The 72,089-nt window shown below is 45.6% G+C and overlaps 2 pseudogenes; both read left to right on the forward strand.

The window, feature by feature from the left end:
• The first annotated feature begins 17,802 nt into the window (after positions 1-17,802).
• LOC147976863 (uncharacterized) lies at positions 17,803-29,314 on the forward strand (annotated as a pseudogene).
• A 20,285-nt stretch (positions 29,315-49,599) lies between these two features.
• LOC147976864 (uncharacterized) lies at positions 49,600-56,227 on the forward strand (annotated as a pseudogene).
• The last annotated feature ends 15,862 nt before the right edge of the window (positions 56,228-72,089 follow it).

Consider the following 72,089-nt stretch of genomic DNA (forward strand, 5'->3'; position numbering starts at 1 on the left):
AGGGCTAAGCACTACAAAGAAGTCGACCTAGGCAATACGCGATGGAACTAATAGAGCAGGTGCAGAGCCGATGCTACGCAGACATTACAGAGCGGAATCGACCGGGTTCAGGTGGATGAATCGACATTGCTTCGGCTGGCTCACCAAGGTTGCTCGAGAAGGAAAAGGAATGGACCCAAATCCGTACTCTGGCTCGGAGGAGCCGACGACCCAGGCCGGTCGACGCCGATGAGCATGGCTGGTAGGATGCCGAAGACGAAGTCGCCGAAGGAGATGTTGTAGCTCCGAGGAGCGCGCCGTGGTGCTCCTGCCATGGGTCGGGCGCGCGAGGACGGTCGGGCTCCTCTCGCTTCTCCTCCAGAGGCCTCCACCGTGCGCTGCTCCCACGCGAGCCCTGCATGTCACCCAGGGAGACGAGAGGAGCACATATGTTAGGAACGCAGGAGAGGGAGGCGAGGCACGGAGTGTCGTGCGCGTACGTGGTCGTGGCGGGGCACGCCACCATCCTGGCCATGGACTGCCTGCCCGTGGTAGCCGGGCCGGTGAGACGAGGCGCCGCGCGAAAAAATCCCAAGGACGGAGTGGTTGGTTGGCTCGGAGTGGATAAGGCTAAGGGAGAACGGGAGGGAGGGAGGAGCTCGATCTCGTCTATGGTGTGGGTCGTCGATGGTGGGCGGCGGCGGATCGAGATCTGAGGGAGGGAGGGTGACTTGGAAATGGGGATCTGGGATTGAGGGGCGTGTGAGAGGGTGACTTGGAGATGGGGATCTGGGATCGAGGGGTGCGGGAGAGGGTGGAGAAGCGGCGCTTGGGGTGGGGGTCGAGCTCCACCGGAGGGAGGTGGCCGACGCGCGCAGGAATGGAGATGGAGGCCGGGGGCTCTGACTTGGATTGGATCTGGGCGGCGGCGGCGATTGGGAGAAGGGGTCTAGGGTTTCGTGGGTGGACGAGGATGAGAGGGATACAGGGTGATTCGGGAGGGGGTGAGAGCGACGAGGGGGGGGGGCTGCCGTCGGATCCGGGCGCATCCGACGGTGCTTAAGCCATGATCTGCGTGAGCTGATTTTAGACCAATCAGAACAGAGTATCCCCTTTGATGATGTTAAGTCCATTTAAATTGGTAATAATCGATTGAAAATAAGATTTTGAATCATGTCTATTATTTGATTACCTAAGAAATTTATAAAAATATGGAAATAAAAAAACCTTCACATTGTGTCACCAAGTGTGAACTACTTTTCAGTAAAAATAACAAACTTTGAATATTGTTAATATCATTAAAAAAAGTGTTCTAAGATACAAGTTTTTTGTAAGAGAATCATTTTTCGAGTGTCCAAAATGATATTTTTTATAAAGAACCTAGCAAATATTTGTTGCAAATTTGGAGCACATCAATTTTATAATTCACAATCATAACACGTGTGGAGCACATCAAATACTTTTTCAAGCTTATGTAGTTGTGTTTTTCTATTTGTTTCTCTTGTGTTTTTTGCACAAGGGTGCATTTTGTAATGGCATACTTCGTTCAAATTATCTCATATTGTGCACAAGGGTGCATATTGGAATGACAAACAATGTTGCCTAAGGAAGTTTTCATTTTCTTTGGACAAAAAATCAATTTTCCATTTTTTGAGTGCCCAAAATGAGTTTTTTTGTGAAGGACCTATCATATATTTTTTCAAAATTGGACCATATAATTTTTATAAAAAAACTAGGCCATATTTAATGCACAATTTACCAAATGGTTGGGTGTCAAAAAATTTGATCCACATCAGGTGAAAGGAGAAATCTTCATCGATTCAGTAGGAAGCGGGTCAAATTTGAACTACAGCTGCCTCATAGTTTGCTCTTTATTTTTTCCAAAAATCATTTATAGGTACAAAAGTATCTATTTAATGAGAAACACTAAAAAAATTCCAAGATTGAACCACTAACTAGGAATGGTCATTCCCGCCGTTTTGACCGCATTTTGAAACGGGCATAAAAAATTCAAAAAAATGGAAAACCTTCGCATTGCGTCATTATATGTGGCCAAGTTCCCAGGAAAAATAACAAACTTGTAATAAGTCAATTATTTTAAAAAAGTGTTCTCAGAAATGAGCTATCATGTGTGGAGATCAATGGCTTTCAAGCGAAATGATCAATCTTATGGCCACATTCATGGCATAGTTTGTTCAAATGATCTCATATTGTGCACAAGGGTGTATATTGGAATGGCAAACAATGTTGCCTAAGGAAGTTTTATTTTCTTTGGACGAAAAAACCATTTTCCATTTTTCGAGTGCCCAAAAGGAGGTTTTTTTTTGTGAAGGACCTCCCAAATAATTGTTGCAAAATTGGACCAAATAATTTTTCTAAAACACTAGGCCATATTTAATGCAGAATTGACCAACTAGTTGGGTGTAAAAAGTTTTGATCCACCTCTCGTGAAAAAGTCAAATTTCCGCCGATTCAGTTGGAAGCGCGTCAAATTTGAACTGCACGTGCCTCATAGTTTGCTATTTATTTTTTCCAAAAATCATTTCTAGGTACATAAGTATCTATTTACCAGAGAAACAACAAAAAAATTCCAAGATTCAACCACTAGCTAGGAATGGTCATTCCCGCCGTTTTGACCGCATTTTGAAACGGGCATAAAAAATTCAAAAAAAATCAAAAAATTGGGAAACCTTCGCATTGTGTCATTATATGTGGCCAAGTTCCCAGGAAAAATAAGAAACTTGTAATACGGAAATTATTTTAAAAAAGTGTTCTGAGAAATGAGCTATCACGTGTGGAGATCAATGGCTTTCAAGCCAAATGATCAATCTTATGGCCACATTCATGGCATAGTTTGTTCAAATGATCTCATATTGTGCACAAGGGTGCATATTGGAATGGCAAACAATGTTGCCTAAGGAAGTTTTTATTTTGTTTGGACGAAAAAACCATTTTCCGTTTTTCGAGTGCCCAAAAGGAGGTTTTTTTGTGAAGGACCTCCCAAATAATTGTTGCAAAATTGGACCAAATCATTTTTCTAAAATTCTAGGACATATTTAATGCACAATTGACCAAATGGTTGGGTGTAAAAAGTTTTGATCCACCTCTCGTGAAAAAGACAAATTTCCGCCGATTTAGGTGGAAGCAGGTCAAATTTGAACCGCAGCTGCCTCATAGTTTGCTATTTATTTTTTCCAAAAATCATTTCTAGTTACATAAGTACCTATTGAATCATAAATACATGGTTTGGTGGCGATACGTCGAGGTTTGGGCGGTGGCCGAGGGCCCCAACTCTAGAGCGCGTAAACTCGCATGCCCGCCGCGTGGTCACCGCGTGACCGTGGCGTTGCCATGTGTTCTGGGTGGCCTAGGTATGTCTAGTGGGTTGGGCACTCCCCAGATAGGTGCTAGGAAGAAAATTACAACATAATACTCTCACAAGGAGACCGATCGATGCTCAAACATGAATTAGCAGCTAAGTGTTTGATTAGCGGTACAGGAAATGTACATGGCTAATGGGCGTGAGTTTTGGCTGAGGATGACCAGTTACTAAGAAGACCGTCTTCACAAATTTTCAGCTCAAAAGGAGGAACCTAGGTGGTACTTGCTTTGCAAACTACCACACTGGACATAAATACGAATGTTGAAGCTGGGCTCAAAATAATGAATGGATTGAGCTGGCATTTGGTGGAGGATGGTTATTTGAGCATAGGAAAGCACTGTAGAAAATGGATACTATTTGGACATGCCAAAGTGGTACTTCCTTCACAAAGTGCTGCTTTGAACAGAATAGGAAAATGAATATTGTTGAACTACTTTTGAACTAGGCAAGGATGGTTTTTGACATATTTGATGAAGATATGATCCAAACAATTTATGAGATTTTTTTGGAAATTTTTGGAATAACAGAAATATAGGTTGCTTCACAACCTAGGGCAAAAATTGACACATGGACATGACACATAGGCAAAACTGATGAGATGGCGCCTAGTCATCGCAACCCACCACAATTTACAAGGCTATGACCATCTATATTGGTTGTTAACAACTAGAAATAAGGCAGCGGACTAGCGTTGTTTTCTTTATGACCATTTCGCGTTAGGAAATTACGACTTTTCTGACCAAAATGGTCGCAATGGTTTAGGGTTTGGAGCCCCCCGAACAGCTTTTGACCAATTGGTCTGAAATGGTCATAGATCTATGACCATTTCTTCCAGGGTCACTAACAGAAGGTCCCTAGTTGACATATTTCTTGTAGTGATGAGATATGGCAAATGGACGTCAAAACAACATTCATTAATGGTTTCCTTAAGTAAGAATTGTATATGATGCAGCCGGAAGGTTTTGTCGATCCTAAGAATGCTGACAAAGTGTGCAAGCTCCAACGCTCAATCTATGGGCTGGTGCAAGCCTCTCGGAGTTGGAACATTCGATTTGATGAGATGATCAAAGCGTTTGGGTTTACGCAGACTTATGGAGAAGCCTGTGTTTACAAGAAAGTGAGTGGGAGCTCTGTAGCATTTCTCATATTATATGTGGATGACATACTATTGATGGGAAATGATATAGAATTCTTGGAAAGCATAAAGGCCTACTTGAACAAGTGTTTTTCAATGAAGGACCTTGGATAAGTTGCTTATATATTAGGCATCAAGATCTATAGAGATAGATCGAGACGCCTCATTGGTCTTTCACAAAGTACGTACCTTGACAAGATATTGAAGAAGTTTAATATGGATCAGTCCAAGAAGGGGTTCTTGCCTGTATTGCAAGGTATGAGATTGAGCATGGCTCAATGCCCGACCACGGCAGAAGATAGAGAAAAGATGAGTGAAGTCCCCTATGCCTCGGCCATAGGGTCTATTATGTATGCCATGCTGTGTACCAGACCTGATGTAAACCTTGTCGTAAGTTTGGTAGGAAGGTACCAAAGTAATCGCGGCATGGAACACTGGACAACGGTCAAGAATATCCTGAAGTACCTGAAAAGGACTAAGGATATGTTTCTCGTTTATGGAGGTGACGAAGAGCTCGTCGTAAAGGGTTACGTCGATGCTAGCTTCGACACAGATCTGGATGACTCCAAGTCACCAACCGGATATGTGTATATTTTGAATGGTGGGGCAATCAGCTGGTGTAGTTGCGAGCAAAGCGTCGTGGCGGGATCTACATGTGAAGCGGAGTACATGGCAGCCTCGGAGGCAGCACAAGAAGCAATCTGGATGAAGGAGTTCATTACTGACCTAGGAGTTATTGCCAATACGTCGGGCCCGATGACTCTCTTCTGTGACAACACTGGAGCTACTACCCTTGCCAAGGAGCCCAGGTTTCACAGGAAGACCAGGCATATCAAGCGTCGCTTCAACTCCATTCGTGAAAATGTTCAAAATGGAGACATAGATATTTGTAAAGTGCATACAGACCTGAATGTCGCAGATCCGTTGACTAAATCTCTTCCTCGAGCAAAACATGATCAACACCAGAACTCTATGGGTGTTCGATTCATCACAATGTAACTAGATTATTGACTCTAGGGCAAGTGGGAGACTGTTGGAAATATGCCCTAGAGGCAATAATAAAATGGTTATTATTATATTTCCTTGTTCATGATAATTGTCTATTGTTCATGCTATAATTGTATTATCCGGAAATCGTGATACATGTGTGAATACATAGACCATGACATGTCCCTAGTGAGCCTCTAGTTGACTAGCTCGTTGATCAATAGATGGTCATGGTTTCCTGACTATGGACTTTGGATGTTATTGATAATGGGATCACATCATTAAGGGAAAGATGTGATGGACAAGACCCAATCCTAAGCATAGCACAAGATCGTGTAGTTCGTCTGCCAGAGCTTTTCTAATGTCAAGTATCTTTTCCCTAGACCATGAGATTGTGCAACTCCCGGATACTGTAGGAATACTTTGGGTGTGCCAAACGTCACAACGTAACTGGGTGGCTATAAAGGTGCACTACGGGTATCTCTAGAAGTGTCTGTTGGGTTGGCACGAATCGAGACAGGGATTTGTCACTCCGTATGACGGAGAGGTATGTCTGGGCCCACTCGGTAAGACATCATTGTAATGAGATCAATGTGACTAAAGGGTTGGTCACGGGATGATGTGTTACGGAACGAGTAAAGTGACTTGCCGGTAACGAGATTGAACGAGGTATTGGGATACCGACCATCGAATCTCGGGCAAGTAACGTACCGATTGACAAAGGGAATTGTATACGAGATTGCTTGAATCCTCGACATCGTGGTTCATCCGATGAGATCATCATGGAACATGTGGGAGCCAACATGGGTATCCAGATCCCACTGTTGGTTATTGGCCGGAGAGTTGTCTCGGTCATGTCTGCATGGTTCCCGAACCCATAGGGTCTACACACTTAAGGTTCGATGATGCTAGGGTTATTAGGAAGATTTGTATGTGATTACCGAATGTTGTTCGGAGTCCCAGATGAGATCCCAGACGTCACGAGGAGTTCCAGAATAGTCCAGAGGTGAAGATTTATATATGGGAAGTCATCATATGGTCACCGAAAATATTCGGGGGTATGCCTGTATTGTACCGGGACCACCGGAGTGGTTCCGGGGGTCCACCGGGAGGGTCCACCTGCCCCGGAGGGCCTTATGGGCTGTCAGTGGAAGGGAACCAGCCCCTAGTGGGATGGGCGCCATCCCACCCTAGGGCCCATGCGCCTAGGGTTTGGGGGGAACCCTAAAGGGGGGCGCCACCCTTGCTTGGGGACGCAAGCCCCCTCCCCCTTGGCCGCCGCCCCCCTAGATCTCATCTAGAGGGGCCGGCCCCCTTCCCCCTTCTCCCTATAAATAGAGGGGCGAGGGGAGGGCTGCAACACCACATCCAAGGCGCAGCCCCTCCCCTCCCCAACACCTCTCCTCCTCCGCGTGAGCTTGGCGAAGCCCTGCCGGAGAACTGCCACTCCATCACCACCACGTCGTCGTGCTGCTGTTGGAGCCTTCCTCCTCAACCTCTCCCTCCTCCTTGCGAGATCAAGGCGCGGGAGACGTCACCGGGCTGCACATGTATTGAACGCGGAGGCGCCGTTGTTTGGTGCTTAGATTGGATTCGGCCGCGATCTGAATCGCTACGTGTACGAATCCTCCAACCGCATTCTTGCAACACTTCCAACTCGCAATCTTCAAGGGTATGAAGATGCACTCCCTTCTCTCTCGTTGCTAGTTACTCCATAGATTGATCTTGGTGATGTGTAGAATTTTTTTAATTTTTGCAATGATCCCCAACACCTGGATCATGTTTGTTGAGAAAATCACGTTCCCGAAGGTTTCATTCCGTTTGGACCCCATTTGATATTCCTTTTCTTCAAAACCCTAAAATAGGCACACAAAAAACAGCTATTTGGGTTGGGCCTCCGGTTAGTAGGTTAGTCCCAAAAATGATATAAAAGTGTAAAATAAAGCCCATTAACATCCAAAATAGATAATATAATAGCATGGAGCAATAAAAAAATTATAGATACATTGGAGACGTATCAAGCATCCCCAAGCTTAATTCCCGCTCGTCCTCGAGTAGGTAAATGATAAAAGAAGAATTTTTGATGTGGAATGCTATCTAACATATTTCTCATTGTAATTTTTCTTTATTGTGGCATGAATGTTCAGATCCGAAAGATTCAAGATAAAAGTTTAATATTGACATAAAAACAATAATACTTCAAGCATACTAACTAAGCAATTATGTCTTCTCAAAATAACATGGCCAAAGAAAGTTATCCCTACAAAATCATATAGTCTGGCTATGCTATATCTTTACCACACACAAAATATTTAAATCATGCACAACCCCGATGACAAGCCAAGCAATTCTTTCATACTTTTGATTTTCTCAAACTTTTTCAATCTTCACGCAATATATGAGCGTGAGCCATGGATATAACACTATGGTGGAATAGAATGGTGGTTGTGGAGAAGACAAAAAGGGAGAAGATAGTCTCACATCAACTAGGCGTATCAACGGGCTATGGAGATGCCCATCAATAGATATCAATGTGACTGAGTAGGGATTGCCATGCAACGGATGCACTAGAGCTATAAGTATATTAAAGCTCAACAAAAGAAACTAAGTGGGTGTGCATCCAACTTGCTTGCTCACGAAGACCTAGGGCATTTTTTTGAGGAAGCCCATCATTGGAATATACAAGCCAAGTTCTATAATGAAAGATTCCCACTAGTATATGAAAGTGACAACATAGGAGACTCTCTCTATCATGAAGATCATGGTGCTACTTTGAAGCACAAGTGTGGTAAAAGGATAGTAGCATTGTCCCTTCTCTCTTTTTCTCTCATTTTTTTATTTTTTCCATCTAGGCCTTCTTTCTTTTTTTCTTTTGGCCTCTTTTCTCTTTTTTTCGTCCGGAGTCTCATCCCGACTTGTGGGGGAATCATATAGTCTCCATCATCCTTTCCTCACTTGGGAAAATGCTCTAATAATGATGATCATCACACTTTATTTACTTACAACTCAAAAATTACAACTCAATACATAGAACAAAATATGACTCTATGTGAATGCCTCCGGCGGTGTATCGGGATGTGCAATGATGCATGAGTGACATGTATGAAAGAATTATGAACGGTGTCTTTGCCACAAATACGATGTCAACCACATGATCATGCAAGCAATATGACAATGATGAAGCGTGTCATAATAACGGAACGGTGGAAAGTTGCATGGCAATATATCTCGGAATGGCTATGGAAATTCCATAATAGGTAGGTATGGTGGCTGTTTTGAGGAAGGTATATGGTGGGTTTATGGTACCGGCAAAAGTTGCCCGATACTAGAGAGGCTAGCAATGGTGGAAGGGTGAGAGTGCGTATAATCCATGGACTCAACATTAGTCATAAAGAACTCACATACTTATTGCAAAAATCTATTTGTTACCGAAACAAAGTATTACACGCATGCTCCTAGGGGGATAGATTGGTAGGAAAAGACCATCGCTCGTCCCCGACCGCCACTCATAAGGAAGACAATCAATAAATAAATCATGCTCCGACTTCATCACATAACGGTTCATCATACGTGCATGCTACGGGAATCACAAACTTCAACACAAGTATTTCTCAAATTGATAACTACTCAACTAGCATGACTCTAATATCACCATCTCCATATCTCAAAACAATTATCAAGTATCAAACTTCTCATGGTACTCAATGCACTTATAGGAAAGTTTTTATTATAGCCATGTTGTTCTAAAGGACTCTCAAAATGATATAAGTGAAGAATGAGAGAACAATAGTTTCTATAAAACAATTCCACCACCATGCTCTAAAAGATATAAGTGAAGCACTAGAGCAAAAACTATATAGCTCAAAAGATATAAGTGAAGCACATAGATTATTCTAATAAATTTCAAATCATGTGAGTCTCTCTCAAATGGTGTGTACAGCAATGATGATTGTGGTAAAGTAAATAGAAAAGACTCAAATCATACAAGACGCTCCAAGCAAAACACATATCATGTGGTGAATAAAAATATAGCTCCAAGTAAAGTTACCGATAGACGAAGACGAAAGTCGGGATGCCTTCCGGGGCATCCGCAATATTAGGCTTTTTGGTGTCCTTGGATTTTACCTTCGGGTGCCGTCGGCATCCCCGAGCTTAGGCTCTTGCCACTCCTTGTTCAATAATCCATCAAATCTTTACCCAAAACTTGAAAACTTCACAACACAAAACTCAAAATAGAAAATCTCGTGAGCTCCGTTAGCGAAAGAAAACAAAATACCACTTCAAGGTACTGTAATGAACTCATTCTTTATTTATATTGGTTTTAAACCTACTGTATTCCAACTTCTCTATGGTTTATAAACTGTTTTACTAGCCATAGATTCATCAAAATAAGCAAACAACACAAGAAAAACAGAATCTGTCAAAAACAGAACAGTCTGTAGTAATATGTAGCTAACGCAAGTTCTGGAACACCAAAAATTCTAAAATAAATTTCTGGACGTGAGGAATTTATCTATTAAATCTGCAAAAAGAATTAACTAAATAGCACTTTCCAAATAAAAATGGCAGCAATTCTCGTGAGCGCTAAAGTTTCTGTTTTGTACAGCAAGATCAAAAAGACATTCCCCAAGTCTTCCCAACAGTTCTACTTGGCACAAACACTAATTAAACATAAAAAAACACAACCAAAACAGAGCCTAGATAAATTATTTATTACTAAACAGGAGCAAAAAGCAAGGAATAAAAATAAAATTGGGTTGCCTCCCAACAAGCGCTATCGTTTAACGCCCCTAGCTAGGCATAAAAGCGAAGATAGATCTATGTATTGCCATCTTTGGTAGGTAATTCTTCAATGAGACACCTATAATTCTTAAGAGTTTCTTCCTTTTTATTAATTATTATCAAACTGCTAGGCACAAAATCAAGAAAATCATTTGTAGCAAATGGTTCATTAATGATAGCAAAAAGATTAGGATGAACACTTATTGATTTTAAATCCGCAGTTTCCTTACTAGAGGATTCACCCTTATTTTTAGGAACATAAACAAGGTTGGGAATTTTAGTAGGAGGATTTGGAGTATTTTTAACGAAAGAAAAAGAGAATCCCAAGTTGGTGATAATTCCCTCAAGTTTATCGATTCTAGTAGAATCTTGATCTATTCTTTCATTAACTATGGGTTCTTTTTCCTTAAAAAATTTCAAAGTAACTCCCACCTTAGATCCATATTGGGTAATTTGGTGTTGGATCTTTTTATCCAAATTCTCAATCAACTCTACAGTAGCAACTTTATTCTCAATAATTTCAAGCCTTAGCATCACATGTTCCAAAGTTAACATAGTTCCATTAACCAAAAGAGGTGGTGGGCGAAACAAATCTATCATAGCACTATAAGAATCAAATTTATGGCTACCCAAGAAATTTCCTCCGGTAATGGTATCAAGAATATATCTATTCCAAGGGGTGATGCCTACATAAAAATTGCGAAGAAGAACGGAAGTAGATTGCTTCCTAGTAGATCTATTTGGAGCATTGCGAATTCTGTACCAAGCATCTTTTAGATTCCCTTCCCTTTGTTTAAAATTAAGAACTTCATTCTCGGGAGACAAAGGAGTAGATAAAGGACTAGCCATCACGAGGAAGCAAGAAGAAAAGAGGCGAATAGGGAAGGAGAAGGGGAACGGAGAGAGAGAGAGGGCGAATAAAACGGCAGGGGTGAAGTGGGGGAGAGGAAAATGAGAGGCAAATGGAAAATAATGTAATGCGAGGGATAAGAGTTCGTGATGGGTACTTGGTATATTTTGACTTGGTACTTGACTTGACTTGGCGCGAATCTCCCCGGCAACGGCGTGAGAAATCCTTCTTGCTACCGCTTGAGCAATGCGTTGGTTTTCCCTTGAAGAGGAAAGGGTGATGCAGCAAAGTAGCGTAAGTATTTCCCTCAGTTTTTGAGAACCAAGGTATCAATCTAGTAGGAGATCACGCTCAAGTCCCACGCACCTACACAAACAAATAAGAACCTCGCAACCAATGCGAAAAAGGGGTTCTCAAGCCCTTCACGATCACTTACGGGAGTGAGATCTGATAGATATGATAAGATAATATTTTTGGTATTTTTATGATAAAAATGCAAAGTAAAATAAATGGCAAAGGAAATAACTAAGTATTGGAAGATTAATATGATGAAAGATAGACCCGGGGGCCATAGGTTTCACTAGTGGCTTCTCTCAAGAGCATAAGTATTACAGTGGGTAAACGAATTACTGTCGAGCAATTGATAGAATTGAGCATAGTTATGAGAATATCTAGGTATGATCATGTATATAGGCATCACGTCCGAGACAAGTAGACCGAAACGATTCTGCATCTACTACTATTACTCCACACATCGACCGCTATCCAGCATGCATCTAGAGTATTAAGTTCATAAGAACAGAGTAATGCTTTAAGGAAGATGCCATGATGTAGAGGGATAAACTCATGCAATATGATATAAACCCCATCTTTTTATCCTCGATGGCAACAATACAATACGCGTCGGTTCCCTTTCTGTCACTGGGATCGAGCACCGCAAGATTGAACCCAATGCTAAGCACTTCTCCCATTGCAAGAAAGATCACTCTTGTAGGCCAAACCAAACTGATAGTTTCAAGATACTTGCAAAGATAAACCAATCATACATAAAAGAATTCAGAGGATAATCAAATATTGTTCATAGATAATCTGGATCATAAACCCACAATTCATCAGATGTCGACAAACACACCGCAAAACAAGATTACATCGAATAGATCTCCAAGAAAATCGAGGAGAACTTTGTATTGAGATCCAAAGAGAGAGAAGAAGCCATCTAGCTAATAACTATGGACCCGTAGGTCTGAATTAAACTACTCACACATCACCGGAGAGGCCATGGAGTTGATGTAGAGGCCCGCCGTGATCAATGCCCCCTCCGGCGGAGCTCCGGAAAAGGCCCCGAGATGGGATCTCTCAAGTACAGAAGGTTGCGGCGGTGGAATTAGGTTTTCGTGGTGCTCCTAGATGTTTTGGGGGTATGTGGATATATATAGGAGGAAGAAGTACGTCGGTGGAGCAACGGAGGGCCCACGAGGGTGAAGGGTGCGCCCAGGGGGGTAGGCGCGCCCCCTGCCTCGTGCCTTCCTCCCTTGTTTCTTGACGGCCACTCCATGTCTCCTGGATCATGTTTGTAGAGAAAATCACGTTCCCGAAGGTTTCATTCCGTTTGGACTCCGTTTGATATTCCTTTTCTTCGAAACCCTAAAATAGACAAAAAAACAGCAATTTGGGCTGGGCCTCTGGTTAGTAGGTTAGTCCCAAAAAAAACATAAAAGTGTAAAATAAAGCCCATTAGCAATCAAAAATTATAGATACGTTGGAGACGTATCATGCCTTATATGCATCAGCTCCGAATCATGTCTTGGGTCAATAGTTGGGTTGACCGGTTCCTGTGCTTGCTATCCTATGTTCCGTTTTATTGGCTAGGGTAGTAAAGGGAGAACTACTGTGATTGTGCTACTGGTTCACCTGGTGACGCACCTCAGTAGAGAAAGCCGAAAACTGACTGTCATGATGCGGCGAGAGCTGGTCAACCACTCGATGACTTATCGGAGTCTCTAGCGATTCCTCCGTGTCACACGAAGGACCTCTTTTCTGGTCAATTATGTAAACGCATCGTACGAATAAGCCGCATACATACTAGGGGCTATGTCGTAGACCCACCATAAAACTCCTATGGCTAAGTGAAAGTGTTAACGCCCTATAGTCTGGTTGCCTGGTTCGCCGCATTGACACCTCCTTTACGGACCAAGACGTTGGGTCAAGAGTGATCATATGGTTTTTCGAACACCCCAGTACTTCCTACGAGGGGGCTGAAGCTGACGATGGAAATCTTTTAGATTATATTAAAAATGGTTGCACAGGAGGAACACAATCTTTCAAGCAAAATATACAAATAGATTCACTATAAAATTGTCTCGTACAATTCTTATACACCTCACTCGAACATTATGTCTTTCGAGCATTGACCCTCTATCAAGCGGGCGGCTACTAGGACATCTTTAAAATAATGCTCCGGTTCGTGGCGGTCCCTGCCCTTGGGCGGACTCTTCACCACAACGTCGATGGCCTTCATATTTCCCAGAATGTCTTGACTCGGGCAAAAGCCATCCGGGCACCCTCGATGTACACCGATCGCTTCACATCATCGATACACAGTACTGCGTCAACAAGCCGCTGCACCAAGCCAAAGTAATTATTCGGAATAGGCTCAGTTGGCCAAAACCGGATTATGACGTTCTTCATTGCAGCACCGGATATCCTATGAAGCTCAACCCACTGGGACATATGCTCATTAAACAACAGGGGGCGCTTCGAGGCGCCAAACTGTGACAAAAAAGCTTCTCCGTTGCGTACCCCTCTCGCGCCTGATAATACTGTGCTGCATCGAAGAACTCTCCGGCAATTCTAAAAACTCGTCCGTAGAACTCCACAATTGGTTTAGCTGAGCATAGTTCGGATCACCGAACTTTGCCTATAGCAAAAATGGCTTACCAGCCGCAATCTCCCCAGCTTGCCGGATCTCCTCATGGGCCGCTCTGGATTCAGACCGCGCTTCTCTTGCTTCTCGTAAAGCCTTTTCAATTTCAGTGATTTTGGCTTCTTTCTCCTTCTCAAGGAGCTCACAGCGGCAGGCAGCACTTTTTAGCTCAAGCGCCATCATGGATATCTTCTCCTCGTCTTGACGTCGAGCAGCCCGTTTGGCTTCTTACTCAGCCGATGCCTTCTCGGCAGCCGTATTACTAGACCGAGTCGGATCCTTGGCTCAGGCTAGATCAGCCTGAAGAATTTCAACGACAGCAGCACCATCTGTAGCCAGGTACAGCTTTCAGCGTCATGCTTATATCACAAAAATGTATGTACAAAGACTGCTTGGAATACATACCTTGCGACTCGTCAAGACGCATATTGATCAACGTAATGTCATCCCCGGCCACATCAAGCTTCCGTTGCAGTTCGGCAATGTCCGCAGTCCGGGAAGTAGCCAGGGGGAAGCAGCCTGTGTTCAAATTTAATCAGTTTAGTCCTCCAAATTTCTTCTTGATCCTCCATTCGTCTCCCATGGGAAGCCAACCGGAGTCTCAGGGGCTACTGTCCATACATGGTTGTTTTTTCTGAATAAAACACAATTGCACGTGTTACATTACAAACCTCGAAGCCTCTCACCAGGCTCGCAAAGGCCTCATTCAATCCGCTCTTTGCGGATAGGACCTTTTCAATCACCGTACCCATCAAGGTACGATGTCCCTCTGAAACAGACGCCTGCCGCAGCATGTTCGTCAAGATATCTGGCGCCTCTGGGTCTCCGGAGGCAACCGCAGGAGTACGGCCACCCTTTGAAGGGATCCGTTTATTTGTATCCGGCTGCATTCCAGACTGTTCAGGGTCTTCATTGTTGTTCCTCGGACCCTGGGCCGCCGAAGTATCACCTTTGTATAGCATCTTTGTCATCCCTTGCACCACTTGTTGGTCGGGGGAGACCCTCCACGACGACACCTCAAGATCGTCTGCCCTATTGGACGGAGAGGCCGGTGGGGGAGTCTCGCTCTCCATCATCTCCGGGAGAAGGTCCCCCGAGGAGGAGGATTGTCGAAGGGGACTGCGCGTTGGGCTGCAAAAAATGTATATTTCAGGCATCATATGAAAAGAACGGGATATGTTTAGAACAGCCTTGTTCACTTACGATTGGGCCGGAGGCTCGTCCTCGTCATGAGATTGCGCTTCGACGTCCTCCTGGCCCGGGCCGCCCCCCATAGGCATCTTGCCTCGCTTAGGAGCTTGCTTCTCCCAATCTTTGGAGGCGGCCCTCTTCTTCTTGGGAGGGAAAGAGATAGTGGCCCCCTTTACTTTTGTCTTCGGATGAGGGGATTTTTATTCCACCAGACATAAAGTCTGAGGTCCCTTGGGAATAGAGGCCGTCCTTGGTCCCCTTGTCCTCCGCCTCATCCTCCTTCTCCCACATCCGGTATGGTGCTGGGGCCAGCATCCTGGTTAGGACAGGATTCGCTCGACCCTTGGGCAGAGGGGCCGAACATATAATAAGTTCCGCCTTCTTTATCCAGCCCTGAAAAAAGATACCCTGCTCAGTGTCATATTACTGGATGCATGACCGCAAAGTATTCGAGAGCCAAGTGCTTACCGGGGTATCCGTACGATTACAGTTGAGGCCAGCGTCCTCAGCGGTATCCGGCCAATGTTTTCGCTTCCCAAAAAATAACCTCCACATCCCTTCATGTGTGGCACCGAAGAAGTGTTGGATGGTCTGTGATCCTTCTGGATTAAAATCCCACATGCGGCGAGGCCTGCGCTGGCAGGGCAGGGTTCGGCGGTCTAACATCACTTGTATCACACTAACGAGATCGATATCTCTCTCGAGGAGGGTTCGGATGCGGCTTTGTAAAGTCCGCACTTCATCAACCGATCCCCAGTACAGCCCCTTGTTGACCCATGATGCAAGCTGTGATGGTGGGATAGGACGGAAAGTGGGTGCAGCAACCCACTTGGTACTGCGGAGCCCTGTAATGTAAAACCACTCCCACTGCTAGTAATTGGAAGTCTCCACAAAGGAACCTTTTGGCCAAGGAGTGTTGGCTTGTTGGCTGATTGTAGCACCGTCCCACTCCACCTGTTCCTCGTCGGCTATCTTCGGTTTCACACTAAAGGTCTTGAGCCATAAGCCGAAGTGTGGGGGGATTCGAAGGAAGGCCTCGCATGTAATGATAAACGCTGAGACATGGAGAATCGAGTCTGGGGCAAGGTCATGAAAATCCAGTCCATAATAAAACATTAGCCCCCAGACGAAGGGGTGAAGCGCAAACCCTAACCCCCGAAGGAAGTGGGGGATGAACACAACCCTCTCGCCGGATCAGGGGGTCAGAATAACTTGTCCTTGAGCAGGAAGCCAGTGGTGGATCTCTGCAGTCAGATATCTGGCTGCCCGAAGCTTTGCAATATCCTCCTCTGTAACGGAGGAAGCCACCCATCGGCCTTGGGAGCTGGATCCGGACATGATGGGAAGGCTGAAAGCAATGGAGTCGAACCTTGGGTGTTGGAACTCGGGGTTGGGAAGGCTGAAGAGAAGTTTGGCATAAAAAAGATGGCCCTTGGTTCCTTTATAAAGGCCTCCGGTATTGAACGCCTCCTCCTAAAGCCTAAGAACCATCCTATTCCTAAGGAATATTTCCCGCAGGATGGTTGGGTTAGCCACGTCCGTATTGATGAAAATCCCGCAATAAGGGGGCAGGATCCCTGCTTCGACAAGACGTGCCAGTAAAAACCACGCCCCCAAAACGTGGAACGACGGGATAGGAAACGGTTCGAAATAAAGGCTGGGAGGGCGCGACGTCAGATTATTAAAGATTGTCAGCAGATCGGATTCATGAAAGTGCTATACCCTCTACAACTGTGCGTTTTAGATCCGGACACGTTCGTTTCGTTCGAAGACTATTCGGGAGTTCGGAAGGAGGAACCCGCCTTGCAATGCCGAAGACAGCACTACGCGCCGGATACCTTGTCATTGAAGCCAGGTTCAGGGGCTACTGAGGGAGTCCTGGACTAAGGGGTCCTCGGGCGTCCGGCCTGTTATCTATGGGCCGGACTGATGGGCTGTGAAGATATGAAGACCGAAGAATGTACGCGTGTCCGGATGGGACTCTCCTTGGCGTGGAAGGCAAGCTTGGCAAACAACTACGAAGATTCCATCTTGTGTAACCGACTCTATGTAACCCTAGATCCCTCCGTTGTCTATATAAACCGGAGGGTGTAGTCCGAACAGGATATACTCAATACCTTAGTCATACAGGCTAGACTTCTAGGGTTTAGCTATTACGATCTCGTGGTAGATCAACTCTTGTAACACTCATATTCATCTATATCAATCAAGAGGGCCCGAACCTGGGTAAACATTGTGTCCCATGTCTCCTGTTACCATCAACCTTAGACGCACAGTTCGGGACCCCCTACCCGAGATCCACTGGTTTTGACACCGACAGCGGCCCAACGCCAACCTGCCACGCCTGACTGTGCCCAACGCCAACCTGCCGCGCTCGCCCTCCGCCTTCGCCGCATCTGCAGGCGCCGACCTCGTTAGCCTGCTGCGCTACCATGTACTCCTCGAGTACCTCTACCCATCCGGCCTCGCCCGTCACCATGTCTTCCAGACCACGGGCCGCGCGCCCTCCGACCTTGGCGCCGTTGACCTCATGGCCGCGGCCACAGGCTTCCCCGTTGTCGTTCGCTCCCCCCATGCTGCCGATTCCTGGGTCGAATGCCACCGTCCTCAGCGCTATCACCAAGGAGCCGTACAACCTTAGTGTGCTCGCCGTGGGCGGCCTCATCATGCCCTCCAGCTTCGATATCGCCCGAGAGCCGCCCGTCCCCCGTGGTCAACAACACCCCTGTCCTCACCGGCGCGTGCGACATCAACGTGGCTTCTAGGAGGGAAGTTTGGACATGACCATGCTCGAGGCCTCGGGTGTCGCGGAAAATGTGGCTTTATGTTGAAAGTGCGTCAGTCCCGCGGTGGGCACACCGGCTGACCCAAATGAAAAAACAGACATGGATGTCCGCTCGGCCTATCCAAACGGATAAAAAGCGGACAAAAGCAGCGTCCGTTTGGGTCACTACGTTGAGGTTCCTCTAAAGGTATTAACATAGACTAGTGTCCTATGCATGACGCTTGTGTAACTTATTCCCCACTATGGGCCAGTTCTTTTTCACGGCTTAAAAAATAAGCTACCTCTCCCCAGCTTAAAAAATAAGCCGCTCCAAAAATTTGTTAAGGCTTCTAGATTAGTAATGGCATAACTAGTTCAAAGTCCAGATGAATGAGGGAGGCGGCTTATGGAAAAGCTAGGAAGGAGCCAGCTTATTTTTTAAGCCGTCAAAAAAGCTTGCCCTATGACTAGCCTACTACAACAATCTGCAGGTTTGGCACAAAAATAAGGTCCAAGTGGCCCAATCAACCAGCAGACGCTCCCTACAGTATTCCTATTCAGAGCAACCAACCTGACGCAAATCTGGTGCCAATAACAACGCTAATCCCTTCGCACCGTTGCTATGCCATCCTATCACCCTTCCCTTATCCTACTCAGTCTCTGGTGATGTGTACCCACTGGACCACTGTTGTAGTGGAGATGGTGGTGTTGCTGGGAGGGACGTGCTGGCGGCAGAGGCTAAGCTGGTGGGTGTTGTTGCTAACAAGAAGAGGTGGTGGGACGTTCATCAAGGAGATGGAGTAGTGCATGTTTACCATGCCCACGAGACTGCTAGGAAGCTCATGCCATTGCAAACTCGGTTTTTGTGGGTACCGGAAATAACCAAATTGACAGATCTTCTCGTAGGGGGTCGTAAGCTAGGCGTCTTTGGGACGAGGGTAACAAAAACATAGGATTTACCCAGGTTCTGAAAAGATAAAACCCTACATCCTACGTGTGTTTTATTGCGTTGGAATGTTTATAGATTACAAGTAAGCTACCAAGAGATTGTATGAGGAGATGTGCTATATCGACTAGCCCTGCGTCGGCTTATATAAGATACCTGAGGCTTAGGATAACAAAAGTGGGGAGCTCCTAGTCGGCGCTGTAGGCGCCCGTTGGATAAGTGGCGCCTACAGCGACCAGGAGTGGGCCGCGTCCCAATTAAAACACCACCAGGCCATGATCATTCCGTCACCACAAAAAGGAAAACCTCTATTTGACACTTCATCTAGATAACACATATTATATATATCCAGTGTAAATTATTTTAAAAAGAAAGTATAAATTCAAAACAGAATTCTATAAAAAATACTGAAAACATGTACGTATTTGAAAAACAAGGTTCACAGAAATTCAAAATAGTTCATTGCTTTTAAAAAAAGTTCATCAAATTTGAAAAATAGTTCATCATCTCGAGAAAAAGTTCACAGATTTTTTAAAAAGTTCATCTATTTTGAAAACAAATTCACAAAATTCGAAAAAGAGTTCATCGATTTTGCAAAAAGTTCATTGACTTAAAAAAACAAGTTCATCAAATGTGAAAAAAGTTCATCGATTTAGGAAAGAAGTACATCAAATTTAAAAACAGTTCATCCATTTTTTTAAAAGTTCATCGAAACTGAAAATAGTTCATGGATTTTAAAAAATATTAAAAAAAGTTTATCAAATTTGAAAAAAAAGTTCATTGACTTGAATAAAAAATAGACAATTTTGAGAAAAAAAGTTCATCCATTTTAATAAAAATTCACGAATTTGAAAGAAACCATCAAACAAGGAAAGAAGAAAAAAGGGGAAAACAGAAATAGGAAAAAAACGAAAAAATGAAAAAGAGAAGAAGAAATAAGAAAAGTGGGAAGAAGAAGATATCACATCGGCATGTTGTCGTGGTGGTTCTTGCCACGTAGTTCTATCCATGATGTCCCGAGTTCGATTCTCTTCACGCGCGTAGTAGTTTTTCTTTGTTTTTGTTTCTAAAAGAACAAAATAGAAAAACAGGGCGCGAGATGGGCCGGCCCGCGAGTAGCTGCTGCAGGCGCCGGTTAGCAAAAACAGTAGGAACCGGCGCCTGCAGCGCCAAATCCTCCACAGAGTCCTTTTCTTGAACGTCAAGGCTTTCAGAGTCTTCTTGTTATTCGCTATGGGAGGCCCAAAGTGGCCCAATACGGAACCGACAAAGGGTCCTTAGCCCGGCCCACCAAGCTGAGAGTAGACATGGTGAGAGGCCCTTAGTCAGAAAACCGTCAGTAGCTCCTACACCGGTCTTCTAGTGTGGCTACACCTCGGGCCATCCGAGCTGCACGTCGTCTTCGGTCGTCGGGCTTGAAACTGGTTCATACAAATGTCTTCGATCACTGTTTTCACGCATTTGGCTGTAGATGTTGGGCTTCCTCTAAACTTATGCAAACCACCTTGATCTTGATTTGTCTATGAAGATAGCCAGCTTCGATGGGAAAATACTTTCCCGCCAAGCCGGCTTCCGCAAGCCACATTTTTGTGAATTTTTTTATTAATGCAATTTATTCTCTACCGCACCCGCAAAAACACAAAAATGAAAAAATTATTCTCTACCAAGATTTAAAGCTAGTAACCCTCAAGGTGAATATTGGCCCAAAATCCGATAGCCAAAGTACTTAACAATGTTGTGTCCTATCGTTAGCAAGCTGCAACTCGGCAGGGAGGATGTCGGGCTATGGGTCGGTGAAATGCTGTCTTTGTAGAAAAAACGTTAGTGCGAAGTTGCCCTCGAGACTCAAGTCACGCACAAGCAGTCGGCCTGAGGATTTAAACCTTCTTCGAGGAATCACTTAGAAAAAATGTGTATGTGTCGTAGCCCTCGTGACTCATGTCGGACGCACGTTGCCGACCTGAGGATCGAAATCCTCCTCGGAAACCCATATTGCACTTAAAAATTTCATGAGAAACGTCGATGCAATAGCCCCCGAAATTTAGGCTGGGCAACATGGCCGACCTAAAAGGATCGAATATCCTTGGGAATTGGCTTACTGTCTTTGAATAATCACGCATCCAGTAGCCCCCGAGACTTAGGTTGGGCAACATGGCCAACGCAAGAATTAAATCTTCTAGGAAACTGCCTCAACCGAGCAGCATCGTTTGGGCATAAATATCCCCCAAGCCGGTTCTGCAGGATCCATTGATCAACCTGCCATATGGGGGCCTGGAAAATAATTTAGTCAACCAGCGGCATGGGAGCCATAGCCCCCAGGCAGGTTTTGAGGGATCAGTCGATCAACTTGCCATATGTCGGTCGGAACTATGGCCCTGTTTGGATCCCTAAGTTAGAGTTAGTTTTAGTTAGTTGGGGTTCAAATAACCCAAAAGTATCCAAACATGATGGGTTAGTTTGGGTTAGTTGGATCTAACCCACCCAAAAGACTAGCCCACACTACAGGAGCTTATTTGGGTTAGTTCTCCTGGGCTTACTAGAAAAAATAGTAAAAAAAGTTACCCCTCCCATCCAAATAGGGTCCAAAGTGGTCAAATGATTGAGAAAGAATATTTATTATCAATCTAACCCAACCATCCAAACAACTCTTTGGTTAGAGTTAGTTCAGGGTTAGTTCAAGGTTAGAATCTAACTCTAACTTCTAACTGAGTTAGAGTATCCAAACAGGGCCTATGATTATGTCGACCAGCCGTGAGGGCGCAATAGTCCACAGGCTGGTTCAACGGGATCCGTCGATCAACTTGCAAGACACCAGCCTTGAATATGCCTAGGACGAGTAGCGGGGAGGGTGAATAGCCCCTAGGTCGATTATGTGGGATACATCGATCAACCTGCCAGATATCGTGGTTGATGTGGTGGGCTGACGTGACTAAACAAGTCGGTGTTGCGAGGCGAAGCCCCAGGATGGAACCCCGGGCCAGTCGATGTGACAAAGCAGGTCACTGAAGTACCGCTCAAACCCCAAGTAAGCCGACGTGACGGAGCAGGTCAGTGAAGTGCTGCTGGAACCCCTTGCCAGCCAACATGACGGAGCAGGTCGACGAAGTGCTACTGGAACCCCAGGCTAGCCGGCGCGACGAAGTAGGTCGACGAAGTGAAGCTGGAACCCAAGCCAGCCAACGTGACGGAGTAGGTCGACAAAGTGATGCTGGAACCCTGGGCCAGCCAATGTGACGAAGTAGGTTGGCAAAGTGATGCTAGAACCTCGAGTAAGCCGACATGATGGAGCAAGTTTCGAGGAGGTTGACTCGACCAGGTGATGATGTAGCATGGTTGCCATGAATTCGATGATTCAACAGTGCGGCGATGCTAACGCATGTCGTCTTGCTGAGGTGATGAGTCAACTTGGCAGATGAGATCGGCCTAGTGCCATACCAGCGCGATGATGAAGAGCAAATCAGAAAAAGGCTTCAAATTTTGCACGCATGTGTTTGAGAACATAACACAATACCTGACAAAAAATCTTCTCAAGTAGAGGTCGTTTGATAGTCTGTTTTTGAAGAAATATGAACTCATCTCTGATTCGTTTTGAAGCGGAAAATAGATTCACAAATTGACGCATATTTTGGAGGTTTTCCAGAGTTTGCACCATCGGATTGAGGTGAAATATTTAGGGTTGTAGTCATGACAATTTGGCATGATCTTAACAGTCGGATCTTCCAATGGGGGCTGGATTTAACCGCTAGCCGTCTCCTCCCAAAATTCTGTGGAAAATTGCTGGAGATCGCAATGTTGGTTCGCCATGAAATTTTATAGGGTTGTTTTATACTCATGTTTGCACAATCCCATCAAGTGGATCAGTGAAACGGTGTTCGAAAAGGCGGGCCGACGCAAACAAATCTGTTGTTCATGTATTTCTAGACGGCCACACGAGAACAATGTTGATGTTGAGCTCCCGAGCTAGATGGAAGAAATTTTTCATGATCCCCGTTGAGATTAAATTGATGTTGATGAAGACGCTCGTCAAATGTTTGATGATCCAAGCAGGGACATAGTTCTTGCCTTGACCGATGTGGCCAGTCGAGTCGGTGACGAAAGTGCCATCGCCATAGGTGAAGATTTGCTCCAGCACGTAGAGCGTGCCAGAGCCGATCTGAACTCCCATCGAGCCGTGATGTCCACCTAGTAGGATCTATATAGGCCATCACTGTCAGGGCTAAATCCGGCAAATCTCCTGGTAGGGAATCCTAAGATAAGCGCTTTGGGACGATGGTAACAGGGACACATGTTTATCCAGGTTCAGGCTCTCCGAGAAGATAAAATCCTACATCATGCTTGTGTTTTATTGTGTTGGGATTGTGTACATAGTAAAGGTAAACTATTACGAGATTATATAACAAGATGCGTTCTATAGAGTGGCCCTGCTTCAGCTTGTATAAGATACCGTAGGCCTAGCGCCATCAATGCATACTTTTTGAAACTTACCAACAGATAAGAGCACACGTCTGAACTCAAAGACCATGTCTCTAGGGAGGTTCATGCATGACACGAATATCGCCATCAAGGCTAGCTCACGCACGAAACGAGAGCAGGGATTTCTCCCAGAGCATACACCCACAAAACCAACTAGAAAGTTTGCACCATGAGTTGTTGCACTAACCGCCCGATACCTAGAGGGTCCTTCAGCAACAGAGGAGGGGTGAGCATCGTTGGATGGTCACCACATCCACACACCAGTTGCAGTACCGACTAGTATGCGGTTGGCCATAATGACACACCAGTTAGATGCCTAAATGCCATACGATGTATCAACCCAGGGGACCTCAGTGCCAGAAAGGGGCGGACAGAAAACACACGGCGCACCCTAGGCAACCACACAACCACATATGGACGGGGGTCATCAACATTGGAAGGAACCAGGGGGCGGACCACGGACAGCTACCAGACATAACATCTTGTAGGGGCCGTCCGTTGTTCAGGATGACCATCGAGCCGGCAAAGAGAGGACCAAATCTGGGACGAGTCTGTAATGGGCGAGAATGGTAGGGGGTCTAAGTGGCAAAGGAGGGGATTGTGAGTGCCTAGTGGAGAAGCGTGTGAAGGGAGGGTACTGGCAGAGACGCCCTATCGTCGTAGTCTATCGCGGATCGGCCTTCTTCAGCGACGATGTGAGGGCTTTGAATGGCGAACCAGAGGCTTTTGGGTGGCCGACTGGCAGCGCCGCCGCTGTGCGAGTGAGCGAGAGCGACCCCGGGGGCAGCAAGGGTCTTCTGGTCTCACCACCGAATGCCCAAATGGTGCACTAAGTACCTTGCAAGTTAGTATATTTTCATCATCGCATTCAGTCGCGGAGCCAGAACTTTTCTTGAGCCTGGGCAAATTAAGCCTAAGTGTATAATCTACAAACAAAATTCGGGTATTCGTGTACACAACACATAATATAGCACCAAACTTTTGTAGCGGAAATTCACATTAATAATCAAGTAAAAACATAAACATAATAGTCACACAAAAATGTAATTTTGAAGTAACTAATATATATAATATATTTATATCCATTTCATAGACCAGATAAAGTTGAGACTTGACAACAAAAGATATATAACCAACTTTGCATAGAGGCAAACTGGCCATATTGCCAGCAAAAGTAAAGCTATCCATACCAGATGTCGCCGCATGTCATTGTGCAGTTTTCTTCCACCACATTCAAAAGCATCTTTCACTTGTTTATTTTTGCGAAAAGAAAGATACATAACCTGCCTTGCTTAGAGGCAAAATCGCCATGGCCAAATTCATAGAAGGCACCACAAGATAAAGAATGATTACTAAAAGAAATTTGGTTGTGAGATGTGAATATATTACAATGGAATGCTTGCGATAATAGTGATGGTCAGATGGAATATACTGACAATGTGCTAAAGAAAATCACGATGCAAATGCCCTTTCTGAGACTTCATTGCAGTAAATGTTCGAATATTAATTATCTTTATCATCAACTAACTTGAATAACTCCCGCTCGGTGTAACATTTGAATCATTCTCTCGCTACGCAGTTTATTCAGTTTGAAGGTAAGAAATACTGCATGAATTCCACGGTCTGCAAGCTGCCCTCTTCTTATATACCTAGATTTTGTAGTTTCAGCAGCCAAAAATAAATAAATTCTCTAGTCATGAATTCATGATCATCCCCAATAATTTTTTTCCTAAATTTAAGCCCTAACCCCTAAGCCCGACCTTGAACTCTCACACCATTAGTTGCTTATTACACACCATAGCCTGCATATGTATATTAGACGGGTGTGTATGTATTTCGATCCATACCTCGCATCAATCCCTACTTCCCTAACCCATACTAATTATTCAAACTTCAGAGATGAGGGATCCCTAGCCCTAATTTCGATAGTGATTTCTTACCGACAGAAGCCGAAGCCGGATGAGAGGAAGGAGAGCCGGACGAGAAGACTGCTTGGGAGCCTAGCATCGCTCACCGCCGGCCCTGCGTCTTGCCGTCTAGGGATCAGCCTCAGGGCCAGCCGCCAGGGCCCCTCTGTCGCCCAGTCCCTGCGCTCGCGTGTGAGAAACGAAGGGACGGCCTGACAGGAGAGTTGGAGCGATCGAACCGTCCATCATAGGTATTCCCGGCGTTGTTTCTTTTTTTTCTGCCTGGACTGCAGACTGCAGTACTGCTCGTTTGTTGGGCTGTGAACCGGTGAGAAAAGAAGGCCCAATGGTTTTTGCCCAGGTAAAGCAAGTTATCGATCAATTTAAGCCTTCTGTATAATCTGTCGATCGTTGCTGTTACGAGCCAACGAGCCCGGGCAAGTGCCCAGGGTGGCTGGGCGGTGGCTACGCCATTAATCGCGTTTTGACAAATCTCAAACCCTACCTCCAGTTGCTAGTTACCTCCGCATATCCCAACCCCCGCCCCGGCTACCATGCGGATCCGCAGGTCCGCCTCCCGCTTGCTGGGCGGCGCAGCCACGCGCTACCTTCGCCCCCGCCCCGGCCCCCTTTGACCCAACTCGATTTGAGCTGTCCCCACCGCCGCCGGCGACGGACCAAGCCCACGAATCCAGCGCCGGGCTGGTGGCGCCCGCACTCGTAGAAAAAGGGCCTTTAGTCCCGGTTCATAAGGGCCTTTAGTCCCGGTTCTTGAACCGGGACTAAAGGGTCGTTACTAATGCCCTGACCCTTTAGTCTCGGTTCAAACCAGAACTGGGACTAAAGGCCCTCCACGTGGCCGCTGCCTGGAGGTCCACCTTTAGTCCCGGTTGGTAACACCAACCGGTACTAAAGGAAATTTTTTGATTTTTTTTGAGCCTCGGCAAATTAAGCCTAAGTGTATAATCTACAAACAAAATTCGCGTATTCGTGTACACAACACATAATATAGCACCAAACCTTTGTAGCGGAAATTCACATTAATAATCAAGTAAAAACATAAACATAATAGTCACACAAAAATATAATTTTGAAGTGAACTAAGATATATAATATATTTATATCCATTTCATAGACCAGATAAAGTTGAGACTTGACAACAGAAGATATATATCCATTTTGAAATTTTTTCTGAATTTTTTTTATTTTCAAATTTCTGAATTATTTTAGCCTCTAATCTCTAATCACCCCTCTCATTACTGCTCAATTTAATCTCTAATCACCCCTCATCATTCCAAATCATCTAACTTCCCGAACGGTCACCCATCCTCCCACTCCCCCAGCCTGAGCACGCTTAACTTCTAGGTTCTATTCTCCCTCGTTTCCAAGTCTGCCCTCGTTGTTTTACTGATAATAGTAAGATGTTAATCCTATTAACCCTCAGGAGTTTAGCTTGAGCATGAAGTCACACATTTCACTGTTTGAATTTGACACTATTGTTCTAAAAAATAATAATTATTTAGTAACACTAATATTTCTTGAATAAGTAGTTTGACCACAGTTTGACCATAGTTCGACCAGATTTGACCAAAATTCAAAAAAACTGAAATAATTATTTAATAACACTAATATTCTAGAATAATTATTTAGTAACACTAATACTTCTTGAATAAGTAGTTTGACCATAGTTTGACCAGATTTAATGAAAATTAAAAAAACTGAAATTTGAGCATAACTTTTTTTCCTTTTGGAATTTGAGGATTCTACAAATTTGCAAACAGGCCGTAGATGATTTAATGAGAATTTAATGAGAATTTAACTTTTCGAGTAGATGATTTTTCATATAAAAACTTTTTAATCCGAGTTCGTATGAAAAAGTTATTACAAATAAAGTCGAAATTCATATTTGTAAATTTTCCCAACAACTAGACCACATATCACATGGGAAACTTATTTTATTTTATTTTATTGACATTTCCATCATTTTCTTTTGTTTTTTCTAAAACTGAAAAGGTGGTCCATGGGGGGGAGAGAGTTTGAAAATGGGACCTTTAGTACCGGTTCGTGCCATGAACCGGTACTAATGCCTCAAAGGCCATTAGTCCCGGTTGGTGGCACCAACCGGTACTAAAGGTTAGACCTTTAGTCCCGGTTGATGCCACCAACCGGGACTAATGGGCTTCGCACCCTTTAGTCCCGGTTCGTGGCACGAACCGGGACTAAAGGGCCCAAGTGAACCGGGACTAATGCCTTAGCCGCACGAACCGGGATAAATGCACCCATTGGTCCCGGTTCAGGACTGAACCGGGACTAATGGGGTTACCCGGCCTGGACCAAAGCCCCCTTTTCTACTAGTGCCGAGGCCTCCTCCTGCGGGCAGCCTTGCTGCGAGCTCAGCAAGTCGCCATGGGAACTCATGGCTGAGATCGACCTCTCGGATCCCGAGGTAATTTCGCCCCACTCGCTCCATCTCACTTTCCTGCCTTCCCCCTACTTGCTTGGTGCTTGCTGTATGTATGTGTGTGTCGAAGATTTGCGCGCCGCCGCTTGTTTCTGTGCAGCACCCAGCGTGTTTCCCCTAGCTTTCCTCTGCCGGGTGCGTTACCAAGTAAATGGTGTTGTGTCAAGGTCCTGTAGTTACCACGCGCAATCTCGCTGTAATATGTGGCTGGTAGGTGGCCGCGCTGGCGTGGCACTGGCAGCAAGGTCGGCCATGGATCTTGCCCAAGGTTTTAGATTAGGAATGGAGATTTTTTTCTTGTGGGGCGGCGAGATATGCTTGGTTACCGCGGTTACTAGTATTACCAGGAAAATTTCAGATGCAATTTAAAATCAAATTGAGTTCAATTTTTTTACCTAGATATAGGTACATATTGAACATGAATTTAACCAAAATAATCTACAATCCTACATGGGATATGTTATCTGGCGAATGTCAGCTGGGAAGGGGGTGACAAGCGAACATTTTTGTGTGGCAAGTTTACGTGGTGGGAGATGGCAAATCCTGCCTTTTTGCCGCATTTTTTCCCTTCTTCCCATAAGTTGTCACATGTTCCGTAAGAAATTGTCATCCTCCCAGCGAATGTTTGCGGGCTATTGGGTTCCTTTCTACATACGATAGTACTCCCTCCGTCCGAAAATACTTATCGGAGAAATGGATGTATCTAGACGTATTTTAGTTCTAGATATATTCATTTGTATCCATTTCACCAACAAGTATTTCTGAACACACGGAGTACTTGACTATACCCCATTTCAGTTCATTATACTACTAGTGCTAGCTCTTTTTATCCGTTGAGAAGTATTTTCCAAATTACCATCTCATTCAGGTGGACGAACGCTTCAAGAAGACTTACTTCAGAACTATCCGACGAGCTAGTTGGCTCTTCCCATCCAGGATCAGCATGCCCATTGGCTCCATCAAGGAGAAGACGACTATAGATATGGTCGGTGGGGACATCAACATGGCTGTGAAAGCGATGGAGGGGAAGGAGAATGAGAGCAAGTCAAAGACGAATAAGGGGGTCAAAGTGAAGAAGGGAGTGAGGACATGCAAGAAGAGGGATGACAAAAAGCCACAAAAGAAGAGGCCCATCGTTGACATGGGTGAGGCGTTCTACTACTACGACGGGTTTGGCCCCTCACGCAGCTCCAAGAGGCATCGCAGATCAAGCGGTGGCAATAGTGTGCTGGAATAACCTCCACTACCCATTGAACAACAGAAAGATGAGGCATGCACCCAAACACAATTTGATTTTAGTGCAAGCCAGGCTAATGTAACTGACCATCAGGCTCTACCGACATCAACACAGGTCGAGAAGCCTAGGCTCAATGGGAGCAATTCCAACATTGTCAGCTGCGATGAGGAGAGCAGCAACAACGACACACTTGGTTGCAATGGCAAACAACTGCGCAACATTATCACGATGAAGAGCCCGTTCAAGACGAGGTGGAGGAAGCCTGTTAAAGCCCGATCGCTCAAGTCGTTGATGTAATTGCGTGGCTCAAGAGAAGCTTGGTATTACGAAGCTTGGCTCGATCGACTTTATCTAGTTAGCTCAGCATAGCGTGCTCCAGTTTTGGAGCTAAGTTACCAATCAATATAGAAACTGTACTGTATTTTTTGTTCCATTGTGTTTTAACTATGTGTGGTGTTGAAATTTCTGATAATTAATTTTCCTTCATTAATGTGGTGAGGGAACTGGAGAAATCTAAACCAAATTTAGCTGCAGGTGCTAACATATGGCCCAGGGTAGACCTGGCAGAAGAACTCACAAACCTTTATGGGAAAAAATGATTGGCCTTTTATGGAATTTTAAAGGTGGTCCCAGTTCACACTATCCGAATTAATTACCCACGTCTTTCTGCAAATAAATACGCCTCCCATGGTTGTTTTACAAACATACCCTGGCTTAACTTGCTAGGGGCTCGGTACGGGAACAAATGAGTTGCCAACAAAGTCCGAACAACTTTTACAGCGTACTTCGGCGTCGCGAGTTTGGCCTGCTACCTCTTGAGTACTGCGTTGTTTTTCCCTTGAAGAGGAAAGGGTGATGCAACAAAGTAGCGTAAGTATTTCCCTCACTTTTTGAGAACCAAGGTATCAATCTAGTAAGAGATCACGCTCATGTCCCACGCACCTACACAAACAAAGAAGAACCTCGCAACCAATGCGATAAAGGGGTTGTCAAGCCCTTCACGGTCACTTACGAGACTGAGATCTGATAGATATGATAACATAATATTTTTGGTATTTTTATGATAATGATGCAAAGTAAAATAAATGGCAAAGGAAATAACTAAGTATTGGAAGATTAATATGATGAAAGATAGACCCGGGGGCCATAGGTTTCACTAGTGGCTTCTCTCAAGAGCATAAGTATTACAGTGGGTAAACGAATTACTGTCGAGCAATTTATAGAATTGAGCATAGTTATGAGAATATCTAGGTATGATCATGTATATAGGCATCACGTCCGAGACAAGTAGACCGAAATGATTCTACATCTACTACTATTACTCCACACATCGACCACTATCCAACATGCATCTAGAGTATTAAGTTCATAAGAACAGAGTAATGCTTTAAGGAAGATGCCATGATGTAGAGGGATAAACTCATGCAATATGATATAAACCCCATATTTTTATCCTCGATGGCAACAATACAATACGCGTCGGTTCCCTTTCTGTCACTGGGATCGAGCACCGCAAGATTGAACCCAAAGCTAAGCACTTCTCCCATTGCAAGAAAGATCACTCTTGTAGGCCAAACCAAACTGATAGTTTCAGGAGACTTGCAAAGATAAACCAATCATACATAAAAGAATTCAGAGGAGAATCAAATATTGTTCATAGATAATCTTCATCATAAACCCACAATTCATCGGATCTCGACAAACACACCGCAAAACAAGATTACATCGAATAGATCTCCAAGAAAATCGAGGAGAACTTTGTATTGAGATCCAAAGAGAGAGAAGAAGCCATCTAGCTAATAACTATGGACCCGTAGGTCTGAATTAAACTACTCACACATCACCGGAGAGGCCATGGAGTTGATGTAGAGGCCCTCTGTGATCAATGCCCCCTCCGATGGAGCTCCGGAAAAGGCCTCGAGATGGGATCTCTCGAGTACAGAAGGTTGCGGCAGTGGAATTAGGTTTTTGTGGTGCTCCTAGAAGTTTTGGGGGTACGTGGATATATATAGGAGGAAGAAGTACGTCGGTGGAGCAACGGAGGGCCCACGAGGGTGATGGGCGCGCCCAGGGGGGTAGGCGCGCCCCCTGCCTCGTGCCTTCCTCCATTGTTTCTTGACGGCCACTCCAAGTCTCCGTTGCGTACCCCTCTCGCGCCTGATAATACTGTGCTGCATCGAAGAACTCTCCGGCAATTCTAAAAACTCGTCCGTAGAACTCCACAATTGGTTTAGCTGAGCATAGTTCGGATCACCGAACTTTGCCTATAGCAAAAATGGCTTACCAGCCGCAATCTCCCCAGCTTGCCGGATCTCCTCACGGGCCGCTCTGGATTCAGACCGCGCTTCTCTTGCTTCTCGTAAAGCCTTTTCAATTTCAGTGATTTTGGCTTCTTTCTCCTTCTCAAGGAGCTCACAGCGGCAGGCAGCACTTTTTAGCTCAAGCGCCATCATGGATATCTTCTCCTCGTCTTGACGTCGAGCAGCCCGTTTGGCTTCTTACTCAGCCGATGCCTTCTCGGCAGCCGTATTACTAGACCGAGTCGGATCCTTGGCTCAGGCTAGATCAGCCTGAAGAATTTCAACGACAGCAGCACCATCTGTAGCCAGGTACAGCTTTCAGCGTCATGCTTATATCACAAAAATGTATGTACAAAGACTGCTTGGAATACATACCTTGCGACTCGTCAAGACGCATATTGATCAACGTAATGTCATCCCCGGCCACATCAAGCTTCCGTTGCAGTTCGGCAATGTCCGCAGTCCGGGAAGTAGCCAGGGGGAAGCAGCCTGTGTTCAAATTTAATCAGTTTAGTCCTCCAAATTTCTTCTTGATCCTCCATTCGTCTCCCATGGGAAGCCAACCGGAGTCTCAGGGGCTACTGTCCATACATGGTTGTTTTTTCTGAATAAAACACAATTGCACGTGTTACATTACAAACCTCGAAGTCTCTCACCAGGCTCGCAAAGGCCTCATTCAATCCGCTCTTTGCGGATAGGACCTTTTCAATCACCGTACCCATCAAGGTACGATGTCCCTCTGAAACAGACGCCTGCCGCAGCATGTTCGTCAAGATATCTGGCGCCTCTGGGTCTCCGGAGGCAACCGCAGGAGTACGGCCACCCTTTGAAGGGATCCGTTTATTTGTATCCGGCTGCATTCCAGACTGTTCAGGGTCTTCATTGTTGTTCCTCGGACCCTGGGCCGCCGAAGTATCACCTTCGTATAGCATCTTTGTCATCCCTTGCACCACTTGTTGGTCGGGGGAGACCCTCCACGACGACACCTCAAGATCGTCTGCCCTATTGGACGGAGAGGCCGGTGGGGGAGTCTCGCTCTCCATCATCTCCGGGAGAAGGTCCCCCGAGGAGGAGGATTGTCGAAGGGGACTGCGCGTTGGGCTGCAAAAAATGTATATTTCAGGCATCATATGAAAAGAACGGGATATGTTTAGAACAGCCTTGTTCACTTACGATTGGGCCGGAGGCTCGTCCTCGTCATGAGATTGCGCTTCGACGTCCTCCTGGCCCGGGCCGCCCCCCATAGGCATCTTGCCTCGCTTAGGAGCTTGCTTCTCCCAATCTTTGGAGGCGGCCCTCTTCTTCTTGGGAGGGAAAGAGATAGTGGCCCCCTTTACTTTTGTCTTCGGATGAGGGGATTTTTATTCCACCAGACATAAAGTCTGAGGTCCCTTGGGAATAGAGGCCGTCCTTGGTCCCCTTGTCCTCCGCCTCATCCTCCTTCTCCCGCATCCGGTATGGTGCTGGGTCCAGCATCCTGGTTAGGACAGGATTCGCTCGACCCTTGGGCAGAGGGGCCGAACATATAATAAGTTCCGCCTTCTTTATCCAGCCCTGAAAAAAGATAGCCTGCTCAGTGTCATATTACTGGATGCATGACCGCAAAGTATTCGAGAGCCAAGTGCTTACCGGGGTATCCGTACGATTACAGTTGAGGCCAGCGTCCTCAGCGGTATCTGGCCAATGTTTTCGCTTCCCAAAAAATAACCTCCACATCCCTTCATGTGTGGCACCGAAGAAGTGTTGGATGGTCTGTGATCCTTCTGGATTAAAATCCCACATGCGGCGAGGCCTGCGCTGGCAGGGCAGGGTTCGGCGGTCTAACATCACTTGAATCACACTAACGAGATCGATATCTCTCTCGAGGAGGGTTTGGATACGGCTTTGTAAAGTCCGCACTTCATCAACCGGTCCCCAGTCCAGCCCCTTGTTGACCCATGATGCAAGCTGTGATGGTGGGCTAGGACGGAAAGTGGGTGCAGCAACCCACTTAGTACTGCGGGGCCCTGTAATGTAAAACCACTCCCGCTGCTAGTAATTGGAAGTCTCGGCAAAGGAACCTTTTGGCCAAGGAGTGTGGGCGTGTTGGCTGATTGTAGCACCGTCGCACTCCACCTGTTCCTCGTCGGCTATCTTTGGTTTCACACTAAAGGTCTTGAGCCATAAGCCGAAGTGTGGGGGGATTCGAAGGAAGGCCTCGCATGTAATGATAAACGCTGAGACATGGAGAATCGAGTCCGGGGCAAGGTCATGAAAATCCAGTCCGTAATAAAACATTAGCCCCCGGACGAAGGGGTGAAGCGCCGGATCTGGGGGTCAGAATAACTTTTCCTTGAGCAGGAAGCCAGTGGTGGATCTCTGCAGTCAGATATCTGGCTGCCCGAAGCTTTACAATATCCTCCTCTGTAATGGAGGAAGCCACCCATCGGCCTTGGGAGCTGGATCCGGACATGATGGGAAGGCTGAAAGCAATGGAGTCGAACCTTGGGTGTTGGAACTCGGGGTTGGGAAGGCTGAAGAGAAGTTTGGCGTAAAAAAGACGGCCCTTGGTTCCTTTATAAAAGCCTCCGGTATGGAACACCTCCTCCTAAAGCCTAAGAACCATCCTATTCCTAAGGAATATTTCCCGCAGGATGGTTGGGTTACCCACGCCCGTATTGATGAAAATCCCGCAATAAGGGGGCACGATCCCTGCTTCGACAAGACGTGCCAGTAAAAACCACGCCCCCAAAACGTGGAATGGCGGGATAGGAAACGGTTCGAAATAAAGGCTGGGAGGGCGTGGCGTCAGATTATTAAAGATTGTCAGCAGATCGGATTCATGAAAGTGCTATACCCTCTACAACTGTGTGTTGTAGATCCGGACATGTTTGTTTCGTCCGAAGACTATTCGGGAGTTCGGAAGGAGGAACCCGCCTTGCAATGCCGAAGACAGCACTACGCGCCGGATACCTTGTCATTGAAGCCAGGTTCAGGGGCTACTGAGGGAGTCCTGGACTAAGGGGTCCTCGGGCGTCCGGCCTGTTATCTATGGGCCGGACTGATGGGCTATGAAGATATGAAGACCGAAGAATGTACCCGTGTCTGGATGGGACTCTCCTTAGCGTGGAAGGCAAGCTTGGCAAACAACTACGAAGATTCCATCTTGTGTAACCGACTCTATGTAACCCTAGATCCCTCCGGTGTCTATATAAACCGGAGGGTGTAGTCCGAACAGGATATACTCAATACCTTAGTCATACAGGCTAGACTTCTAGGGTTTAGCTATTACGATCTCGTGGTAGATCAACTCTTGTAACACTCATATTCATCTATATCAATCAAGAGGGCCCGAACCTGGGTAAACATTGTGTCCCATGTCTCCTGTTACCATCAACCTTAGACGCACAGTTCGGGACCCCCTACCCGAGATCCGCCGGTTTTGACACCGACATCGGCCCAACGCCAACCTGCCACGCCTGACTGTGCCCAACGCCAACCTGCCGCGCTCGCCCTCCGCCTTCGCCGCGTCTGCTGGCGCCGACCTCGTTAGCCTGCTGCGCTACCATGTACTCCTCAAGTACCTCTACCCGTCCGGCCTCGCCCGTCACCATGTCTTCTAGACCACCGGCCGCGCGCCCTCCGACCCTGGCGCCGTCGACCTCATGGCCGCGGCCACAGGCTTCCCCGTTGTCATTTACTCCCCCCGCGCTGCCAACTCCTGGGTCGAATGCCACCGTCCTCAGCGCTGTCACCAAGGAGCCGTACAACCTCAGTGTGCTCGCCGTGGGCGGCCTCATCGTGCCCTCCAGCTTCGATATCGCCCGAGAGCCGCCTGTCCCCCGTGGTCAACAACACCCCTGTCCTCACCGGCGCGTGCAACATTAACGTGGCTTCTAGGAGGGCATTTTAGACATGACCATGCTCGAGGCCTCGGGTGTCGCGGAAAACGTGGCTTTATGTTGAAAGTGCGTCAGGCCCGCGGTGGGCACACCGGCTGACCCAAATGAAAAAACAGACACGGATGTCCGCTCGGCCTATACAAACGGATAAAAAGCGCACAAAAGCAGCGTCCGTTTGGGTCACTACGTTGAAGTTGCTCTAAAGGTATTAACATAGACTAGTGTCATATGCATGACGCTTGTGTAACTTATTCCCCACTATGGGCCAGTTCTTTTTCGTGGCTTAAAAAATAAGCTACCTCTCCCCAGCTTAAAAGATAAGACACTCCTAAAATTTGTTAAGGCTTCTAGATTAGTAATGGCATAACTAGTTCAAAGTCCAGATGAATGAGGGAGGCGGCTTATGGAAAAGCTAGGAAGGAGCCAGCTTATTTTTTAAGCCGTCAAAAAACCTGGCCCTATGACTAGCCTACTACAATAATCTGCATGTTTGGCACAAAAATAAGGTCCAGGTGGCCCAATCAACCAGCAGACGATCCCTACAGTATTCCTATTGAGAGCAACCATCCTGCAGCAAATCTGGTGCCAATAACAACGCTAATCCCTTCGCACCTTTGATATGCCATCCTATCACCCCTCCCTTATCCTACTCAGTCTCTGGTGATGTGTACCCACTGCACCACTGCTGCAGTGGAGATGGTGGTGTTGCTGGGAGGGACGTGCTGGCGGCAGAGGCTAAGCCGCTGGGTGTTGTTGCTAACAAGAAGAGGTGGTGGGACGTTCATCAAGGAGATGGGGTAGTGCATGTTTACCATGCCCACGAGACTGCTAGGAAGCTCATGCCATTGCAAACTCGGTTTTTGTGGGTACCGGAAATAACCAAATTGACAGATCTTCTCGTAGGGGGTCGTAAGCTAGGCATCTTTGGGACGAGGGTAACAAAGACATAGGATTTACCCAGGTTCTGAAAAGATGAAACCCTACATCCTACGTGTGTTTTATTGCATTGGAATGTTTATAGATTACATGTAAGCTACCAAGAGACTGTATGGGGAGATGTGCTATATCGACTAGCCCTGCGTCGGCTTATATAAGATACCAGAGGCTTAGGATAACAAAAGTGGGGAGCTCCTAGTCGGCGCTGTAGGCGTCCGTTGGATAAGTGGCACCTATAGCGACTAGGATTGGGCCGCGGCCCAATTAAAACACCACCAGGCCATGATCATTCCGTCACCACAAAAAGGAAAACCTCTATTTGACACTTCATCTAGTTAACACATATTATATATATCCAGTGTAAATTATTTTAAAAATAAAGTATAAATTCGAAACAAAATTCTATAAAAAATACTGAAAACATGTACGTATTTGAAAAACAAGGTTCATAGAAATTCCAAATAGTTCATCGCTTTTAAAAAAAGTTCATCAAATTTGAAAAATAGTTCATCATCTCGAGAAAAAGTTCACAAATTTTTTAAAAAGTTCATCTATTTTGAAAACAAATTCACAAAATTCGAAAAAGAGTTCATCGATTTTGCAAAAAGTTCATTGACTTAAAAAAAATAAGTTCATCAAATGTGAAAAAAGTTCATCGATTTAGGAAAGAAGTACATCAAATTTAAAAACAGTTCATCCATTTTTTTAAAGTTCATCGAAACTGAAAATAGTTCATGGATTTAAAAAAAATTAAAAAAAGTTTATCGAATTTGAAAAAAAAGTTCATTGACTTGAATAAAAAAATAGACAATTTTGAGAAAAAAAGTTCATCCATTTTAATAAAAGTTCATGAATTTGAAAGAAACCATCAAACCAGGAAATAAGAAAAAAGGGGAAAACAGAAACAGGAAAAAAACGAAAAAATGAAAAAGAGAAGAAGAAATAAGAAAAGTGGGAAGAAGAAGATATCACATCGGCATGTTGTCGCGGTGGTTCTTGCCACGTAGTTCTATCCATGAGGTCCCGAGTTCGATTCTCTTCACGCGCGTAGGTAGTTTTTCTTTGTTTTTGTTTTTAAAAGAACAAAACAGAAAAACAGGGCGCGAGATGGGCCGGCCCGCGAGTAGCTGCTGCAGGCGCCGGTTAGCAAAAACAGTAGGAACCGGCGCCTGCAGCGCCAAATCCTCCACAGATATGGAGTCCTTTTCTTGAACTGGAGTCCTTTTCTTGAACGTCAAGGCTTTTAGAGTCTTCTTGTTATTCGCTATGGGAGGCCCAAAGTGGCCCAATACGGAACCGACAAAGGGTCCTTAGCCCGGCCCACCAAGTTGAGAGTAGACATGGTCAGAGGCCCTTAGTCAGAAAACCGTCAGTAGCTCCTACGCCGGTCTTCTAGTCTGGCTACACCTCGGGCCATCCGAGCTGCACGTCGTCTTCGGTCGCCGGGCTTGAAACTGGTTCATACAAATGTCCTCGATCACTGTTTTCACGCATTTGGCTGTAGATGTTGGGCTTCCTCTAAACTTATGCAAACCACCTTGATCTTGATTTGTCTATGAAGATAGCCAGCTTCGATGGGAAAATATTTTCCCGCCAAGCCAGCTTCCGCAAGCCAAATTTTTGTGAATTTTTTTATTGATGCAATTTATTCTCTACCGCACCCGCAAAAACACAAAAATAAAAAAATTATTCTCTACCAAGATTTAAAGCTAGTAACCCTCAAGGTGAATATTGGCCCAAAATCCGATAGCCAAAGTACTTAACAATGTTGTGTCCTATCATTAGCAAGCTGCAACTCGGCAGGGAGGATGTCGGGCTATGGGTCGGTGAAATGCTGTCTTTGTAGAAAAGACGTTAGTGCGAAGTTGCCCTCGAGACTCAAGTCACGCACAAGCAGTCGGCCTGAGGATTTAAACCTTCTTCGAGGAATCACTTAGAAAAAATGTGTATGTGTCGTAGCCCTCGTGACTCATGTCGGACGCACGTTGCCGACCTGAGGATCGAAATCCTCCTCGGAAACCCATATTGCACTTAAAAATTTCATGAGAAACGTCGATGCAATAGCCCCCGAAATTTAGGCTGGGCAACATGGCCGACCTAAAAGGATCGAATATCCATGGGAATTGGCTTACTGTCTTTGAATAAACACGCATCCAGTAGCCCCCGAGACTTAGGTGCATCCAGTAGCCCCCGAGACTTAGGTTGGGCAACATGGCCAACGCAAGAATTAAATCTTCTAGGGAACTGCCTCAACCGAGCAGCATCGTTTGGGCATAAATATCCCCCAAGCCGGTTCTGTAGGATCCATTGATCAACCTGCCATATGGGGGCCTGGAAAATAATTTAGTCAACCAGCGGCATGGGAGCCATAGCCCCCAGGCAGGTTTTGAGGGATCAGTCGATCAACTTGCCATATGTCGGTCGGAACTATGGCCCTGTTTGGATCCCTAAGTTAGAGTTAGTTTTAGTTAGTTGGGGTTCAAATAACCCAAAAGTATCCAAACATGATGGGTTAGTTTAGGTTAGTTGGATCTAACCCGCCCAAAAGACTAGCGCACACTAGAGGAGCTTATTTGGGTTAGTTCTCCTGGGCTTACTAGAAAAAGTAGTAAAAAAAGTTACCCCTCCCATCCAAACAGGGTCCAAAGTGGTCAAATGATTGACAAAGAATATTTATTATCAATCTAACCCTACCATCCAAACAGCTCTTTGGTTAGAGTTAGTTCAGGGTTAGTTCAAGGTTAGAATCTAACTCTAACTTCTAACTGAGTTAGAGTATCCAAACAGGGCCTATGATTATGTCGACCAACCGTGAGGGCGCAATAGTCCCCAGGCTGGTTCAACGAGATCCGTCGATCAACTTGCAAGACACCGGCCTTGAATATGCCTAGGACGAGTAGCGGGGAGGGTGAATAGCCCCTAGGTCGATTATGTGGGATACATCGATCAACCTGCCAGATCTCGTGGTTGATGGGTGGGCTGACGTGACTAAACAAGTCGGTGTTGCGAGGCGAAGCCCCGGGATGGAACCCCGGGCCAGTCGATGTGACACAGCAGGTCACTGAAGTACCGCTCAAACCCCAGGTAAGCCGACGTGACGGAGCAGGTCAGCGAAGTGCTGCTGGAACCCCTTGCCAGCCGACATGACGGAGCAGGTCGACGAAGTGCTACTGGAACCCCAGGCTAGCCGGCGCGACGAAGTAGGTCGACGAAGTGAAGCTGGAACCCAAGCCAGCCAACGTGACGGAGTAGGTCGACAAAGTGATGCTGGAACCCTGGGCCAGCCAATGTGACGAAGTAGGTTGGCAAAGTGACGCTAGAACCTCGAGTAAGCCGACATGATGGAGCAAGTTGGCTTGGAGGAGCGAGGAGGTTGACTCGAGCAGGTGATGATGTAGCATGGTTGCCATGAATTCGATGATTCAACAGTGCGGCAATGCTCACGCATGTCGGCTTGCTGAGGTGATGAGTCAACTTGGCAGACGTCGGCCCATGCATGTCAGAATCCGCGGAGCAACGATATCGGCCTGGTGCCATACCAGCGCGATGATGAAGAGCAAATCAGAAAAAGGCTTCAAGTTTTGCACGCATGTGTTTGAGAACATAACACAATACCTGACAAAAAATATTCTCAAGTAGAGGTCGTTTGATAGTCTGTTTTTGAAGAAATATGAACTCATCTCCGATTCGTTTTGAAGCGGAAAATAGATTCACAAATTGACGCATCTTTTGGAGGTTTTCCAGAGTTTGCACCATCGGATTGAGGTGAAATATTTAGGGTTGTAGTCATGACAATTTGGCATGATCTTAACAGTCGGATCTTCCAATGGGGGCTGGATTTAACCGCTAGCCGTCTCCTCCCAAAATTCCGTGGAAATTGCTGGAGATCGCAATGTTGGTTCGCCATGAAATTTTATAGGGTTGTTCTAAACTCATGTTTGCACAATCCCATCAAGTGGATCAGTGAAACGGTGTTCGAAAAGGCGGGCCGACGCAAACAAATCTGTTGTTCATGTATTTCTAGACGGCCACACGAGAACAATGTTGACGTTGAGCTCTCGAGCTAGATGGAAGAAATTTTCCATGATCCCCATTGAGATTAAATTGATGTTGATGAAGACACTCGTCAAATCTTTGATGATCCAAGCTGGGACATAGTTGTTGCCTTGACCGATGTGGCCAGTCGAGTCGGCGATGAAAGTGCCATCGCCATAGGTGAAGATTTGCTCCAGCACGTAGAGCGTGCCAGAGCCGATCTGAACTCCCATCGAGCCGTGACGTCCACCTAGTAGGATCTATATAGGCCACCACTGTCAGAACTAAATCCGGCAAATCTCCTGGTAGGGAATCCTAAGATAAGCGCTTTGGGACGATGGTAACAGGGACATATGTTTATCCAGGTTCAGGCTCTCCGAGAAAATAAAATCCTACATCATGCTTGTGTTTTATTGTGTTGGGATTGTGTACATAGTAAAGGTAAACTATTACGAGATTATATAACAAGATGCGTTCTATCGAGTGGCCCTGCTTCAGCTTGTATAATATACCGTAGGCCTAGCGCCATCAATGCATACTTTTTGAAACTTACCAATAGATAAGAGCACACGTCTGAACTCACAGACCATGTCTCTAGGGAGGTTCATGCATGACACAAATATCGCCATCAAGGCTAGCTCACGCACGAAATGAGAGCAGGGATTTCTCCCAGAGCATACACCCACAAAACCAACTGGAAAGTTTGCACCATGAGTTGTTGCACTAACCGCCCGATACCTAGAGGGTCCTTCAGCAACAGAGGAGGGGTGAGCATCGTTGGATGGTCACCACATCCACAGACTAGTTGCACTACCGACTAGGATGCGGTTGGCCGTAATGACACACCAGTTAGAGGCCTAAATGCCATACGATGTATCAACCCCAGGGGACCTCAGTGCCAGAAAGGGGCGGACAGAAAACACACGGCGCACCCTAGGCAACCACACAACCACATATGGACGGGGGTCATCAACATTGGAAGGAACCAGGGGGCGGACCACGGACAGCCACCTGACATAACATCTTGTAGGGGTCGTCCGTTGTTCAGGACGACCATCGAGCCGGCAAAGAGAGGACCAAATCTGGGACGAGTCTGTAATGGGCGAGAATGGTAGGGGGTCTAAGTGGCAAAGGAGGGGATTGTGAGTGCCTAGTGGAGAAGCGTGTGAAGGGAGGGTACTGGCAGAGACGCCCTATCGTCGTAGTCTATCACGGATTGGCCTTCTTCAGCGACGATGTGAGGGCTTTGAATGGCGAACCAGAGGCTTTTGGGTGGCCGACTGGCAGCGCCGCCGCTGTGCGAGTGAGCGAGAGCGACCCCGGGGGCAGCAAGGGTCTTCTGGTCTCACCACCGAATGCCCAAGTGGTGCACTAAGTACCTTGATATTTTTTTAATTTTCAAATTTCTGAATTATTTTAACCTTTAATCTCTAATCACCCCTCTCATCACTGCTCAATTTAATCTCTAATCACCCCTCATCATTCCAAATCATCTAACTTTCCGGACGGTCACCCATCCTCCCACTCCCCCAGCCTGAGCACGCTTAACTTCCAGGTTCTATTCTCCCTCGTTTCCAAGTCTCCACTCATTGTTTTCCTGACAATAGTAAGATGTTAATCCTATTAACCCTCAGGAGTTTAGCTTGAGCATGAAGTCACACATTTCACTGTTTGAGTTTGAAACTATTGTTCTAAAAAACAATAATTATTTAGTAACACTAATATTTCTTGAATAAGTAGTTTGACCACAGTTTGACCATAGTTTGACCAGATTTGACCAAAATTAAAAAAAACTGAAATAATTATTTAATGACACTAATATTCTTGAATAATTATTTAGTACCACTAATACTTCTTGATTTAGTAGTTTGACCATAGTTTGACCAGATTTAATGAAAATTAAAAAAACTGAAATTTGAGCATAACTTTTTTTCCTTTTGGAATTTGAGGATTCTACAAATTTGCAAACAGGCTGTAGGCGGTCTCCATCGGATGTAACTTTTTGACAAGATGATTTTTCATATAAAAAACTTTTTAATCCGAGTTCATATGCAAAAGTTATTACAAATAAAGTCGAAATTCATATTTGTAAATAAAGTTGAAATTCATATTTGTAAATTTTCCCAATAACTAGTCCACATATCACATGGGAAACTTATTTTTTTTAATTTTTTTTGACATTTCCATCATTTTCTTTTGTTTTTCCTAAAACTGAAAAGGCGGTCCATGGGGGGGGGGTAGAGTTTGAAAATGGGACCTTTAGTACCGGTTCGTGCCATGAACCGGTACTAATGCCTCAAAGGCCATTAGTCCCGGTTGGTGGCACCAACCGGTACTAAAGGTTATAGCTTTAGTCCCGGTTCGTGGCACGAACCGGGACTAAAGGACCCAGGTGAACCGGGACTAATGCCTTAGCCGCACGAACCGGGATAAAGGCACCCATTGGTCCCGGTTCTGGACTGAACCAGGACTAATGGGGTTACCCGGCCTGGACCTAAGCCCCTTTTTCTACTAGTGCCGAGGCCTCCTCCTGCGGGCAGCCTTGCTGCGAGCTCAGCAAGTCGCCATGGGAACTCATGGCTGAGATCGACCTCTCGGATCCCGAGGTAATTTCGCCCCAGTCGCTCCATCTCACTTTCTTGCCTTCCCGCTACTTGCTTGGTGCTTGCTGTATGTGTGTGTGTCGAAGATTTGCGCGCCGCCGCTTGTTTCTGTGCAGCACCCAGCGTGTTTCCCCTAGCTTTCCTCTGTCGGGTGCGTTACCAAGTAAATGGTGTTGCGTCAAGGTCCTGTAGTTACCACGCGCAATCTGACAGTAATATGTGGCTGGTAGGTGGCCGCGCTTGCGTGGCAATGGCAGCAAGGTCGGCCATGGATCTTGCCCAAGGTTTTAGATTAGGAATGGAGATTTTTTTTCTTGTGGGGCGGCGAGATATGCTTGGTTACCGCGGTTACTAGTATTACCAGGAAAATTTCAGATGCAATTTAAAATCAAATTGAGTTCAATTTTTTTACCTAGATATAGGTACATATTGAACATGAACATGGGAAAAATGATTGTCCTTTTATGGAATTTTAGAGGGGGTCCCAGTTCACACTATCTGAATTAATTACCCACGTCTTTCTACAAATAAATACGCCTCCCATGGTTGTTTTACAAACATACCCCAGCTTAACTTGCTAGGGGCTCGGTACGGGAACAAATGAGTTGCCAACAAAGTCCGAACAACTTTTACAGCGTACTTCGGCGTCGCGAGTTTGGCCTGCTACCTCTTGAGCATTGCGTTGTTTTTCCCTTGAAGAGGAAAGGGTGATGCAACAAAGTAGCGTAACTATTTCCCTCAGTTTTTGAGAACCAAGGTATCAATCCAGCAGGAGATCACGCTCAAGTCCCACGCACCTACACAAACAAATAAGAACCTCACAAACAATGCGATAAAGGGGTTGTCAAGCCCTTCACGGTCAATTACGAGACTGAGATCTGATAGATATGATAACATAATATTTTTGGTATTTTTATGATAAAGATGCAAAGTAAAATAAATGGCAAAGGAAATAACTAAGTATTGGAAGATTAATATGATGAAAGATACACCCGAGGGCCATAGGTTTCACTAGTCGCTTCTCTCAAGAGCATAAGTATTATAGTGGGTAAATGAATTATTGTCGAGCAATTAATAGAATTGAGCATAGTTATGAGAATATCTAGGTATGATCATGTATATAGGCATCACGCCCGAGACAAGTATACCGAAATGATTCTGCATCTACTACTATTACTCCACACATCGACCGCTATCCAGCATGCATCTAGAGTATTAAGTTCATAAGAACAGAGTAATGCTTTAAGGAAGATGACATGATGTAGAGGGATAAACTCATGCAATATCATATAAACCCCATCTTTTTATCCTCGATGGCAACAATACAATATGTGTCAGTTCCCTTTCTGTCAGCACCGCAAGATTGAACCCAAAGCTAAGCACTTCTCCCATTACAAGAAAGATCAATCTAGTAGGCCAAACCAAACTGATAATTCGAAGAGACTTGCAAAGATAAACCAATCATACATCAAAGAATTCAGAGGAGAATCAAATATTGTTCATAGATAATCTGGATCATAAACCCACAATTCATCGGATCTCGACAAACACACCGCGAAAGAAGATTACATCGAATAGATCTCCAAGACAATCGAGGAGAACTTTGTATTGAGATCCAAAGAGAGAGAAGAAGCCATCTAGCTAATAACTATGGACCCGTAGGTCTGAAGTAAACTACTCACACATCACCAGAGAGGCCATGGAGTTGATGTAGCGGCCCTCTGTGATCAATGCCCCCTCCGGCGGAGCTCCGGAAAAGGCCTCGAGATGGGATCTCTCGAGTACAGAAGGTTGCGGCGGTGGAATTAGGTTTTCGTGGTGCTCCTAGATGTTTCGGGCGGGTACGTGGATATATATATATATAGGAGGAAGAAATACGTCGGTGGAGCAATAGAGGGCCCACGAGGGTGAAGGGCGCGCCCAGGGGGGTAGGCGCGCCCCCTGCCTCGTGCCTTCCTCCCTTGTTTCTTGACGGCCACTCCAAGTCTCCTGGTGTTGGAAATATGCCCCAGAGGCAATAATAAAATGGTTATTATTATATTTCCTTGTTCATGATAATTGTCTATTGTTCATGCTATAATTGTATTACTCAGAAATCGTGATACATGTGTGAATACATAGACCACAACATGTCCCTAGTGAGCCTCTAGTTGACTTGCTCGTTGATCAACAGATGGTCATGGTTTCCTGACTATGGACATTGGATGTCATTGATAATGGGATCACATCATTGAGGGAAAGATGTGATGGACAAGACCCAATCCTAAGCATAGCACAAGATCGTGTAGTTCGTCTGCTAGAGCTTTTCTAATGTCAAGTATCTTTTCCTTAGACCATGAGATTGTGCAACTCCCAGATACTGTAGGAATACTTTGGGTGTGCCAAACATCACAACGTAACTGGGTGGCTATAAAGGTGCACTACGGGTATCTCCGAAAGTGTCTGTTGGGTTGGCACGAATCGAGACTGGGATTTGTCACTCCGTATGACGGAGAAGTATCTCTGGGCCCACTCGGTAAGACATCATCGTAATGAGCTCAATGTGACTAAAGGGTTGGTCACGGGATGATGTGTTACGAAACGAGTAAAGTGACTTGCCGGTAACGAGATTGAACGAGGTATTGGGATACCGACGATCGAATCTCGGGCAAGTAACGTACCGATTGACAAAGGGAATTGTATACAGGATTGCTTGAATCCTCGACATCGTGGTTCATCCAATGCGATCATCGTGGAACATGTGGGAGCCAACATGGGTATCCAGATCCCGCTGTTGGTTATTGGACGGAGAGTTGTCTCGGTCATGTCTGCATGGTTCCTGAACCCGTAGGGTCTACACACTTAAGGTTCGATGATGCTAGGGTTATTAGGAAGATTTGTATGTGATTACCGAATGTTGTTCGGAGTCCCATATGAGATCCCGGACGTCACGAGGAGTTCCGGAATAGTCCAGAGGTGAAGATTTATATATGGGAAGTCATCATACGGTCACCGGAAATATTCAGGGGTATGCGGTATTGTACCGGGACCACCGGGAGGGTCCACCTGCCCCGGAGGGCCTTATGGGCTGTAGGTGGAAGGGAACCAGCCCCTAGTGGGCTGGGCACCATCCCACCCTAGGGCCCATGCGCCTAGGGTTTGGGGGGAACCCTAAAGGGGGGCGCCACCCTTCCTTGGGGGGCAAGCCCCCTCCCCCTTGGCCGCCGCCCCCCTTTAGATCTCATCTAGTGGGGCCGGCCCCCTTCCCCCTTCTCCCTAAAAATAGAGGGCCGAGGGGAGGGCTGCAACACGGCGCAGCCTCTCCCCTCCCCAACACCTCCCCTCGTCTGCGTGAGCTTGGCGAAGCCCTGCCGGAGAACTGCCACTCCATCACCACCACGCCGTCGTGCTGCTGTTGGAGCCTTCTTCCTCAACCACTCCCTCCTCCTTGCTGGATCAAGGTGCGGGAGACGTCACCGGGCTGCACGTGTGTTGAACGCGGAGGCGCCGTTGTTAAGGCTTAGATCGGATTCGGCCGTGATCTGAATCGCTACTTGTACGACTCCTCCAACCGCGTTCTTGCAACGCTTCCGACTCGCGATCTTAAAGGGTATGAAGATGCACTCCCTTCTCTCTCGTTGCTAGTTACTCCATAGATTGATCTTGGTGATGCGTAGAAATTTTTTAATTTCTGCAATGATCCCCAACAGTGTCATCATGAGCCAGGTTTATGCGTAGTTTCTATGCACGAGTAGGACACAAGTTGTTGTGGGCGTCGATTGTGTCAATTTACTTGCCGTTACTAGTCTTATCTTGATTCGGAGGCATCGTGGGATGAAGCGGCCCGGACCGACCTTACACGTACGCTTACGTGAGACTGGTTCCACCGACTGACATGAACTAGTTGCATAAGGTGGCTAGCGGGTGTCTGTCTCTCCCACTTTAGTCGGATCGGATTCGATGAAAAGGGTCCTTATGAAGGGTAAATAGAAATTGGCATATCATGTTGTGGTTTTGGCGTAGGTAAGAAACGTTCTTGCTAGAAACCTATAGCAACCACGTAAAAACTTGCAACAACAATTAGAGGACATCTAACTTGTTCTTGCAGCATATGTCGTGTGATGTGATATGGACAAAAGGATGCGATTAATGATATATGTGATGTATGAGATTGATCATGTTCTTTTAATAGGAATCACGACTTGCATGTCGATGAGTATGACAACCGGCAGGAGCCATAGGAGTTGTCTTAATTTATTTATGACCTTCGTGTCAACATAAATGTCATGTAATTACTTTACCTTATCGCTAACCGTTAGCCATAGTAGTAGAAGTAATAGTTGATGAGACAACATCATGAAGACATGATGATGGAGGTCATGGTGTCATGCCGGTGACAATGATGATCATGGCGCCCCGAAGATGGAGATCAAAAGGAGCAAAATGATATTGGCCATATCATGTCACTATTTGATTGCATGTGATGTTTATCATGTTTTACATCTTATTTGCTTAGAACGACGGTAGCATAAATAAGATGATCCCTCGCAAGAATTTTAAGAAAATGTTCCCCCTAACTGTGCACCGTTGCTAAGGTCCGTTGTTCCGAAGCACCATCTGATGATCGGGTGTGATAGGTTCTAAAGTTCGCATACAACGGGTGTAAGCCAGATTTACACACGCAATACACTTAGGTTGACTTGACGAGTCTATCATGTACAGACATGGCCTCGGAACATGGAAGACCGAAAGGTCGAACATGAGTCGTATAGAAGATACGATCAACTTGAAGATGTTCATCGATGATGACTAGTCTGTCTCACGTGATGATCGGACACGGCCTAGTTGACTCGGATCATGTATCACTTAGATGACTAGAGGGATGTCTATCTGAGTGGGAGTTCATTAAATAATTTGATTATATGAACTTAATTATCATGAACATAGTCTAAAATTCTTTGCAATATGTCTTGTAGATCAAATGGCCCATGCTAATGTTGCCCTCAACTTCAACGCGTTCCTAGAGAAAACCAAGCTGAAAGATGATGACAACAACTACACGGACTGGGTCCGTAACGTGAGGATTATCCTCATAGCTGCCAGGAAAGCATATGTCCTTGATGCACCGCTAGGTGAAGCACCTGTTTTCCCAGCAGAACAAGACGTTATGAACGCATGGCAGATGTGTAGTGATGATTACTCCCTGGTTCAGTGCGGCATGCTTTACAGCTTAGAACCGAGGCTCCAAAAGCGTTTTGAGCAACACGGAGCATATGAGATGTTCCAAGAGATAAAAATGGTTTTCCAAGCTCATGCCCGGGTCGAGAGATATGAAGTCTCCGACAAGTTCTACAGTTGTAAGATGGAGGAGAATAGTTCCGTCAGCGAGCACATACGCAAAATGTCTGGGTTGCACAACCGCTTGTCTCAGCTGGGAGTTAACCTCCCGGATGATGCGGTCGTTGATAGAATCCTTCAGTCGCTCCCACCTAGCTACAAGAGCTTTGTGATGTACTTCAATATGCAGGGGATGGAAAAGACCATTCCTGAGGTATATTCAATGTTGAAATCAGCAGAGGTGGAAATCAAAAAGGAACATCAAGTGTTGATGGTGAATAAAACCACTAAGTTCAAGAAAAGCAAGGGTAAAAAGAACTTCAAGAAGGACGCAAGGGAGTTGCCCCGCCCGGTAAGCAAGCTGCCGGGAAGAAGACAAAGAATGGACCCAAGCCTGGGACTGTGTGCTTTTATTGCAAGGGAAACGGTCATTGGAAGCGGAACTGCCCCATGTACTTAGCGGATAAGAAGGCCGGAAATGTCAAAGGTATATGTGATATACATGTTATTGATGTGTGCCTAACCAGCGCTCATAGTACCTCCTGGGTATTTGATACCGGTGCGGTTGCTCATAATTGTAACTCAAAACAGGAGCTGCGGAATAAACGGAGACTGGCCAAGGACGAGGTAACGATGCGCGTCGGGAATGGTTCCAAGGTCGATGTGATCGCCGTCGGCACGCTACCTCTACATTCACTACAGGAATCAGGTAATTTGCCGTCTGTGAATTACAGACGGCAAAGACCTAAATACAGACGGCAAAGATTTTGCCGTCAGGAAGCAGACGGCAAAGTCAAACGACAAAGATAAGTCGGCAAAGAATACATTGCCGTCAACATTTCATCGGGCAGACGGCAAAGATTTTGCCGTCGGCCAACTACATATTTGCCGTCTGTCACAAAAAATAATAGACAGCAAAACCCTGTTCTTTGCCGTCAGTCAAAACTTGTTCTTTGATGTCATCTTGACTAAAGTACAGACGGCAAAGATTGTTTTTCATTTAAAAAAAATAGACGTCAGAGTAGAGCATCTCGCCGGACACATGAACGTCAAACAAAGACAGTAAGTTGAGCTCACATAGATTTTGGATTCGACATGGCGTGCTGCCTTTCATTCATCGTACGTGGAGTTACAAAGAAGAAACAAAGCTGTCCTGAAAATCTACCCAAAGGAACCTAGAAAGTAAAAATAAATGCAATCAGGTCCTTCTCCACTACAGCAACATGGACTTCACCACCGGCCGTCCTTCTTCTGGTCGGGGACAAAACCACAGGGATTCCACAGCCACCGCCTTGCCTTGACCATGCCGAACCGCAGCACCAATTGGAGCCGAACGGAGGAGACGTTGTCCGCTCTGCCCGCGCCGGCCCGAAGCACCACCCGGAGCTGTTCCCCTGCCCGCAGCGGCCTCCCACGCTGGCCGTGCCCTGCTCGCGCCTCACGCCCGCCGCCCCCCGCCCGCGCGTCGCTCGCAGCAGCCTCCCACGCTGGCCGCTCTGCCCGCACCGGCCATGTCCTGCTCGCGCCGCCCGCCCCACTTGAGAAGTTGCAGCGTCCTCCCGTGCGGGCCGCTCTGCCCGCACCGGCCAAACCTGGCTCGCGCCGCCCGCCCTGCTGGAGGAGCCGAAGTGGCCTCCCGCGCCGGCTGCCCTGCCCACAGCAAGGGGAAGGAGGGAGCCAGAGGAGGCGGAGCACAGGAAGGGGAGGACGAAGGTGTGCTAGCGGTGGCGGAGGGTTGGCCAGCTGGAGGAGCCGCGGCTGGTGGCACCGGCGAGTGGATCAGGACGCGGGCGAGGTAGTGGGGGTGGGCTGCGTGCGTGCGTCAGAGAGAGAGAGAGAGAGAGATTGTGCGGATAAGGGAGAGAGCGTGTGGGATATATAAGGGAGAGAGAGCGTGGTGGGGTCGGGCGTGGGATAGTGTTGCGGTGGGCTGTGATTGTACCCGGGGCTGTGTGGGTTGAGATGCTGCCACATCATCGATCCGCGTGGTGTGCTTTCTCTTTGCCGTCTGTATTTTTTATTACAGACGGCAAAGAGCTCACTTTGCTGTCTGTAAAAAAAATACAGATGGTAAAGATATTTGCCGTCTATGTTTTATATTACAGATGGCAAAGTGAGCTCTTTGCCGTCTGTATTTTTTTGCAGACGGCAAAGTGAGCTCTTTGCCGTTTGTAGTTTATTTGCAGACGACAAAGTCTATTTTACCGTTACTTTTTCTTTGCCATCTGCTGATGACGGCAAACCCTTTCTTTGCCGTCTGCCCTGACGAAATGCTGACGGCAAATCTCCTGTTTCCCGTAGTGATTTACCTACGGGATTAGTTTAAACCTCAATAATTGTTATTTAGTACCAGCTTTGAGCATGAACATTGTATCTGGATCTCGTTTAATGCGAGATGGCTACTCATTTAAATCTGAGAATAATGGTTGTTCTATTTATATGAGAGACATGTTTTATGGTTGTGCCCCGCTGGTCAATGGTTTATTCTTATTTAATCCCGAACGTGATGTTACACATATTCATAGTGTGAATGCCAAAAGATGTAAGGTTGATAATGATAGCCCCACATACTTGTGGCACTGCCGCCTTAGTCACATTGGTGTCAAACGCATGAAGAAACTCCATGCAGATGGACTTTTGGAGTCTCCTGATTATGAATCATTTGACACGTGCGAACCATGCCTCATGGGTAAAATGACCAAGACTCCGTTCTCCGGAACAATGGAGCGAGCAACCAACTTATTGGAAATCATACATACTGATGTGTGCGGTCCAATGAGTGTTGAGGCTCGCAGAGGCTATCGTTATGTTCTCACCCTCACGGATGACTTGAGTAGATATGGGTATGTCTACTTAATGAAACACAAGTCTGAGACCTTTGAAAAGTTCAAGGAATTTTAGAGTGAGGTTGAGAATCAATGTGACAGGAAAATCAAGTTCTTACGATCAGATCATGGGGGAGAATATTTGAGTCACGAATTTGGCACGCACTTAAGAAAATGCGGAATTTTTCACAACTCACACCGCCTGGAACACCTCAGCATAATGGTGTGTCCGAACGTCGTAATCGCACTCTATTGGATATGGTATGATCTATGATGTCTCTTATCGATCTACCGCTGTCATTTTGGGGTTATGCTATAGAGACTGCCGCATTCACTTTAAATAGGGCTCCGTCGAAATCCGTTGAGACGACATCGTATGAATTGTGGTTTGGTAAGAAACCTAAGTTGTCGTTTCTGAAAGTTTGGGGATGCGATGCTTATGTCAAGAAACTTCAACCTGAAAAGCTCGAACCCAAATCGGAAAAATGCGTCTTCATAGGATACCCTAAAGAAACTATTGGGTATACCTTCTACCTCACATCCGAAGGCAAGATCTTTGTTGCCAAGAATGGATACTTTCTAGAGAAAGAGTTTCTCTCGAAAGAAGTAAGTGGGAGGAAAGTAGAACTTGATGAAGTATTGCCTCTTGAACCGAAGAGTGGCGCATCTCAAGAAAATGTTCCTGAGGTGCCTGCACCGACTAGAGAGGAAGTTAATGATGATGATCATGAAACTTCAGATCAAGTTGCTATTGAAATTCGTAGGTCCACAAGGACACGTTCCGCACCAGAGTGGTACGACAACCCTGTCCTGGAAGTCATGTTCTTAGACAATGGTGAGCCTTCAAACTATGAAGAAGCGATGGAGGGCCCAGATTCCGACAAATGGCTGGAAGCCATGAAATCCGAGATAGGATCCATGTATGAAAACAAAGTATGGACTTTGACTGACTTACCCGATGATCGGCGAGCCATAGAAAATAAATGGATCTTTAAGAAGAAGACAGACGCGGATGGTAATGTGACCATCTATAAGGCTCGGCTTGTCGCTAAGGGTTATCGACAAGTTCAAGGGGTTGACTACGATGAGAGTTTCTCACCCATAGCGAAGCTAAAGTCCATCCGAATCATGTTAGGAATTGCCGCATTCTATGATTATGCACTACAACAAATATGTCAACTTGTGACCTTGACTATTGGTCACTGAAAGGTCATTGTTTTTCATTTGCGACCTTTTTTTGACCAAAAACAGAAGGTCAAAAGCTGGCAGTCGTAATCTAAAATTAACGACCTTCTCTGTGAGAAGGTCATGGACGTTTACGACCAAAATGTGCCTACTGATTTGTTTTGGTCACTAGCAACCTCCCCAGGCCACGTAGGCATCCAGCGTGGCAAGCTGATGTGGCACAAGATTCAGCCCGGTCCGATTCGACGTTTTACATGGGCCGAGCCCAACAATTCGGCCTTTTTATATATTTTTTCTGTCAATTTTTATCGGCTTCATGGGCCAGGCCCAACAATTCAGCCTTGTTTGTTTTTGAGATTCATGCAATTTTTTTGGCCCTCGAGCTTTTTGCAGTCCATTTCTTTTTTCTGTAAGACTTTTCATTTCATTTTTGAAATTGTTCGATGCTTGTTGGTATGTGTCCTGTTTCAGCCCAATTATTTGTCCAGTTTGGCCGAAGCAGACTTTAGCCCAATCACACACATACATCCAACATTATTTCATTCAAATTAGGAAAACTCAAAGGTTTACATAACACAAAAAGAAAATATCTCCGAGGTTTACATAACACAAAAAATCATCTCAGGAATACAATTCCTTACACAGGAATATACAATTAGAAAATGATGGCACATATGCTACTCTCATAACAACACAATGTACTTTTTTTAACGGAACAGTACAATGGATTTCATTGCTCTCCCTTATGCGACATGCTCCAGCTGCCACAACTTGCCATCCTACAATGAGAGAGATATAACATTAGTGGAGCAAACTGTTGTCCACGCACATTAGTTTTATGAGAAAACTGATCCATGAAGCAAGACCAGAACACATTCTGCGCAACTTTTGATAACACAATTTGGATTAAACAACAGATTATGCTTAGCTAACTTAGAAACAAGTACTGCCTATGATGCATGTCTATCTATGTGCATTGCATTTTACTTTGTTCAAAAGTAGAAGCTTGATACGTCTCCAATGTATCTATAATTTTTGATTGCTCCATGCTATATTACCTACTGTTTTGGACTATATTGGGCTATTTTAGTGTTTCGAAGAAACAGAATATCAAACGGAGTCTAAACAGAAAAATCCTTTTTGGAACGTGATTTTCTTCTCGGATAAGACCCAGGAGACTTGGACCCTACTCCAAGAAGTACCGGAGGCGGTCACGAGGGTAGGGGGCGCCCCCCCTACAGGGTGCGCCCCCCCCTACAGGTTGCGCCCCCTGCCTCGTGGGCCCCTCGGTGCTCCACCGACGTACTCCTTCCTCCTATATATACCCACGTACCCTCAAACGATCAGAACATGAGCCAAAAACCTAATTCCACCGCCGCAACTTTCTATATCCATGAGATCCCATCTTGGGGCCTGTTCCGGAGCTCCGCCGGAGAGGGCCGTCATCACGGAGGGCTTCTACATCATCATAGCCCCTCCGATGAAGTGTGAGTAGTTTACCTCAGACCTTCGGGTCCATAGTTAGTAGCTAGATGGCTTCTTCTCTCTTTTTGGATCTCAATACAATGTTATCCCCCTCTCTTGTGGAGATCTATTTGATGTAATCTTCTTCATTTGCGGTGTCTTTGTTGAGACCGATGAATTGTGGGTTTATGATCAAGTCTATCTATGAACAATATTTGAATCTTCTCTGAATTCTTTTATGTATGATTGGTTATCTTTGCAAGTCTCTTTGAATTATCCGTTTGGTTTGGCCAACTAGATTGGTAGTTCTTGCCATGGGAGAAGTGCTTAGCTTTGGGTTCGATCTTGCGGTGTTCTTTCCCAGTGACAGGAGGGGCAGCAAGACACGTATTGTATCGTTGCCATCGAGGATAACAAGATGGGGTTTATTTCATATTGCATGAATTTATCTCTCTACATCATGTCATCTTGCTTAAAGCTTTTTAATCCGAGTTCGTATGCAAAAGTTATGCCCATTTTACAAATAAAGTCGAAATTCATATTTGTAAATAAAGTCGAAATTCATATTTGTAAATTTTCCCAACAACTAGACCACATATCACATGGGAAACTTATTTTATTTTATTTTATTGACATTTCCATTATTTTCTTTTGTTTTTTATAAAACTGAAAAAGGAGGTCCACGGGGGGGGGGGGGGGGGGAGTTTGAAAATGGGACCTTTAGTACCGGTTCGTGCCATGAACCGGTACTAATGCCTCAAAGGCCATTAGTCCCGGTTGGTGGCACCAACTGGTACTAAAGGTTAGACCTTTAGTCCCGGTTGGTGCCACCAACCAGGACTAATGGGCTTCGCACCCTTTAGTCCCGGTTCGTTGCACGAACCGGGACTAAAGGGCCCAGGTGAACCGGGACTAATGCCTTAGCCACATGAACCGGGATAAATGCACCCATTGGTCCCGGTTCTGGACTGAACCGGGACTAATGGGGTTACCCGGCCTGGACCAAAGCCCCCTTTTCTACTAGTGCCGAGGCCTCCTCCTGCGGGCAGCCTTGCTGCGAGCTCAGCAGGTCGCCATGGGAACTCATGGCTGAGATCGACCTCTCGGATCCCGAGGTAATTTTTCCCCACTCGCTCCATCTCACTTTCCTGCCTTCCCGCTACTTGCTTGGTGCTTGCTGTATGTATGTGTGTGTCGAAGATTTGTGCGCCGCCGCTTGTTTCTGTGCAGCACCCAGCGTGTTTCCCCTAGCTTTCCTCTGCCAGGTGCGTTACCAAGTAAATGGTGTTGCGTCGAGGTCCTGTAGTTACCATGCGCAATCTCGCTGTAATATGTGGCTGGTAGGTGGCCGCGCTGGCGTGGCAATGGTAGCAAGGTCGGCCATGGATCTTGCCCAAGGTTTTAGATTAGGAATGGAGATTTTTTTCTTGTGGGGCAGCGAGATATGCTTGGTTACCGCGGTTACTAGTATTACCAGGAAAATTTCAGATGCAATTTAAAATCAAATTGAGTTCAATTATTTTTACCTAGATATAGGTACATATTGAACATGAATTTAACCATAATAATCTGCAATCCTACATGAGATATGTTATCTGGCGAATGTCAGCTGGGAAGGGGGTGACAAGCGAACATTTTTGTGTGGCAAGTTTACGTGGTGGGAGATGGCAAATCCTGCCTTTTTTGCCGCATTTTTTCCCTTCTTCCCATAAGTTGTCACATGTTTCGGAAGAAATTGTCATCCTCCCAGCGAATGTTTGCGGGCTATTGGGTTCCTTTCTACATACGATAGTACTCCCTCCGTCCGAAAATACTTATCGGAGAAATGGATGTATCTAGACGTATTTTAGTTCTAGATACATTCATTTGTATCCATTTCACCAACAAGTATTTCCGAATGCACGGAGTACTTGACTATACCCCATTTCAGTTCATTTTACTACTAGTGCTAGCTCTTTTTATCCTTGAGAAGTATTTTCCAAATTACCATCTCATTCAGGTGGAGGAACGCTTCGAGAAGACTTACTTCAGAACTATCCGACGAGCTAGTTGGCTCTTCCCATCCAGTATCAGCATGCCCATTGGCTCCATCAAGGAGAAGACGACTGTAGATATGGTCGATGGGGACATCAACATGGTTGTGAAAGCGATGGAGGGGAAGGAGAATGAGAGCAAGTCAAAGATGAATAAGGGGATCAAAGTGAGGAAGGGAGTGAGGACATGCAAGAAGAGGGATGGCAAAAAGCCACAAAAGAAGAGGCCCATCGTTGACATGGGTGAGGCGTTCTACTACTACGACAGGTTTGGCCCCTCACGCAGTTCCAAGAGGCATCGCAGATCAAGCGGTGGCAATAGTGTGCTGGAATAACCTCCACTACCCATTGAACAACAGAAAGATGAGGCATGCACCCAAACACAATTTGATTTTAGTGCAAGCCAAGCTAACGTAACTGACCATCAGGCTCTGCCGACATCAACACAGGTCGACAAGCCTAGGCTCAATGGGAGCAATTCCAACATTGTCAGCTGCGATGAGGAGAGCAGCAACGACGACACACTTGGTTGCAATGGCAAACAACTGCGCAACATTATCAAGATGAAGAGCCCGTTCAAGACGAGGTCGAGGAAGCCTGTTAAAGCCCGATTCCTCAAGTCGCTGATGTAATTGCGTGGCTCAAGAGAAGCTTGGTATTACGAAGCTTGGCTGGATTGACTTTATCTAGTTAGCTCAGCATAGCGTGCTCCAGTTTTGGAGCTAAGTTACCAATCAATATAGAAACTGTACTATATTTTTTGTTCCATTGTGTTTTAACTATGTGTGGTGTTGAAATTTCTGATAATTAATTTTCCTTCATTAATGTGGTGAGGGAACTGGAGAAATCTAAACCAAATTTAGCTACAGGTGCTAACATATGGCCCAGGGTAGACCTGGCAGAAGAACTCACACACCTTTATGGGAAAAAATGATTGGCCTTTTATGGAATTTTAGAGGGGGTCCCAGTTCACACTATCCAAATTAATTACCCACGTCTTTCTGCAAATAAATACGCCTCCCATGGTTGTTTCACAAACATACCCCGGCTTAACTTGCTAGGGGCTCGGTACAGGAACAAATGAGTTGCCAACAAAGTCTGAACAACTTTTACAGCGTACTTCGGCGTTGCGAGTTTGGCCTGCTACCTCTTGAGCACTGCGTTGTTTTTCCCTTGAAGAGGAAAGGGTGATGCAACAAAATAGCGTAAGTATTTCCCTCAGTTTTTGAGAACCAAGGTATCAATCCAGTAGGAGATCATGCTCGAGTCCTACGCACCTACACAAACAAATAAGAACCTCGCAACCAATGCGATAAAGGGGTTGTCAAGCCCTTCACGGTCACTTACGAGACTGAGATCTGATAGATATGATAACATAATATTTTTGGTATTTTTATGATAATGATGCAAAGTAAAATAAATGGCAAAGGAAATAACTAAGTATTGGAAGATTAATATGATGAAAGATAGACCCGGGGGCCATAGATTCACTAGTGGCTTCTCTCAAGAGCATAAGTATTATAGTGGGTAAACGAAGTCTAAACAACCACTCCCTCGTCCTTGCTGGATCAAGGCGCGGGAGACGTCACCGGGCTGCACGTGTGTTGAACGCGGAGGCGCCATTGTTAAGGCTTAGATCGGATTCGGCCGCAATCTGAATCGCTACGTGTACAACTCCCCCAACCGCGTTCTTGCAACGCTTCCGACTCGCGATCTTCAAGGATATGAAGATGCACTCCCTTCTCTCTCGTTGCTAGTTACTCCATAGATTGATCTTGGTGATGCATAGAAATTTTTTAATTTCTTCAACGATCCCCAAAAGTGTCATCATGAGCCAGGTTTATGCGTAGTTTCTATGCACGAGTAGAACACAAGTTGTTGTGGGCGTCGATTTTGTCAATTTACTTGCCGTTACTAGTCTTATCTTGATTCGGAGGCATCGTGGGATGAAGTGGCCCGGACCGACCTTACACGTACGCTTACGTGAGACTGGTTCCACCGACTGACATGAACTAGTTGCATAAGGTGGCTAGCGGGTGTCTGTCTCTCCCACTTTAGTCGGATCGGATTCGATGAAAAGGGTCCTTATGAAGGGTAAATAGAAATTGGCATATCATGTTGTGGTTTTGGCGTAGGTAAGAAACGTTCTTGCTAGAAACCTATAGCAGCCACGTAAAAACTTGCAACAACAATTAGAGGACGTCTAACTTGTTCTTGCAGCATATGTCGTGTGATGTGATATGGCCAGAAGGATGCCATTAATGATATATGTGATGTATGAGATTAATCATGTTCTTTTAATAGGAATCACGACTTGCATGTCGATGAGTATGACAACCGGCAGGAGCCATAGGAGTTGTCTTAATTTATTTATGACCTGCGTGTCAACATAAACGTCATGTAATTACTTTACCTTATCGCTAACCGTTAGCCATAGTAGTAGAAGTAATAGTTGATGAGACAACTTCATGAAGACATGATGATGGAGATCATGATGATGGAGGTCATGGTGTCATGCCGGTGACAATGATGATCATGGCGCCCCGAAGATGGAGATCAAAAGGAGCAAAGTGATATTGGCCATATCATGTCACTATTTGATTGCATGTGATGCTTATCATGTTTTACATCTTATTTGCTTAGAACGACGGTAGCATAAATAAGATGATCCCTCGCAATAATTTCAAGAAAATGTTCCCCCTAACTTTGCACCGTTGCTAAGGTCCGTTGTTCCGAAGCACCATGTGATGATCGGGTGTGATAGGTTCTAACGTTCGCATACAACGGGTGTAAGCCAGATTTACACACGCAATACACTTAGGTTGACTTGACGAGCCTAGCATGTACAGACATGGCCTCGGAACACGAAAGTCCGAAAGGTCGAACATGAGTCGTATAGAAGATATGATCAACATTAAGATGTTCACCGATGATGACTAGTCTGTCTCACGTGATGATCGGACACGGCCTAGTTGACTCGGATCATGTTTCACTTAGATGACTAGAGGGATGTATATCTGAGTGGGAGTTCATTAAATAATTTGATTATATGAACTTAATTATCATGAACATAGTCTAAAGTTCTTTGCAATATGTCTTGTAGATCAAATGGCCCACGCTAATGTTTCCCTCAACTTCAACGCGTTCCTAGAGAAAACCAAGCTGAAAGACGATGGCAACAACTACACGGACTGGGTCCGTAACCTGAGCATTATCCTCATAGCTGCCAGGAAAGCATATGTCCTTGATGCACCGCTAGGTGAAGCACCTGTTTTCCCAGCAGAACAAGACGTTATGAACGCATGGCAGACGCGCAGTGATGATTACTCCCTGGTTCAGTGCGGCATGCTTTACAGCTTAGAACCGAGGCTCCAAAAGCGTTTTGAGCAACACGGAGCATATGAGATGTTCCAAGAGCTAAAAATGGTTTTCCAAGCTCATGCCCGGGTCGAGAGATATGAAGTCTCCGACAAGTTCTACAGTTGTAAGATGGAGGAGAATAGATCCGTCAGCGAGCACATACTCAAAATGTCTGGGTTGCACAACCGCTTGTCTCAGCTGGGAGTTAACCTCCCGGATGATGTGGTCGTTGATAGAATCCTTCAGTCGCTCCCACCTAGCTACAAGAGCTTTGTGATGATCTTCAATATGCAGGGGATGGAGAAATCAATGCTGAAATCAGCGGAGGTGGAAATCAAAAAGGAACATCAAGTGTTGATGGTGAATAAAACCACTAAGTTCAAGAAAAGCAAGGGTAAAAAGAACTTCAAGAAGGACGGCAAGGGAGTTGCCCCGCTCGGTAAGCAAGCTGCCGGGAAGAAGACAAAGAATGGACCCAAGCCTGAGACTGAGTGCTTTTATTGCAAGGGAAACGGTCACTGGAAGCGGAACTGCCCCATGTACTTAGCGGATAAGAAGGCCGGAAATGTCAAAGGTATATGTGATATAGATGTTATTGATGTGTACCTAACCAGCGCTCATAGTACCTCCTAGGAATTTGATACCGGTGTGGTTGCTCATATTTGTAACTCAAAACAGGAGCTGCGGAATAAACGGAGACTGGCGAAGGACGAGGTGACGATGCGCGTCGGGAATATTTCCAAGGTCGATGTGATCGCCGTCGGCACACTACCTCTACATTCACTACAGGAATTAGGTAATTTGCCGTCTGTGAATTACAGACGGCAAAGACCTAAATACAGATGGCAAAGATTTTGCCGTCAGGAAGCAGACGGCAAAGTCAGACGACAAAGATAAGTCGGCAAAGAATACTTTGCCGTCAGCATTTCATCGGTCAGACGGCAAAGATTTTGCCGTCAGCCAGCTACAGATTTGCCGTCTGTCGTAAAAAATAATAGACAGCAAAACCCTGTTCTTTGCCATCAGTCAAAACTTGTTCTTTGCTGTCATCTTGACTAAAGTACATACGGCAAAGATTGTTTTTCATTTAAAAAAATAGACGTCAGAGTAGAGCATCTCGCCGGACACATGAACGTCAAACCAAGACAGTAAGTTGAGCTCACATAGATTTTGGATTCGACACGGCGTGCTGCCATTCATTCATCGTATGTGGAGTTACAGAGAAGAAACAAAGCTGTCCTGAAAATCTACACAAAGGAACCTAGAAAGTAAAAATAAAAGCAATCAGGTCGTTCTCCACTACAGCAACATGGACTTCACCACCGGCCTTCCTTCTTCTGGTCGGGGACAAAACCACAGGGATTCCATAGCCACCGCCTTGCCCTGACCACGCCGACCCGCAGCACCAATTGGAGCCGAACGGAGGAGACACTGTCCGCTCTGCCCGCGCCGGCCCGAAGCACCACCCGGAGCTGTTCCCCTGCCCGCAGCGGCCTCCCATGCCGGCCGTGCCCTGCTCGCACCGCACGCCCGCCACCCGCCCGCGCGTCGCTCGCAGCAGCCTCCCGCGCCGGCCGCTCTGCCCGCACCGGCCATGAACTCGCGCCACCCGCCCCGCTTGAGAAGTTGCAGCGGCCTCCCGTGCCGGCCGCTCTGCCCGCACCGGCCAAGCCTGGCTCGCGCCGCCCGCCCTGCTGGAGGAGCCGAAGCGGCCTCCCGCGCCGGCCGCCCTGCCCACAGCAAGGGGAACGAGGTAATCAGAGAAGGCGGAGCATAGGAAGGGGAGGACGAAGGTGTGCTGGCGGTGGCGGAGGGTTGGCCGGCTGGAGGAGTCGCGGCTGGTGGCACCGGCGAGTGGATCGGGGCGCGGGCGAGGTGGTGGGGGTGGGCTGCGTGCGTGCGTCAGAGAGAGAGACAGGTACGAGAGAGAGAGAGATCGTGCGGATAAGGGAGAGAGCGTGCGGGATAACGGAGAGAGAGCATGGTGGGGTTGGGCATGGGATAGTGTTGGGGTGGGCTGCGATTGTGCCCGGGGCGGTGTGGGTTGAGATGCTACCACATCGTCGATCCGCGTGGTATGCTTTCTCTTTGCCGTCTGTATTTTTTATTACAGACGGCAAAGAGCTCACTTTGCTCTCTGTAAAAAAATACAGATGGTTAGATATTTGCCGTCTGCGTTTTATATTACAGATGGCAAAGTGATCTTTTTGTCGTCTATATTTTTTTGCAGACGGCAAAGTGAGCTCTTTGCCGTTCGTAGTTTATTTGCAGACGGCAAATTCTACTTGACCATTACTTTTTCTTTGCCGTCTGCTGATGACGGCAAACCCTTTCTTTGCCGTCTGCCCCGACGAAATGCTGACGGCAAATCTCCTGTTTCCCGTAGTGATTTACCTACGGGATTAGTTTATGTTGGGGAACGTAGTAATTTTCAAAAATCTCTCTACGCACACGCAAGATCATGGTGATGTATAGCAACGAGAGGGGAGAGTGATGTCTACGTACCCTCATTGACCGACGCGGAAGCATTGACGCAATGTAGAGGAAGTAGTCGTACGTCTTCCTGATCCGACCGATCCAAGCACCGTTACTCCGGCACCTCCGAGTTCTTAGCACACGTACAGCTCGATGACGCTCCCCGGGCTCCGATCCAGCAAAGCTTCGGGGATGAGTTTCGTCAGCACAACGGCATGGTGACGATGATGATGTTCTACCGACGCAGGGCTTCGCCTAAGCACTACAACGATATGATCGAGGTGGAATATGGTGGCAGGGGGCACCGCACATGGCTAAGGAACGATCACGTGGATCAACTTGTGTGTTCTAGGGTGCCCCCTGCCCCCGTATATAAAGGAGCAAGGGGGAGGCCGGCCGGCCCTATGGGGCGCGCCAAGGGGAGGGGAGTCCTCCTCCTAGTGGGAGTAGGACGCCCCTTTCCTAGTCCAATTAGGAAACTTAAGGGGGAAGGAAAGAGAGGGAGAGGGAGAGGGAAAGAGGGGCCGCGCCCCCCCTCCCTAGTCCAATTCGGACTCCCCATGGGGGGGGCACCTCCTGGGCTGCTGCCCTCTCTCTCCCCTCAGGCCCAATAAGGCCCATTACTTCCCCGGGGGGTTCCGGTAACCCCTCCGGCACTCCGGTTTTATCCGAAATCACCCGGAACGCTTCCGGTGTCCGAATATAGTCGTCCAATATATCAATCTTTATGTCTCGACCATTTCGAGACTCCTCGTCATGTCCGTGATCACATCCGGGACTCCAAACTAACTTCGGTACATCAAAATGCATAAACTCATAATAACTGTCATCGTAACATTAAGCGTGCGGACCCTACGGTTCGAGAACAATGTAGACATGACTGAGACAAATCTCCGGTCAATAACCAATAGCGGGACCTGGATGCCCATATTGGCTCCTACATATTCTACGAAGATCTTTATCGGTCAGACCGCATAACAACATACGTTGTTCCCTTTGTCATCGGTATGTTACTTGCCCGAGATTCGATCGTCGGTATCCAATACCTAGTTCAATCTCGTTACCGGCAAGTCTCTTTACTCGTTCTGTAATACATCATCTCGCAACTAACTCATTAGTTGCAATGCTTGCAAGGCTTATGTGATGTGCATTACCGAGAGGGCCCAGAGATACCTCTCCGACAATCGGAGTGACAAATCCTAATCTCGAAATATGCCAACCCAACATCTACCTTTGGAGACACCTGTAGAGCACCTTTATAATCACCCATTTACGTTGTGACGTTTGGTAGCACACAAAGTGTTCCTCCGGCAAACGGGAGTTGCATAATCTCATAGTCATAGGAACATGTATAAGTCATGAAGAAGCAATAGCAACATACTAAATGATCGGGTGCTAAGCTAATGAAATGGGTCATGTCAATCAGATCATTCACCTAATGATGTGATCTCGTTAATCAAATAACAACTCTTTGTTTATGGTTAGGAAACATAACCATCTTTGATTAACGAGCTAGTCAATAGAGGCATACTAGTGACACTCTGTTTGTCTATGTATTCACACATGTATTATGTTTCCGGTTAATACAATTCTAGCATGAATAATAAACAATTATCATGATATAAGGAAATAAATAATAACTTTATTATTGCCTCTAGGGCATATTTCCTTCAGTCTCCCACTTGCACTAGAGTCAATAATCTAGATTACACTGTAATGATTCTAACACCCATGGAGCCTTGGTGCTGATCATGTTTTGCTCATGGAAGAGGCTTAGTCAACGGGTCTGCTACATTCAGATCCGTATGTATCTTGCAAATCTCTATGTCTCCCACCTGGACTAGATCCCGGATGGAATTGAAGCGTCTCTTGATGTGTTTGGTTCTCTTGTGAAATCTGGATTCCTTTGCCAAGGCAATTGCACCAGTATTGTCACAAAAGATTTTCATTGGACCCGATGCACTAGGTATGACACCTAGATCGGATATGAACTCCTTCATCCAGACTCCTTCGTTTGCTGCTTCCGAAGCAGCTATGTACTCTGCTTCACATGTAGATCCCGCCACAACACTTTGTTTAGAACCGCACCAACTGATAGCTCCATTGTTTAATGTAAACACGTATCCGGTTTGCGATTTAGAATCGTCCGGATCAGTGTCAAAGCTTGCATCAACGTAACCGTTTACGATGAGCTCTTTGTCACCTCCATATACGAGAAACATATCCTTAGTCCTTTTCAGGTACTTCAGGATGTTCTTGACCGCTGTCCAGTGATCCACTCCTGGATTACTTTGGTACCTCCCTGCTAAACTTATAGCAAGGCACACATCAGGTCTGGTACACAGCATTGCATACATGATAGAGCCTATGGCAGAAGCATAGGGAACATCTTTCATTTTCTCTCTATCTTCTGCAGTGGTCGGGCATTGAGTCTGACTCAACTTCACACCTTGTAACACAGGCAAGAACCCTTTCTTTGCTTGATCCATTTTGAACTTCTTCAAAATCTTGTCAAGGTATGTGCTTTGTGAAAGTCCAATTAAGCGCCTTGATCTATCTCTATAGATCTTTATCCCTAATATGTAAGCAGCTTCACCGAGGTCTTTCATTGAAAAACTCTTATTCAAGTATCCCTTTATGCTATCCAGAAATTCTATATCATTTCCAATCAGTAATATGTCATCCACATATAATATCAGAAATGCTATAGAGCTCCCACTCACTTTCTTGTAAATACAGGCTTCTCCGAAAGTCTGTATAAAACCAAATGCTTTGATCACACTATCAAAGCGCTTATTCCAACTCCGAGAGGCTTGCATCAGTCCATAAATGGATCGCTGGAGCTTGCACACTTTGTTAGCTCCCTTTGGATCTATAAAACCTTTCGGTTGCATCATATAGAACTCTTCTTCCAGAAATCCATTCAGGAATGCAGTTTTGACATCCATCTGCCAAATTTCATAATCATAAAATGCGGCAATTGCTAACATGATTCGGACAGACTTAAGCATCGCTACGGGTGAGAAGGTCTCATCGTAGTCAACCCCTTGAACTTGTCGAAAACCTTTTGCAACAAGTCGAGCTTTGTAGACAGTAATATTACCGTCAGCGTCAGTCTTCTTCTTGAAGATCCATTTATTCTCAATTGCTTGCCGATCACCGGGCAAGTCAACCAAAGTCCATACTTTGTTCTCATACATGGATCCCATCTCAGATTTCATGGCTTCAAGCCATTTTGCGGAATCTGGGCTCACCATCGCTTCTTCATAGTTTGTAGGTTCATCATGATCTAGTAGCATGACTTCCAGAACAGGATTACCGTACCACTTTGGTGCGGATCTTACTCTGGTTGATCTACGAGGTTCAGTAGTATCTTGTTCTGAAGTTTCATGATCATTATCATTAGCTTCCTCACTAATCGGTGTAGGTGTCGCAGAAACAGGTTTCTGTGATGTACTACTTTCCAATAAGGGAGCAGGTACAGTTACCTCGTCAAGTTCTACTTTCCTCCCACTCACTTCTTTCGAGAGAAACTCCTTCTCTAGAAAGGATCCATTCTTAGCAACAAATGTCTTGCCTTCGTATCTGTGATAGAAGGTGTACCCAACAGTCTCCTTTGGGTATCCTATGAAGACACATTTCTCCGATTTGGGTTCGAGCTTATTAGGTTGAAGCTTTTTCACATAAGCATCGCAGCCCCAAACTTTAAGGAACGCCAACTTTGGTTTCTTGCCAAACCATAGTTCATAAGGCGTCGTTTCAACGGATTTTGATGGTGCCCTATTTAACGTGAATGCGGCCGTCTCTAAAGCATAACCCCAAAACGATAAAGGTAAATCAGTAAGAGACATCATAGATCGCACCATATCTAGTAAAGTACGATTACGACGTTCGGACACACCATTACGCTATGGTGTTCCGGGTGGCGTGAGTTGCAAAACTATTCCGCATTGTTTCAAATGTACACCAAACTCGTAACTCAAATATTCTCCTCCACGATCAGATCGTAGAAACTTTATTTTCTTGTTACGATGATTTTCAACTTCACTCTGAAATTCTTTGAACTTCTCAAATGTTTCAGACTTGTGTTTCATTAAGTAGATATACCCATATCTTCATAAGTCATCTGTGAAGGTGAGAAAATAATGATATCTGCCACGAGCCTCAATATTCGTCGGACCACATACATCGGTATGTATGATTTCCAACAAATCTGTTGCTCTCTCCATATTACCGGAGAACGGCCTTTTAGTCATCTTGCCCATGAGGCACGGTTCGCAAGTACCAAGTGATTCATAATCAAGTGGTTCCAAAAGTCCATCAGTATGGAGTTTCTTCATGCGCTTTATACCGATATGACCTAAACGGCAGTGCCACAAATAAGTTGCACTATCATTATCAAATCTGCATCTTTTGGCTTCAACATTATGAATATGTGTGTTACTACTATCGAGATTCATCAAAAATAGACCACTCTTCAAAGGTGCATGACCATAAAAGATATTACTCATATAAATAGAACAACCATTATTCTCTGATTTAAATGAATAACCGTCTCGCATCAAATAAGATCCAGATATAATGTTCATGCTCAACGCTGGCACCAAATAACAATTATTTAGGTCTAATACTAATCCCGAAGGTAGATGTAGAGGTAGCATGCCGACCGCGATCACATCGACTTTGGAACCATTTCCCACGCGCATCGTCACCTCGTCCTTTGCCAGTGTTCGCTTAATCCGTAGTCCCTGTTTCGAGTTGCAAATATTAGCAACAGAACCAGTATCAAATACCCAGGTGCTACTGCGAGCTCTAGTAAGGTACACATCAATAACATGTATATCACATATACCTTTGTTCACCTTGCCATCCTTCTTATCCGCCAAATACTTGGGCAGGTCCGCTTCCAGTGACCAGTCTGCTTGCAGTAGAAGCACTCAGTTTCAGGCTTAGGTCCAGACTTGGGTTTCTTCTCTTGAGTAGCAACTTGCTTGCCGTTCTTGTTGAAGTTCCCCTTCTTCTTCCCTTTGCCCTTTTTCTTGAAACTAGTGGTCTTGTTGACCATCAACACTTGATGCTCCTTCTTGATTTCTACCTCCGCAGCTTTCAGCATTGCGAAGAGCTCGGGAATATTCTTATTCATCCCTTGCATATTATAGTTCATCATGAAGCTCTTGTAGCTTGGTGGCAGTGATTGGAGAATTCTGTCAATGACGCAATCATCTGGAAGATTAACTCCCATCTGAATCAAGTGATTATTATACCCAGACATTTTGAGTATATGCTCACTGACAGAACTGTTCTCCTCCATCTTGCAGCTATAGAACTTATTGGAGACTTCATATCTCTCAATCCGGGCATTTGCTTGAAATATTAACTTCAACTCCTGGAACATCTCATATGCTCCATGACGTTCAAAACGTCGTTGAAGTTCCGATTCTAAGCCGTAAAGCATGGCACACTAAACTATCGAGTACTCATCAGCTTTGCTTTGCCAGACGTTCATAACATCTGGTGTTGCTCCAGCAGCAGGCCAGGCACCCAGCGGTGCTTCCAGGATGTAATTCTTCTGTGAAGCAATGAGGATAATGCTCAAGTTACGGACCCAGTCCGTGTAATTGCTACCATCATCTTTCAACTTTGCTTTCTCAAGGAACGCTTTAAAATTCAACAGAACAACAGCACGGCCATCTATCTACAATCAAACATACATAAGCAAGATACTATCAGGTACTAAGTTCATGATAAATTTAAGTTCAATTAATCAAATTACTTAAAGAACTCCCACTTAGATAGACATCCCTCTAATCCTCTAAGTGATCACGTGATCCAAATCAACTAAACCATAACAGATCATCACGTGAGATGAAGTAGTTTTCAATGGTGAACATCGTTATGTTGATCATATCTACTATATGATTCACGCTCGACCTTTCGGTCTCCGTGTTCCGAGGCCATATCTGCATATGCTAGGCTCGTCAAGTATAACCCGAGTATTCTGCGTGTGCAAAACTGGCTTGCACCCGTTGTAGATGGACGTAGAGCTTATCACACCCGATCATCACATGGTGTCTGGGCACGACGAACTTTGGCAACGGTGCATACTCAGGGAGAACACTTCTTGATAATTTAGTGAGAGATCATCTTATAATGCTACCGTCAATCAAAGCAAGATAAGATGCATAAAAAGATAAACATCACATGCAATCAATATAAGTGATATGATATGGCCATCATCATCTTGTGCTTGTGATCTCTATCTCCGAAGCACCGTCATGATCACCATCGTCACCGGCTCGACACCTTGATCTTCATCATAGCATTGTTGTCGTCTCGCCAATCTTATGCTTCCACGACTATCGCTACCGCTTAGTGATAAAGTAAAGCATTACAGCGCGATTGCATTGCATACAATAAAGCGACAACCATATGGCTCCTGCCAGTTGCCGATAACTCGGTTACAAAACATGATCATCTCATACAATAAAATTTAGCATCATGTCTTGACCATATCACATCACAACATGCCCTGCAAAAACAAGTTAGACGTCCTCTACTTTGTTGTTTCAAGTTTTACGTGGCTGCTACGAGCTTAAGCAAGAACCAATCTCACCTACGCATCAAAACCACAACGATAGTTTGTCAAGTTGGTGCTGTTTTAACCTTCGCAAGGACTGGGCATAGCCACACTCGGTTCAACTAAAGTTGGAGAAACTGTCGCCCGCAAGCCACCTCTGTGCAAAGCACGTCGGGAGAACCGGTCTCGCGTAAGCGTACGCGTAATGTTGGTCCGGGTCGCTTCGTCCAACAATACCGCCGAACCAAAGTATGACATGCTGGTAAGCAGTATGACTTATATCGCCCACCACTCACTTGTGTTCTACTCGTGCATATAACATCAACACATAAAAACCACGCTCGGATGCCACTGTTGGGGAACCTAGTAATTTTCAAAACTTTCACTACGCACACGCAAGATCATGGTGATGTATAGCAACGAGAGGGGAGAGTGATGTCTACGTACCCTCGTAGACCGACGCGGAAGCGTTGACGCAACGTAGAGGAAATAGTCGTACATCTTCCCGATCCGACCGATCCAAGCACCGTTACTCCGGCACCTCCGAGTTCTTAGCACACGTACAGCTCGATGACGCTCCCCGGGCTCCGATCCAGCAAATCTTCGGGGATGAGTTTCGTCAGCACAACGGCGTGGTGACGATGATGATGTTCTACCGACGCAGGGCTTCGCCTAAGCACTACAACGATATGATCGAGGTGGAATATGGTGGCAGGGGGCACCGCACACGGCTAAGGAACGATCACGTGGATCAACTTGTGTGTTCTAGGGTGCCCCCTGCCCCCGTATATAAAGGAGCAAGGGGGAGGCCGGCCGGCCCTATGGGGCGCGCCAAGGGGAGGGGGAGTCCTCCTCCTAGTGGGTGTAGGACTCCCCTTTCCTAGTCCAATTAGGAAACTTAAGGGGGAAGGAAAGAGAGGGAGAGGGAGAGGGAAAGAGGGGCCGCGCCCCCCCTCCCTAGTCCAATTCGGACTCCCCATGGGGGGGGCCACCTCCTGGGCTTCTGCCCTCTCTCTCCCCTCAGGCCCAATAAGGCCCATTACTTCCCCGGGGGGTTCCGGTAACCCCTCCGGCACTCCGGTTTTATCCGAAATCACCCGGAACACTTCCGGTGTCCGAATATAGTCGTCCAATATATCAATCTTTATGTCTCGTCCATTTCGAGACTCCTCGTCATGTCCGTGATCACATCCGGGACTCTAAACTAACTTCGGTACATCAAAAGGCATAAACTCATAATAACTGTCATCATAACGTTAAGCGTGCGGACCCTACGGTTCGAGAACAATGTAGACATGACTGAGACAAATCTCCGGTCAATAACCAATAGCGGGACCTGGATGCCCATATTGGCTCCTACATATTCTACGAAGATCTTTATCGGTTAAACCACATAACAACATACGTTGTTCCCTTTGTCATCGGTATGTTACTTGCCCGAGATTAGATCGTCGGTATCCAATACCTAGTTCAATCTCGTTACCGCAAGTCTCTTTACTCGTTCCGTAATACATCATCTCGCAACTAACTCATTAGTTGCAATGCTTGCAAGGCTTATGTGATGTGCATTACCGAGAGGGCCCAGAGATACCTCTCCGATAATCGGAGTGACAAATCCTAATCTCAAAATACGCCAACCCAACATCTACCTTTGGAGACACCTGTAGAGCACCTTTATAATCACCCATTTACATTGTGACGTTTGGTAGCACACAAAGTGTTCCTCCGGCAAATGGGAGTTGCATAATCTCATAGTCATAGGAACATGTATAAGTCATGAAGAAGCAATAGCAACATACTAAACGATCGGGTGCTAAGCTAATGAAATGGGTCATGTCAATCAGATCATTCACCTAATGATGTGATCTCGTTAATCAAATAACAACTCTTTGTTTATGGTTAGGAAACATAACCATCTTTGATTAACGAGCTAGTCAAGTAGAGGCATACTAGTGACACTCTGTTTGTCTATGTATTCACACATGTATTATGTTTCCGGTTAATACAATTCTAGCATGAATAATAAACATTTATCATGATATAAGGAAATAAATAATAACTTTATTATTGCCTCTAGGGCATATTTCCTTCAGTTTAAACCTCAATAATTGTTATTTAGTACCAGCTTTGAGCATGATCATTTTATCTGGATCTCGTTTAATGCGAGATGGCTACTCATTTAAATCTGAGAATAATGGTTGTTCTATGTATATGAGAGACATGTTTTATGGTCGTGCCCCGCTGGTCAATGGTTTATTCTTATTTAATCTCGAACGTGATGTTAGACATATTCATAGTGTGAATTCCAAAAGATGTAAGGTTGATAATGATAGCCCCATATACTTGTGGCACTGCAGCCTTAGTCACATTGGTGTCAAACGCATGAAGAAACTCCATGCAGATGGACTTTTGGAGTCTCTTGATTATGAATCATTTGACACGTGCGAACCATGCCTCATGGGCAAAATGACCAAGACTCCATTCTCCGGAACAATGGAGCGAGCAACAAACTTATTGGAAATCATACATACTGTTGTGTGCGGTCGAATGAGTGTTGAGGCTCGCGAAGGCTATCTTTATGTTCTCACCCTCACGGATGACTTGAGTAGATATGGGTATGTCTACTTAATGAAACACAAGTCTGAGACCTTTGAAAAGTTCGAGGAATTTCAGAGTGAGGTTGAGAATCAACATGACAGGAAAATCAAGTTCTTACGATCAGATCGTGGGGGAGAATATTTGAGTCACGAATTTGGCACGCACTTAAGAAAATGTGGAATTTTTCACAACTCATGCCGCCTGGAACACCTCAGCGTAATGGTGTGTCCGAACGTCGTAATCGCACTCTATTGGATATGGTACGATCTATGATGTCTCTTACCGATTTACCGCTGTCATTTTGGGGTTATGCTATAGACACTATCGCATTCACTTTAAATAGGGCTCCGTCGAAATCCGTTGAGATGACACCGTATGAATTGTGGTTTGGTAAGAAACCTAAGTTGTTGTTTCTGAAAGTTTGGGATGCGATGCTTATGTCAAGAAACTTCAACCTGAAAAGCTCGAACCCAAATCGGAAAAATGCGTCCTCATAGGATACCCTAAAGAAACTATTGGGTATACCTTCTACCTCAGATCCGAAGGCAAGATCTTTGTTGCCAAGAATGGATCCTTTCTAGAGAAAGAGTTTCTCTCGAAAGAAGAAAGTGGGAGGAAAGTAGAACTTGATGAAGTATTGCCTCTTGAACCAAAGAGTGGTGCAGCTCAAGAAAATGTTCCTGAGGTGCCTGCACCGACTAGAGAGGAAGTTAATGATGATGATCATGAAACTTCAGATCAAGTTGCTGAACGAAATATGCCCTAGAGGCAATAATAAAGTTATTATTTATTTCCTTATATCATGATAAATGTTTATTACTCATGCTAGAATTGTATTAACCGGAAACATAATACATGTGTGAATACATAGACAAACAGAGTGTCACTAGTATGCCTCTACTTGACTAGCTCGTTAATCAAAGATGGTTATGTTTCCTAACCATGAACAAGGAGTTGTTATTTGATTAACGGGATCACATCATTAGGTGAATGATCTGATTGACATGACCCATTCCATTAGCTTAGCACCCGATCGTTTAGTATGTTGCTATTGCTTTTTTCATGACTTATACATGTTCCTATGACTATGAGATTATGCAACTCCCGTTTGCCGGAGGAACACTTTGTGTGCTACCAAACGTCACAACATAAATGGGTGATTATAAAGGTGCTCTACAGGTGTCTCCAAAGGTACATGTTGGGTTGGCGTATTTCGAGATTAGGATTTGTCACTCCGATTGTCGGAGAGGTATCTCTGGGCCCTCTCGGTAATGCAGATCACATAAGCCTTGCAAGCATTGCAACTAATGAGTTAGTTGGGAGATGATGTATTACGGAACGAGTAAAGAGACTTGCCAGTAATGAGATTGAACTAGGTATTGAGATACCGACGATCGAATCTCGGGCAAGTAACATACCGATGACAAAGGGAACAACATATGTTGTTATGCGGCCTGACCGATAAAGATCTTCGTAGAATATGT

Source organism: Triticum urartu, chromosome 4A, assembly GCF_056163025.1.
Source record: "Triticum urartu cultivar PI428250 chromosome 4A, HENAU_Tu73, whole genome shotgun sequence".
NCBI lineage: Eukaryota > Viridiplantae > Streptophyta > Magnoliopsida > Poales > Poaceae > Triticum > Triticum urartu.